Here is a 72,089-nt window from a genome sequence, read left to right as displayed (position 1 = left end):
GAGCAGCCTCTCACGCACCAAGTGCGCGGTCCAGCATCTTTGCCGCACCAAGCTCGCCCAAGGCCGCACCAAGTCTCGCGCCAAGCATCAATTTTCTGCCCTGCCCTCCACAAGGGCAGGGCAGCCTCCTGGAAGCAATTTTCCTCCATGGGCTGAAATTGAATTAAAAACCCAATTTAATTCATTTCTTCACCAAATCAAAAGCCCATCCAAATCCCAAAATCCAAGAATAGAAAGTGTATAAATAGTAGTTAGTTTGATGTAATTTGGACCTTTTTGCCAATTTCACTTTGACCTTTACTTTTGAATTTTCACTTTGAGCTCTCCTTTGGAGATTTCTGAGAATTGGGGAGGGAATTGATCTCTCTTCTCCCTCATTCTTGCCTGAGCAGTTTTACTCTTCTGTTTCTGAGTATTGGGTGTGTGAAATTGGAGAAATTCTGTCCCAATTCCCATTCAAGCTCTTTGCACTTTGTTTTCTGCATAATTCAATTCAAATTCTGTTCATCTATTATTTCTTCTTTAATTTTCTGATTTCTGCACTTTGCTTTCCTTTATTTCTTCTGCAATTGTTCTTGGTTGGATCAAGGAAGGAATTGAGATCTAGACTTGTTCTCTAGTCTCTTTGATTTCCTGAGATCCTCACTTGTCTTTTTAGATTTCATATTTGAATTGAGCTTTCTTGCTGATTTACTTTTCTGCTGTTATTTCATCTGCATTTTTACCTTTCTGTTTCTATTGCTTCCAATTTAATTTTAAGCAATTTAATCTCCCTGCAATTGTTCTACGCTTTGCTTTACTGCTCTCTTTAATTTCCAGCACCCAACCCCTCTTTACTTTTCATGCAATTTACTTTTCTTGCAATTTAAGATTAAGCTATTTTACTTTCTTGTTCTTTAAGTTACTTGCAATTTTACTTTCTGCATCTTTTAAATTCCTTGCTATTTACTTTCTGTTGGCTACACTTCATCCAAATTCACTTCAATGTTAGCTTGACTAAACTAATCACCCACTAAAATTGCTTGATCCATCAATCCCTGTGGGATCGACCTCACTCTAAGTGAGTTATTACTACTTGATGCGACCCGGTACACTTGCCGGTTAGATCTATGTGTTTGGAAAATTCGTTTTCCACAAAAACACCATCAAGTTTTTGGCGCCGTTGCCGGGGATTGATTAGATCAACAATGATTAAGTGGGTGAGAAGTCTAGATCAAGCATTTTCTTTATTTTTGTTTTCTGTTTTAGTTTGAAACCAAGGTGTTTGAGTTATTGCCTCACTAGGAAATTCTTTCTATATGACATGAATTTCAAATTTCATTAATGTTTATAAAATACAAATGGAGTTCAACTCATCTTATGGTCAAACAAAATTTTATGGGATATCACCCACCATCACCAATCTCTAATGGTGGTTGGGAATATCACCAGGAAACTTCAAATTCTGGGCACTCCAATTCATGGAGCTATGCTTCAGAACCACAAGATGAAAAGAAAATCATATGGGATATTTCCCTCCACCACAAAATGATGCAAGTCATGATTCTAACAGTGGCTGGGAAGGGAATTCTAGTGCTCCATGTGATATTCATCCAAACACATCATCACTTGACCATACTTCAACAGAAAGCCCTTTTCAAAACTCACCACCCACACAAACTTCCATGAACCACTCAAGGCTCTCAAAGCTTGAGTCCATGTTCAAAAAATATGAGGAGGAGACAAAGAAATTCTGGAAAAGAAAAGAAAACTTCTTCACAAACATGGAAGTGCACGTAGCTCAAGTGGTGAGTGCAACGAAAAAGGAGGAAAAACAAGAGGAAGAGGCTACTGCATCAAGTGAAATTGCAAAGAATGAAGAGGTGGTGGAAACATTTGAACCTAAAACTGCACTTGAGATGACAAGAGAACCTGAACACTCACAACCTCCTCAAACTCCCCTGGACCAAAGATGCTCAACACTGATCGAAAAATATGAAGAGGAGATGAAGAAAGCTTGGGAAAATCAACAAACCTCCTCCATGAAAGAGTTATTAAAGCAAATGTTGAGTGTAAAAGAGGAAGTGGAAGAACAAGCTAGTGAGGAGGATACTCAAGAGAAGTCAAACTCAAGTGAAGCAGAGAAGTACATAGAAGAAAAGCTCATGGAACCACCAATGCAAAAAGCCCTGGATGAATACAAAACTCCAATAATCACACAACAACCAAGTCTTGAATTCAAAAAAGTGAAGGCAACTAACAAGAACACCAATTCTGTCCCTAATCCAGCAAGCAAGACCAATCAAGTCATTTGCAAAAGGAAGCTTGCTGAGGAAAGGCCAAGACAAGGGACACTAGCTGAATCTTTCCCTCCTTTGAGGTCATTCCTCTTAACAAACTGGAAGAAGAGCAAGAAAGTGAAGAACAACATGTCAAGCTAATGACACTAAAAGAGCACTTGTTGGGAGGTAACCCAACCGTAGGTATAATTTCTCTTATCTGCTTTGTTTTCTTTCTTTACTTTGTTTAAATTCAATAAATTGGCATATGGTTACATTCTAAGTTTGGTGTTGCCATGCAACACATTTTCAATCTTTTTGGATGATTGCATCAAATCAAAAATGAAAGTGACACACCAAGATTCTAAGTTTGGTGTGCCACTTATTTTTCTATGCAATTCATTCAAGCAACACTACTTGTCTGTATAATCATAATGCCTCTGCAGTTTTATTTTTTTCTTTTAATTTGACACTTTTTCATTCTACTTTTTTTAGTCATTTTTCTGTTTGCTTTCATTTTAGTTTGCTTATTTACTGTGTTTGTTAATACTTTACCAAGAGAGCTTTATTCATGACATATTCTTGGCTTGGTGATTGTATTTAACATATAACAGTTTCTTTTGTTTAGTTTTAATTCAAATAAATTGACATATGGTTGTATTCTAAGTTTGGTGTTGCTATGCAACAAAATTTGGTTCTAATCCTTACAAGATACTTGCATCAATTCCAAGTGAAAGTGTCACACTAAGTTTGGTGTGCCACTTATATTTTTTTCATGCAATGTATCATGCACACCATCTTATGTTTGCAATCATAGTGTTTTTATTTCTCTGTGCCTTGATGGTTACTCTTAATCTTGCTTGCCTAAACACATATGCTACTGACATCCTTTTGTGTGAGACATTCATGATCCATTTTAGACCCTACCACCATTGTTCTAATTGTTGCTTGAGGAAGAGCAAGCATTCTGATTTGGTAGGGGAAGGAGAAGAATGGGAGGAAAATGACAACAATAGAGAAGATGGACTACAAGGTTGTAAAGTTCCTTTTCTTCTCATTTATTTCTAGCACTTTAAATTGCATGATTGTCTTTATATTCTCTTTAGGCATGTGTAGTATGACTAAGCATAGCTTGAATTTTGATTTATAATATGTTGATGTGGCATTATAACTACCAACTTGAGCTTTGTGAATTCAAAAGCAATAAAGCATCATGATCATAAACAAACAAGGCATTAAAGAAGATTTTAGCATGTGCATACAAGTATTGGAAAGCTAGTATGATTTATTGTTGCTCAATTGCATTGGATTTTATTTAATTGAAGTTTTTCATCTAGTACATTTTGTGAAATCTTTTGAAATCATGAAAACCTTAAAGAAGCAAATATAATTAAAGCAAGAAAAGAAAAAGGGAAGGAATGAGAAAGCTGAAGGCTCTGAGTACCAATGGCAATTTATTTGCTAAGTGCTTGTGGTGTTTATGTATCAAGCCAAATGCTTGAAAACAAAACACTTAGAAGTCAAGGCTAGGCTCAAGTGCAAAAGCACTCCCTCAAAGCTCAAGGCTCTGAGCATCAATGATTAGAGAGTCAAGAAAAGAAAAGAAAAAAATGAGCTTAATGAAGTCCTCTAATTAAATGCTTGTGGTGCTTATGTATCAAGTGGTAATACTTGAAAACAAAGCATTTAGAAGTCGTAGCTTTGTTATTTACTCATGGGGCAAAGCACCCAAAAGGAGAAGCTAAAAAAAAAAAAAATCAAAAGCTTGTTTCAAGGAAGAATTATAAGAAAAAGATTTCATAAAATAAGCTAGATAGAAGCATCAATCATTTACATTTCTTTTGTGATTGTAGCATGCTTAGAAAACTAGCTTACCATGAACATTGAGTTGCTACTCTTCTTACCTTGGATTGTCAATTTCTATTGCATGATTCTTTTCTTGCTTGGGGACAAGCAAGGTTTAAGTTTGGTGTTGTGATGACAAGTCATCATATACCCATTTTCTATGCTTTTTCATACAAGAAATTGATGATTTGTGCTTAAATATTGAATGCTTTTTGTACTTAAATGATATATTTTCTTGATATTATAATTTTATAAATCTTGTAGGAAATAAGAAGAAAAAGAAGCAAAGAAGCACAAAAAAGGAGAAAAAAAGAGCTTTGGGACACACTTTGAAGTTGGGGTACACTTTGGAGCCTTAGGCCACGCTTTTAAAAGCGTGGCCCATGACCAAATCAAGAAAGGAAGCAGCCAGCACGCACACGATCCTGCCCTTGCCAAGGGCAGGGCAGAATTGTGATGCAAAGTGTGGTTGGAAGCAAGAATTTTCGCTAAGTTAAAATCTGGCCGCACACAGCATGACCATGCCTCCTTCAAAGGGCTATAACTTGAGCTACAGACGTCCAATTGATGTGCTTCCAGTTGCGTTGGAAATCTGACATTCAGAGCTTTCCAACGATATATAGCAATCCATATTTGGCGTACAATTGAGGCAGGAACGAGAGGCATCTTTAAGGGCCAAAAATAAGCGAAAATACATCAAAATGCTTCCATCAAGGCTCGAAGAGGGAGACACAAGGAACCCAAGGAAGTCTGCCCTCAAGGAGAGCAGAATGCCCTCTTGGAGGGCAATGTCATGTTTTCTTCATGAAAATTCAAGGAAAAATTGCAACAACTTCCTCCACCAAGTTTCGAACAAAGAACCATGAGGAAGCCAAGCTCTAAGACCCATTGCCGTGCCAAGAAACCAAGCAAAAAAATGAGAAGCATGCGTCCGCCCAATTTCGAACACGGGCCATGAAGATTGGGGACATTGCCCTGCCCTTGGCGCGGGCAGGGCAGCATTTGGAAGGCACATGAACTTGGCGCACCAAGAAGCACCAACGCGCGCACCAATTCCTTCCTTGGCACGATCCGCGCGCACCAACTCGTCCCTGGCGCATCAAACTCTTCCTGCCCTGCCCTTGGCGCGGGCAGGGCAGCCTCTCACGCACCAAGCGCGCGGTCCAGCATCTTTGCCGCACCAAGCTCGCCCAAGGCCGCACCAAGTCTCGCGCCAAGCATCAATTTTCTGCCCTGCCCTCCACAAGGGCAGGGCAGCCTCCTGGAAGCAATTTTCCTTCATGGGTTGAAATTGAATTAAAAACCCAATTTAATTCATTTCTTCACCAAATCAAAAGCCCATCCAAATCCCAAAATCCAAGAATAGAAAGTGTATAAATAGTAGTTAGTTTGATGTAATTTGGACCTTTTTGCCAATTTCACTTTGACCTTTACTTTTGAATTTTCACTTTGAGCTCTCCTTTGGAGATTTCTGAGAATTGGGGAGGGAATTGATCTCTCTTCTCCCTCATTCTTGCCTGAGCAGTTTTACTCTTCTGTTTCTGAGTATTGGGTGTGTGAAATTGGGGAAATTCTGTCCCAATTCCCATTCAAGCTCTTTGCACTTTGTTTTCTGCATAATTCAATTCAAATTCTGTTCATCTATTATTTCTTCTTTAATTTTCTGATTTCTGCACTTTGCTTTCCTTTATTTCTTCTGCAATTGTTCTTGGTTGGATCAAGGAAGAAATTGAGATCTAGACTTGTTCTCTAGTCTCTTTGATTTCCTGAGATCCTCACTTGTCTTTTTAGATTTCATATTTGAATTGAGCTTTCTTGCTGATTTACTTTTCTACTGTTATTTCATCTGCATTTTTACCTTTCTGTTTCTATTGCTTCCAATTTAATTTTAAGCAATTTAATCTCCCTGCAATTGTTCTACGCTTTGCTTTACTGCTCTCTTTAATTTCCAGCACCCAACCCCTCTTTACTTTTCATGCAATTTACTTTTCTTGCAATTTAAGATTAAGCTATTTTACTTTCTTGTTCTTTAAGTTACTTGCAATTTTACTTTCTGCATCTTTTAAATTCCTTGCTATTTACTTTCTGTTGGCTACACTTCATCCAAATTCACTTTAATGTTAGCTTGACTAAACTAATCACCCACTAAAATTGCTTGATCCATCAATCCCTGTGGGATCGACCTCACTCTAAGTGAGTTATTACTACTTGATGCGACCCGGTACACTTGCCGGTTAGATCTATGTGTTTGGAAAATTCGTTTTCCACAAAAACACCATCAGTCTTCATGGATGACTTTTTAGTGTTTGGAGACTCATTCAGCTCCTGTCTTGACCATCTAGCACTTGTTCTAAAGAGATGCCAAGAGACTAATCTGGTTTAAACTGGGAGAAATGTCACTTTATGGTGACTGAAGAAATTGTCCTTGGGCACAAAATTTCGAAAAAGGGAATAGAGGTGGATCAAGCTAAGGTGGAGGTAATTGAAAAATTACCACCACCTGCCAATGTTAAGGCAATTAGAAGCTTTCTGGGGCATGCAGGATTCTATAGGAGGTTTATAAAAGATTTTTCAAAAATCGCCAAACCTCTGAGTAATCTGCTAGCTGCTGACACGCCATTTATCTTTGATAAAGAATGTCTGCAGGCGTTTGAGACTCTGAAGGCTAAGCTGGTCACAGCACCAGTCATCTCTGCACCAGACTGGACATTACTATTTGAACTAATGTGTGATGCCAGTGACCATGCCATTGGTGCAGTGTTGGGACAAAGGCATGACAAGCTTCTGCACGTCATTTACTATGCCAGTCGTGTTTTAAATGACGCACAGAAGAACTACACAACCACAGAAAAAGAGTTACTTGCAGTGGTTTACGCCATTGACAAGTTCAGATCTTATTTAGTAGGATCAAAAGTGATTGTATACACTGATCATGCTGCTCTTAAATATCAACTCACAAAGCAGGATTCAAAACCCAGACTCATCAGATGGGTGTTGCTTTTGCAGGAGTTTGATATAGAAATAAGAGACAGAAAAGGGACAGAGAACCAAGTAGAAGATCATCTGTCTCGAATAGAACCAGTAGAAGGGGCGTCCCTCCCTCTTACTGAAATCTCTGAAAACTTTTCGGATGAGCACCTCTTTGCCATCCAAGAAGTGTCATGGTTTGCAGATATTACAAAGTACAAGGCAGTGAGATTCATACCCAAAGAGTATAGTAGGCAGCAAACAAAGAAATTGATCACGGATGCAAAGTACTATCTTTGGGATGAATGGTGCACGAAATTGCAATCACACTTTTGCAATCCCGCACAACTAACCAGCAAGTGCACTGGGTCGTCCAAGTAATACCTTGCGTGAGCAAGGGTCGATCCCACGGAGATTGTCGGCTTGAAGCAAGCTATGGTTATCTTGTAAATCTTAGTCAGGATATCAGAAATTATCAGGATTGATTGTGAAAAGCAAAAGAACATGAAATGGTTACTTGTTCAGCAGTAATGGAGAATAGGTTGAGGCTATGGAGATGCTCCATCTTCTGAATCTCTGCTTTCCTACTGTCTTCTTCATCAAACACGCAAGGCTCCTTCCATGGCAAGCTGTATGTAGGGTTTCACTGTTGTCAGTGGCTACCTCCCATCCTCTCAGTGAAAATGTTCCTATGCTCTGTCACAGCATGGCTAATCAGCTGTCGGTTCTCGGTCAGGCCAGAATAGAATCCATTGATTCTTTTGCGTCTGTCACTAACGCCCCGCCTGCTAGGAGTTTGAAGCACGTCACAGTCATTCAGTCATTGAATCCTACTCAGAATACCACAGACAAGGTTTAGACCTTCCGGATTCTCTTGAATGCCGCCATCAGTTCTAGCTTATACCACGAAGATTCTGGTTAAGGAATCCAAGAGACATCTACTCAATCTAAAGTAGAACAGAGGTGGTTGTCAGGCACATGTTCATAGTTGAGAATGATGATGAGTGTCACGGATCATCACATTCATCCGGGTTAAGAACAAGTGATATCTTAGAATGGAAGCAAGCATGATTGAATAAGAAACAGTAGTAATTGCATTAATCCATCAAGACACAGCAGAGCTCCTCACCCCCAACCATGGGGTTTAGAGACTCATGCCGTGGAGAGTATACAATAAAACGTGTAAAAAATGTCATGAGGTTCCTGATACAATGTCAAAAGATCCTATTAATAGTAAACTAGTATCCTAGGGTTTACAGAAATGAGTAAATAACAGAAAAATCCACTTCCGGGCCCACTTGGTGTGTGCTTGGGCTGAGCAATGAAGCATTTTCGTGTAGAGACCTTTTCTGGAGTTAAACGCCAGCTTTCATGCCAGTTTGGGCGTTTAACTCCAAGTTTTATGCCAGTTCCGGCGTTTAACGCTGGAATTTCTGAGGCCGAATTGCTACGCCGGTTTGGGCCATCAAATCTTGGGCAAAGTATGGACTATCATATATTGCTGGAAAGCCCAGGATGTCTACTTTCCAACGCCGTTGAGAGCGCGCCAATTGGGCTTCTGTAGCTCCAGAAAATCCACTTCGAGTGCAGGGAGGTCAGAATCCAACAGCATCTGCAGTCCTTTTCAGTCTCTGAATCAGATTTTTGCTCAGAACCTTCAATTTCAGTCAGAAAATACCTGAAATCACAGAAAAACACACAAACTCATAGTAAAGTCCAGAAAAGTGAATTTTAACTAAAAACTAATAAAAATATACTAAAAATTAACTAAAAGATACTAAAAACATACTAAAAACAATGCCAAAAAGCGTATAAATCATCCGCTCATCACAACACCAAACTTAAATTGTTGCTTGTTCCCAAGCAACTGAAAATCAAAAATAGAATAAAAAGAAGAGAATATACTATAGACTCCAAATTATCAATGAAACTTAGCTCCAAATTAGATGAGCGGGACTAGTAGCTTTTTGCCTCCAAACAGTTTTGGCATCTCACTTTATCCTTTGATATTCAGAATGATTGGCTTCTTTAGGAACTCAGAATCCAGATAATGTTATTGATTCTCCTAGTTAAGTATGATGATTCTTGAACACAGCTACTTTATGAGTCTTGGCCGTGGCCCAAAGCACTCTGTCTTCCAGTATTACCACCGGATACATACATGCCACAGACACATAATTGGGTGAACCTTTTCAGATTGTGACTCAGCTTTGCTAGAGTCCCCAATTAGAGGTGTCCAGGGTTCTTAAGCACACTCTTTTTGCCTTGGATCACAACTTTATTTCTTTCTTTTTCTTTCTTTTTCTTTTTCTCTCTTTTTTTTTTGTTTTCTTCGTTTTTCTCCCTTTTTTTTGTATTCACTGCTTTTTCTTGCTTCAAGAATCATTTTTATGATTTTTCAGATCCTCAGTAACATGTCTCCTTTTTCATCATTCTTTCAAGAGCCAACAATTTTAACATTCATGAACAACAAATTCAAAAGACATATGCACTGTTTAAGCATACATTCAGAAAACAAAAGTATTGCCACCACATCAAACTAATTAAGCTGGTTTTAAAGATGAATTTGAAATCCTGTACTTCTTGTTCTTTTGTGATAAAAACAGTTTTCTTTTAAGAAAGGTGATGGATTCATAGGACATTCATAACTTTAAGGCATAGACACTAAGACACTAATGATCACAAGACACAAACATAGATTAAAGAACGGGTCCACCTTAGTGATGGCGGCTTGTTCTTCCTTTTGAAGGTCTTATGGAGTGCTTGAGCTCCTCTCTCATGATTCTTTGATCTTCTCTAATTTCATGGAGGAGGATGGAATGTTCTTGGTGCTCCACCCTTAGTTGTCCCATGTTGGAACTCAATTCTCCTAGGGAGGTGTTTAGTTGCTCCCAATACTCTTGTGGAGGAAAGTGCATCCCTTGAGGTGAATCTCTCCATCTCCCATGACTTGGAGGTGAAAGCTTTTGCCTTCCCTTTCCTCTTTCTAGAGGTTTCTCTGGCCTTGGATGCAATGAATGGTTATGGAAAAATGAAAAGCAACGCTTTTACCACACCAAACTTAAAAGGTTTGCTCGTCCTCGAGCAAAAGAAGAAAGAAGATAGTAGAAGAAGAAGAAATGGAGGAGAGGGAGATGGCTTTGTGGTTCGGCCAAAGGGGAAGAAGTAGTGTTTAGGGTGTGTGAAAATGAAGGAGAGAAGATGATAGTGGGATTTGATAGGTGGGGGGTTTTTTTTTTGTGAAGAGGTATTGAGGTGATTGGTGAATGGGTGAAGAAGAGAGAGGGGGGTGGGGTTGGTGGGGATCCTGTGGGGTCCACAGATCCTTGGGTGTCAAGGAAAAGTCATCCCTGCACCAAATGGCATTCAAAATCACGTTTTGAGCCATTTCTGGCGTTAAACGCCGGGCTGGTGCCCATTCCTGGCGTTTAACGCCAAGTTCTTGCCCTTTTCTGGCGTTTAACGCCAGTCTGGTGCCCCTTTCTAGCGTTAAACGCCCAGAATGGTGCCAGACTGGGCGTTAAACGCCCAACTGCTACCCTCACTGGCGTTTAAACGCCAGTGGGTTCTTCCTCCAGGGTGTGCTGTTTTTCTTCCTATTTTTCATTCTGTTTTTGCTTTTTCAATTGATTTTGTGACTTCTCATGATCATCAACCTATAGAAAACATAAAATAACAAAGGAAATTAGATAAAATATAACATTGGGTTGCCTCCCAACAAGCGCTTCTTTAATGTCAGTAGCTTGACAGTGGGCCCTCATGGAGCCTCACGGAGGCTCATAGCAATGTTGGAACCTCCCAACACCAAACTTAGAGTTTGGTTGTGACCTCCCAACACCAAACTTAGAGTTTGACTGTGGGGGCTCTGTTAGACTCTGTTTTGAGAGAAGCTCCTCATGCTTCCTCTCCATGGTTACAGAAGGAGAACCTTGAATCTTATAGTTTGCACTGTCTGCAAGCCATGGAACTTCCTGAATAGCAAACAATTGCTCATCCGGAAAGGTTTCAGAGATCTCAGTAGGAGGGAGGGACGCTCCTGCTACTGGTTCTATCCGGGACAGGTGATCAGCTACTTGATTCTCTGTCCCTTTTCTGTCTCTTATTTCTATATCAAACTCTTGCAGAAGCAACACCCATCTTATGAGCCTGGGCTTTGAATCCTGCTTTGTGAGTAGATATTTAAGAGCAGCATGGTCAGTGTACACAATCACTTTCGATCCTACTAAATAAGATCTGAACTTGTCAATGGCATAAACCACTGCAAGTAACTCCTTTTCTGTGGTTGTGTAGTTCTTCTGTGCATCATTTAGAACACGGCTAGCATAATAAATGACATGCAGAAGTTTGTTATGCCTCTGTCCCAACACTGCACCAATGGCATGATCACTGGCATCACACATTAATTCAAATGGCAATGTCCAATCTGGTGCAGAGATGACTGGTGCTGTGACCAGCTTAGCTTTCAGGGTCTCAAATGCCTGCAGACACTGTGTGTCAAACACAAATGGTGTGTCAGCAGCTAGCAGGTTACTTAAAGGTTTTGCAATTTTTGAAAAATCCTTTATAAACCTTCTGTAGAATCCTGCATGCCCCAGAAAGCTTCTGATTGCCTTAACATTGGCAGGTGGTGATAATTTTTCAATTACCTCTATCTTTGCCTTATCCACCTCTATTCCCTTTCTTGAAATTTTATGCCCAAGGACAATTCCTTCAGTCACCATAAAGTGACATTTCTCCCAGTTTAAAACCAGGTTAGTCTCTTGGCACCTTTTCAGGACAAGTGCTAGGTGATTAAGACAGGAGCTGAATGAGTCTCCATATACTGAGAAGTCATCCATGAATACTTCCAAAAATTTCTCTACCATATCTGAGAAGATAGAGAGCATGCACCTCTGAAAGGTTGCAGGTGCATTGCACAGACCAAAAGGCATCCTTCTGTAGGCAAATACTCCAGAAGGACATGTAAATGCTGTTTTCTCTTGGTCCTGAGGATCTACTGCAATTTGGTTGTAACCTGAGTAGCCGTCCAAAAAGCAGTAGTATTCATGACCTGCTAGTCTCTCTAGCATCTGGTCTATGAATGGTAAAGGAAAATGATCCTTTCTGGTGACTGTATTGAGCCTTCTGTAGTCAATACACATGCGCCACCCTGTAACTGTTTTTGTAGGAACCAGTTCATTCTTTTCATTATGAACCACTGTTGTGCCTCCCTTCTTAGGGACAACGTGGACAGGGCTCACCCAGGGGCTGTCAGAAATAGGATAAATAATCCCAGCCTCTAGTAACTTAGTGACCTCTTTCTGCACCACCTCCCTCATGGCTGGATTTAGCCGCCTTTGTGGTTGAACCACTGGCTTAGCATCATCCTCCAATAGGATCTTGTGCATGCATCTTGCTGGGCTAATGCCCTTAAGATCACTTATGGACCACCCAAGAGCTGTCTTGTGTGTCCTTAGCACTTGAATTAGTGCTTCCTCTTCCTGTGGATTTAGAGCAGAGCTTATGATAACTGGAAAAGTGTCATCTTCTCCCAAAAATGCATATTTCAGGGATGGTGGTAGTGGCTTGAGCTCTGGTTTAGGAGGTTTATCTTCTTCTTGAGGAATTTTCATAATTTCTTTTATTTCTTTTAGCTCCTCCAGATCAGGCTGAACATCTTTAAAGATGTCATCTAGCTCTGATTCAAGACTTTCAGTCATATTGACCTCCTCCACCAAAGAGTCAATAATATCAATGCTCATGCAGTCATTTGATGTGTCTGGATGCTGCATAGCTTTGACAACATTCAACTTGAACTCATCCTCATTGACTCTAAGGGTTAATTCCCCTTTTTGGACGTCAATGAGGGTCCGTCCAGTTGCTAGGAAAGGTCTTCCTAGAATGAGAGTTGCACTCTTGTGCTCCTCCATTTCCAGCACTACAAAGTCAGTTGGAAAGGCAAATGGCCCAACCTTGACAATCATGTCCTCAATTATGCCTGATGGATATTTAATGGAGCCATCAGCAAGTTGGAGGCATATCCTGGTTGGTTTGACTTCTCCAGTCAACCCAAGCTTTCTGATAGTGGATGCAGGTATTAGATTGATGCTTGCTCCAAGGTCACATAGGGCTGTCTTGGTGCAATCGCCTTCTAATGTGCATGGTATCAGAAAGCTTCCAGGATCTTGAAGCTTTTCTGGTAAGCTTTTCAGAATGACTGCACTGCATTCTTCAGTGAGAAACACTTTTTCAGTTTCTCTCCAATCCTTCTTATGACTTAAGATCTCTTTCATGAATTTAGCATAAGAATGTATTTGCTCAAGTGCCTCTGCAAACGGAATCTTTATTTCAAGAGTTCTTAAATAGTCTGCAAAGCGGGCAAATTGCTTATCCTGTTCAGCTTTGCGGAGTTTCTGAGGATAAGGCATCTTGGCTTGATATTCTTCAACCTTAGATGCTGCAGGTTTATTCCTTACAGAAGTGGTTGAAGAAGCCTTGTTAGAGGGATTACTGTCAGCACTCTCAGGTGTCTGATCTCCCCTTGGCGTCTGAACGCCAGGATTGGGTGGAAAATGGGCGTTTAACGCCAACTTTTCCCCCTTTTCTGGCGTTTGAACGCCAGAACTGGGCAAGGAATGGGCGTTTAATGCCAGCTTTCCTTCCCTTTCTGGCGTTTGAACGCCAATATTCCTCTCTGGGCTCTTACTGTCCTCAGAGGGATTTTGAACAGTGGTTTGGTTGTCCTCTGTCAATTGTTCCTTGTTTGGCTTTTTGCTCCTTTGAGTAGTGGTATTCAGTGTTCTCCCACTCCTCAGTTGAACTGCTTGACATTCTTCTATTATCTGTTTAGATATTTGCTGTTTTGCTTGATTCAACTGCAGTTCTATGTTCTTGTTAGCAACCTTAGTATCATGGAGCATTTCTTTAAATTTTGCTAACTGTTCTGTCATCAGGAGCAATTGTTGATTAAGCTCATTCATCTGTTCTTGAGAATTAGGATCAGTGACTAATGTCATGACTTCCTCTTTTTGAACGAACTCATTACTAGAATATAAGTATTGGTTTCTAGCAACAGTGTCTATAAGCTCTTGAGCTTCTTCAATTGTCTTCCTCATGTGTATAGATCCACCAGCTGAGTGGTCTAAAGACATCTGAGCTTTTTCTGTGAGCCCATAGTAGAAGATGTCTAACTGTACCCACTCTGAAAACATTTCAGAGGGGCATTTTCTAAGCATACCTCTATACCTCTCCCAGGCATTATAAAGGGATTCATTATCCTCTTGTTTAAAGCCTTGGATGTCCAGCCTTAGCTGTGTCATCCTCCTTGGAGGGTAAAAATGATTCAGGAATTTGTCTGACAACTGTTTCCATGTCTTTATGCTTGCTGTAGGTTGGTTATTCAACCACCTTTTAGCTTGATCTTTTATAGCAAATGGAAACAGTAATAGTCTGTAGACATCATGATCTACCTCTTTATCATGTACTGTGTCAGCAATTTGTAAGAACTGTGCCAGAAACTCAGTAGGTTCTTCCTGTGGAAGACCGGAATACTGGCAATTTTGCTGCACTATGATAATGAGTTGAGGATTTAGCTCAAAGCTGCTTGCTTTGATGGGAGGTGTACAGATGCTACTCCCATATGCAGCTGTAATGGGGTTAGCATATGACCCCAGAGTCCTTTTGGACTGATCAATCCCTTTTAGGTCCATAATGGACAAAAGGGAAATGATAATGATTGCAAATAGATAAATTTTGTTTTTTTTTTTGAATTAACCGAAAAAAAATAAAATAAATCAAATGGAAATTAAAATAAAAATTCGAAAATCAAAAAGAAAATAAGATCAAAGCAAATTGAGAACTGAATCAATTAGTTGATTAAAAAGATTTTGAAAATAGCAATTAAAAAGATATGATTGAAAAATTTTTATGAAAAAGATTTGATTTTTAAAAAGAGGAAAGAGAAAAACAACAAAAAGACACCAAACTTAAAATTTTTAGAAATCAAAAAGAGACTAAGGATATGCAAATTCGAAAATTAAAAGAAAAACAAAAGCATGCAATTGACACCAAACTTAAAATATGAAACTAGACTCAAATAAAAGACTCTAAACCAACAAAAATAAAACAGTCATAATCTAAGCAACAAGATAAGCCGTCAGTTGTCCAAACTCGAACAATCCCCGGCAACGGCACCAAAAACTTGGTGCACGAAATTGCAATCACACTTTTGCAATCCCGCACAACTAACCAGCAAGTGCACTGGGTCGTCCAAGTAATACCTTGCGTGAGCAAGGGTCGATCCCACGGAGATTGTCGGCTTGAAGCAAGCTATGGTTATCTTGTAAATCTTAGTCAGGATATCAGAAATTATCAGGATTGATTGTGAAAAGCAAAAGAACATGAAATGGTTACTTGTTCAGCAGTAATGGAGAATAGGTTGAGGCTATGGAGATGCTCCATCTTCTGAATCTCTGCTTTTCTACTGTTTTCTTCATCAAACACGCAAGGCTCCTTCCATGGCAAGCTGTATGTAGGGTTTCACCGTTGTCAGTGGCTACCTCCCATCCTCTCAGTGAAAATGTTCCTATGCTCTGTCACAGCATGGCTAATCAGCTGTCGGTTCTCGGTCAGGCCGGAATAGAATCCATTGATTCTTTTGCGTCTGTCACTAACGCCCCGCCTGCTAGGAGTTTGAAGCACGTTACAGTCATTCAGTCATTGAATCCTACTCAGAATACCACAGACAAGGTTTAGACCTTCCGGATTCTCTTGAATGCCGCCATCAGTTCTAGCTTATACCACGAAGATTCTGGTTAAGGAATCCAAGAGACATCTACTCAATCTAAAGTAGAACAGAGGTGGTTGTCAGGCACATGTTCATAGTTGAGAATGATGATGAGTGTCACGGATCATCACATTCATCCGGGTTAAGAACAAGTGATATCTTAGAATGGAAGCAAGCATGATTGAATAAGAAACAGTAGTAATTGCATTAATCCATCAAGACACAGCAGAGCTCCTCACCCCCAACCATGGGGTTTAGAGACTCATGCCGTGGAGAGTATACAATAAAACGTGTAAAAAATGTCATGAGGTTCCTGATACAATGTCAAAAGATCCTATTAATAGTAAACTAGTATCCTAAGGTTTACAGAAATGAGTAAATGACAGAAAAATCCACTTCCGGGCCCACTTGGTGTGTGCTTGGGCTGAGCAATGAAGCATTTTCGTGTAGAGACCTTTTCTGGAGTTAAACGCCAGCTTTCATGCCAGTTTGGGCGTTTAACTCCAAGTTTTATGCCAGTTCCGGCGTTTAACGCTGGAATTTCTGAGGCCGAATTGCTACGCCGGTTTGGGCCATCAAATCTTGGGCAAAGTATGGACTATCATATATTGCTGGAAAGCCCAGGATGTCTACTTTCCAACGCCGTTGAGAGCGCGCCAATTGGGCTTCTGTAGCTCCAGAAAATCCACTTCGAGTGCAGGGAGGTCAGAATCCAACAGCATCTGCAGTCATTTTCAGTCTCTGAATCAGATTTTTGCTCAGAACCTTCAATTTCAGTCAGAAAATACCTGAAATCACAGAAAAACACACAAACTCATAGTAAAGTCCAGAAAAGTGAATTTTAACTAAAAACTAAAAAATATACTAAAAATTAACTAAAAGATACTAAAAACATACTAAAAACAATGCCAAAAAGCGTATAAATCATCCGCTCATCAATGAACCATATCTCTTCAAGAGATGTGCAGACGGAGTAATCCATAGATGTGTGCCTAAAGAAGAAGCACAGAAGATCCTCTAGCACTGCCATGGATCACAGTATGGAGGACATTTTGGAAGTGAGCGAACAGCTACAAGAGTACTCCAATGTGGCTTCTACTGGCCTACTCTCTATAAAGACTCCCGAGTGTTTGTACTTAATTGTGACAGTTGCCAAAGATCTGGCAACCTGCCTCACAGTTATGCCATGCCTCAACAAGGGATCTTGGAGATTGATTTGTTTGATGTATGGGGTATTGACTTCATGGGACCTTTTCCACCATCATACTCAAACACTTATGTTCTGGTGGCAGTGGATTATGTATCCAAATGGGTGGAAGCTATTGCAACACCCACTAATGATACTAAGATAGTCCTAAAATTCCTCTAGAAATACATCTTCAGTAGATTTGGTATCCCTAGAGTACTAATCAGTGATGGGGACAGTCATTTCTGCAATAAACAGCTTTACTCTACTTTGGTTCGATATGGAGTTAGCCATAGGGTAGCTACTCCATATCATCCACTGATAAATGGGCAAACTAAAGTCTCTAATAGAGAACTTAAAAGAATCCTGGAACGAACTGTGATTAACCGTAGATGGGATTGGGCAAGAAGCTTGGATGATGCTCTGTGGGTATACAGAACAGCATTCAAGACACCTATAGAAACTTCTCCATACTAGCTGGTGTATGGAAAAGCCTGTCACTTGCCAGTGGAACTGGAACATAAGGCCTATTGGGCAACCAGATTCCTAAACCTTGATGCCAAGTTAGCTGGAGAAAAACAATTGCTCCAGTTAAATGAGCTAGAGGAATTCAGACTCAATGCTTTCGAAAATGCAAAAATTTACAAAGAGAAGGAAAAAAGATGGCATGATAAGAAACTGTCATCTAGAGTCTTTGAGCCAGGGCAGAAAGTTCTGCTGTTTAATTCTAGGCTCAGATTATTTCCCGGAAAATTAAAGTCCCGGTGGAGAGGTCCATATGTGATTACAAGTGTATCACCATATGGATACGTGGAGCTTCAGGATAATGATTCTAACAAAAAGTTCATTGTTAATGGACAAAGAGTTAAACATTATCTTGAAAGCAATTTTGAGCAAGAATGCTCAAAACTGAGACTTGATTAAAGCTTAGTATTAGTCCAACTAAAGACAATAAAGAAGCACTTGCTGGGAGGCAACCTAGCCATTTACAAAGCTTATTTGTTAATTAATTGATTTTTACAGATTTATGTCAATTATCTTCAAGGTAAAATAGCAATTGCTCGAGTTCACAAAAATTACAGAAGGATTCACAGGATAAAAGAGAAAAAAGAAAGCTCACTAGTGCGAAAAAGCCAGTAAGAGCTGTTTTGGGCGTTGAACGCCCAAAAGAAGCATCTACTGGGCGTTCAACGCCAGTAAAGATAGCCATCTGGGCGTTAAACGCCAGAAAGAAGCATCTTCTGGGCGTTGAACGCCAGAATGAAGCACCTTCTGGGCATTTAACGCCAGATTTATAGCATCCTGGGCGTTCAGAAAAACGCCCAGTGACAAAGGAGTTCCTGGCGTTCAACGCCAGCTAGAAGCAACAGCTGGGCGTTGAACGCCCAGAAGAAGCTACAAATGGGCGTTAAACACCCAAAACATGCAGCGTTTGGGCATTTAACGCCAGGATTGTGGGGAGGAGGTAAATTCGTTTTCAATTCACATTTTTTCAAATTTTTATGTTCCAATTCATGATTTCTTGCATAAACATGTTACAAACTCTCATCCTTCAATTCCAAAAATTTTAATCCTAATTTCTAAAATCCCTTTTTCAAAAATATCAAATGTATCTTAATTCATAAACACAAATCCTTTTTCAAATCCCATCCAACTTCTTTTCAAATCTTTTTCAAAAAAAATCAATTATCTTTTATCCCAAATCTTTTTTTAAAAAAAATTTAGATTTATCTTTTTCAAATATCTTCTATATCTTTTCAATTTTCAACTATATCTTTTTCCTATCATATTTATCTTTTACAAATCATATCTTCTATCCTATCTTTCTGCAAAATTTTCAAAAACCCACCCCCTCCCTTTAAATCCACTCTCGGCCTCTCCCCTCTCCTCAACAATTCGAAAACAAGCTCTCCTTCTATCCCTCTCCTTTCTTTTCTTTTGCTTGAGGACAAGCAAACCTCTAAGTTTGGTGTGTTTATCCGTGATCACTAAACCATACGCACTAAGATCATGGCTCCTAAAGGAAAACAACCCACTCCAAGAGGCAAGAAAGAGAGTATTCCAAAATCACTTTGGAATCAAGGGAAGTTATTAACCAAAGAACATTCAGACCATTACTACAAAATAATGGGTCTAAGGTCAGTGATCCCGGAAGTCAAATTCAATCTGAAAGAAGATGAATATCCGGAGATCCAAGAGCAAATTCGAAACAGGAGCTGAGAAAAATCCTAGCTAATCCTGAGACAAAGGTAGGAAGAAACATGGTTCAGGAATTCTACATTAATCTGTGGCAAACAGACAGGCAGAGAATATCTGGAGCTGCTCTCTATGACTATCGGACCTTGGTCAGAGGAAAGATTGTTCACATCCACCCTGATAAAATCAGGGAGATCTTTAAGCTACCTCAGCTGAAAGATGACCCAAACTCCTTTAATAGGAGAATGATGAGAACAAATAAAGGCCTGGACAAGATTCTAGAGGACATATGCCTCCCTGTCCCTGGAGCTAGGTGGACCACCAGCACCAAGGGCGTCCCAAATCAACTCAAGAGAGAAGATCTCAAACCAGTCGCCAGAGGCTGGCTGGACTTCATTGGGCGCTCTATACTGCCCACTAGCAACCGCTCTGAGGTCACCATTAAAAGAGCAGTGATGATCCAATGCATTATGTTAGGAAGAGAAGTGGAAGTTCATCAATTGATTTCGTGTGAACTTTACATAATTGCAAACAAGAACTCCAAAGATGCCAAATTGGCTTATCCTAGCTTAATATCTATGCTATGTAAAGATGCTGGAGTAAAGATGGGAATAACTGAGTATATCTCAGTTGAGCGACCAATCACCAAAACATCAATGGAAAAACAACAAGTGCAGGATGACCCCATCAAGAGAAGAGCACAGGAATTCCTCCCGAAATTTCCTCAATTTGAATACTGGGAGCATCTTGAAGCATCGGTTACCAAGTTACAAGAAGCTATGGACCAAATAAAGGAAGAACAGAATGATCAAAATAGCATGCTTTGCAAACTGCTTGGGGAACAAGAAGAGCAAAGGCGTGACTTGAAGGAACTGAAGCGTCAGAAATTATCTCTTGAAGGATCAAGCACCCCACAGACTAGAGGAACATCCACTTCCCAAAATAAAGGTTGTTGAGTCCTAATCTTAGCTTTACTCTGTGATAGTTGTATTATAGATTTACCTTAGAAGTTATATAGGAGTAGTAGTAATTAGTATATCTATTTTGATTTTATTTTCAATTAAGCTATAATTTATTTTTCTCATCATCATCAAACATGAATAAAATAGTAGATTTTTAGAATAAAGAGGCAATCTAATTTCGAGTTCTTAATAAGGAAAATTCTAATTATTTATATGTGGTGGCAATAATTTTTGTTTTCTGAATGAATGCCTGAACAATGCATATTTTTTGATATTGAAATTCATGAATGTTAAAAGTATTGGCTCTTGAAAGAATGATGAACAAGAGAAATATTATTGATGATCTGAAAAATCATAAAATTGATTCTTGAAGCAAGAAAAAGCAGTGAAAAAAAAAAGAGGAATCATTGGATAAAGAAAAAGAAAAAACCTACAACCCTTAAAACCAAAAGGCAAGGGTGAAAAGGATCCAAGGCTTTGAGCATCAATGGATAGGAGGGCCTAAGAAAATAAATCCAGGCCTAAGCGGCTAAATCAAGCTGTCCCTAATCATGTGCTTGTGACATGCAGGTCCAAGTGAAAAGCTTGAGACTGAGTGGTTAAAGTCGTGATCCAAAGCAAAGGAGTGTGCTTAAGAACTCTGGACACCTCTAATTGGGGACTCTAGCAAAGCTAAGTCACAATCTGAAAAGATTCACCCAGTTATGTGTCTGTGGCATTTATGTATCCGGTGGTAATACTGGAAAACAAAGTGCTTAGGGCCACGACCAAGACTCATAAAGTAACTGTGTTCAAGAATCAACATACTAAACTAGGAGAATCAATAAGACTATCTGAATTCTAAGTTCCTATGGATGCCAATCATTCTGGATTTCAAATGATAAAGTGAGATGCCAAAACTATTCAGAGGCAAAAAGCTACTAGTCCCACTCATCTGAATAGAATCTGAGCTTCACTTGAAACTCTGAGATATTATTTCTTCTTAATTTATTTTTTTATCCTATTTTATTTATCTAGTTGCTTGAGGACAAGCAACAGTTTAAGTTTGGTGTTGTGATGAGCGGATATTTTATACGCTTTTTGGGGGTAATTTCATGTAGATTTTAGTATGTTTTAGTTAGTTTTTAGTATAATTTTATTAGTTTTTAGGAAAAATTCATATTTCTAGACTTTACTATGAGTTTGTGTGTTTTTCTGTAATTTCAGATATTTTCTGGCTGAAATTAAGGGAGCTGAGCAAAAATCTGATTTAGGCTGAAAAAGGACTGCTGATGCTATTGGATTCTGCTCTCCCTACACTCGGAATAGATTTTTTGGAGCTACAAAAGTCCAATTGGCGCGCTCTCAATTGGGATGGAAAGTAGACATCCAGGGCTTTCCAGAAATATATAATAGTCTATACTTTGCGCGAAGATAGATGATGTAAACTGGCGTTCAACGCCAGTTCCATGTTGTAGTTTGGTGTTCAGCGCCAGAAACAGGTTGCAAGTTGGAGTTCAACGCCAGAAACAGGTTACAACCTGGCGTTCAACTCCAGAAACAGCCCAGGCACGTGAGAAGCTTAAGTCTCAACCCCAGCACACACCAAGTGGGCCCCAGAAGTGAATTTCTGCTCTATCCATCCTAGTTTACTCATTTTCTGTAAATCTAGGTTTCTAGTTTAGTATTTAAACAACTTTTAGAGATTTATTTTGCATCTCATGATATTTTTCAATCTGAACTTTATACTCTTTGACAGCATGAGTCTCTAAACTCCATTGTTAGGGGTGAGGAGCTCTGCAGCGTCTCGATGAATTAATGCAATTATTTCTGCTTTCCATTCAAACATGCTTGTTCCTATCTAAGATGTTCATTCGCGCTTCACTATGAAGAAGGTGATGATCCGTGACACTCATCACCTTCCTCAATCCATGAACATGTGCCTGACAACCACCTCTGTTCTACATTAGATTGAATGAGTATCTCTTAGATTCCTTAATCAGAATTTTCGTGGTATAAGCTAGAATTATTGGCGGCATTCATGAGGATCCGGAAAGTCTAAACCTTGTCTGTGGTATTCCGAGTAGGATTCTGGGATTGGATGACTGTGACGAACTTCAAACTCGCGAGTGTTGGGCGTAATGACAGACGCAAAAGGATCAATGGATCTTATTCCGACATGATCGAGAACCAATAGATGATTAGCCGTGCTGTGACAGAGCATTTGGACCATTTTCACTGAGAGGATGGAAAGTAGCCATTGACAACGGTGACACCCTACATACAGCTTGCCATGGAAGGAGCCTTGCATTTATGAAAGTGAGAAAGCATTATGTTGCAGGAATTCAGAGGACAAAGCATCTCTAAAACTCCAACATATTCTCCATTATTGTACAATAAGTATTTATTTTATGCCCTTTCACTTTTTACAATTGAACTTGAAAAACACTGTTGTTGGAATCCTGACTAAGAATAATAAGATAACCATAGCTTGCTTCAAACCAACAATCTCTGTGGGATTCGACCCTTACTCACGTAAGGTATTACTTGGATGTCCCAGTGCACTTGCTGGTTAGTTGTGCAAAGCTGTGAGAAATAGTTCATTAATATTGGCATACACAATTTCGTGCACCAATATTTAAATAATTAAACATAGCCATGTATGAAACTATAAATTTTCATCTTCATTGATGCACAAATTATATTTTTTTGTTTCATATTGGTACAACCCTTACAACCATGATCACTAGTGTACGAATTCCCACACTTCGTACAACTGAACCAGCAAGTGCACTGGGTCGTCCAAGTAATACCTGAGTGAGTCAGGGTCGATCCCACGAGGATTGTGATTTGAAGCAAGCTATGGTTATCTTATAGATATTAGTCAGGCGAATAGAAAGGTCGTTTGATTGTTTAAATGCATAAAAAGAAAATAAATAAAATGTTACTCAATTGATGGTGAAAGCAATGATAAGAAGATGGTTAAGGCTTGGAGATACTTTGTTCTTCTGGATTAATCTGGTCTTACTGCCTTCTTCAACTGTGAATGATTTCTTCTATGACAGGATGTATGTGATTAACGCCCTTCTTAAAAGATCGTCAATGCTCCTCCAGATTTGAACCCTAGGGTTAATGCAGATCCAGTCTAATTGAGGGTGAAACTCCTACAGTTCATTCTCCTTAGTGATCCTACTCAAAACGCCATAAACAAGGTTAAATCTTCCAAATCAGAGAATTCTGCACCTTTGGTTCTAGCCTCTACCACAAAGACTCTAATCTCCCCGTACCTCGGCTGAACTGGTGTCTCAATAAGTCCCCAACAAAGTCGTGGATTAGCCGTCTAAGATGTGTATAATCAAGCTAGTGGTTTATCAATTGCCCAACGAAAGACTTACTCTGAACCCATGTAGAATGAGATAACCTTGTGTCAGTTCAATGCATTCATAATGATGAAGAACGAATATACATCTTAGAATAGAGAATCAAACACGAATGTAAATAGAATAGTAGTACTTTATTAATCCATAAAACTCAGTAGAGCTCCTCCCCCCAACCTAGGAGGTTAGAAACTCATACTGATAGAAAATACAATGTATAATTCGAAATATGGCAGGTCCTCCTCTGAGATTATGGGAGTTCTCAAAATAAATACTAGACTAATGACTAAGGATTACATAAAAAAGGTAAAACAGTCTTTAAGTGCGAAAATCCACTTTTAGGGCCCTCTTGGTGAATGTTTGGACTGAGCTTGATTGAGATCCACATGCTAAGAGGCTTCTAGGGTGTTAAACGCTGGCTAGGGGATCCTTTATGGGTGTTGGACGCTGGTCTCTTCTCCTTTGGACGCTGAACGCCAGAATAGGACAGGAAGCTGGCATTGGACGCTAGTTTTGGGCCTTCAATTTGGAAGCAAAGTATAGAATATTATACATTTCTGGAAAGATCTGGATGTTAGCTTTCCATAGCCGTTAAGAATGCTTCATTTGGACCTCTGTAACTCCAAAAAAGCTCTTTCGAGTGCAAGAAGGTCAGATCTTGACAGCATCTGCAGCACTTTCTCTGTCTCTGAGACTTTTGCTCCAACTCCTCAATTTCAGCCAGAAAATACCTGAAATTGCATAAAAACACACAAACTCAAAGTAGAATCCAAAAATATGAATTTTGCACTAAAACCTATGAAAACTTAATAAAACTTAAACAAAACATACTAGAAACTATATGAAAATTATGACAAAAATCGTATAAAAATATCCGCTGATCAATCACATTTTTACAAAATAAAACAACCAAAATTCTGCTCCTCCATAGCCAAAAGTCCTCAGGAACTTTGCAATTACAACTCCTGCAACAAATGCCAAAACAATACATCCAAACCCATTGCATCTACTTTGAATCAAATTCACCTGAGATTTGTATAACTCAACTTCTAACCCAGCCAATCTTTCATCAAAATCCTTCACTTGGTCATGAATAACATGATTATGGCCTTCAAAATGAGCTTCATTTTGCGTCAGCCCACCAAAATGAAGATTCTTACTAGCATCCTCATTAAACGATTAAACATACTCGTCAAGCCATGCAAAATACTTACAATGAGGTGCTGAAGTTTGCAACATGGCAGGAAGATTGTTACCCTTGGGAGAAATTTTGTAAATCTTCTATCGAAATCTAAATAAATGGGAAAAAAATAAACTACCTTGAAGTATGGGCAGCCAAGGAATAGCCTATCCAGGTTTAATTCCGTTCCAAACATGAAGAGAATAGCATGAGTACCGCAGTTACATTTTGGGGCAACCCACTTCTTCTTCTTCCTTTCTCTCAAAGTCGCGCCAGAATTTTGACTCCAACTTTCAGAGTCAGATGCATCTCTTCTACTTCACCAATTTGAGAGTGACAAATGCTTACCGCTCTTCGCCATTGTTTTCTAAGGTTCATAGAATGGATGTACGAGGAAGAGAGCGGGAGGGTTTAGGTGATGAGAATCATTTTATATAACCTTATATGTTTAGCAAAATGGCAACATTTTGGCCACCCAAATAACAAACAAATCGATCCCTGTCCAACCTCCAATTAGCCAGCACAACATCTAACGACCACATCATCAACGTTAACTGCTATATACGCAAATTTTGTTAGGTCTTGATGCTTGAGATGACAGAAGGACCGCCTTATCTCACGGCAAGCAGGGACAAGGACCGGGGGTACCATTTTTTTGGACAAGGATTACTATGTCCTTCAAGAAAATGGACAGGGATCAGGTTGGGACTTTACTCAAGAAATATCAGCAAATTAATAGGAAAGAAGAAGAAAAAGAAATAACAACGGCAGTTTAAAGGAGAAATTAGAGTGAGAGAAAGTGGCATTGAATAAGAAACTCCGAAGTAAACAAATTTAAAAAAGTGTTGTACCACAGCAACTACGGTGGCATCAACCGAAGAAACTGTGGCAGCAACGGCAGCAAAAACTACGGTGGCAACAGTGACAGCAACATCAGTATAAAGAGATAGATCTGAAAATGCATTGATAAGATAGGTGGCTCGATCCAGAAGCTCTCTACTGCAACGGACATGTCAGTAGTAATGGCGCCAGCGGCAAAAATGGCAGCGGGAACGATGGCAAAAATGGCGGTAGAGAATTCAGGATTTTATCGCCGTTCTCTTCTCCGCTAACCAGCCTCTCATCTCTGCGAAAAGGAAAAATTAGGTTTTAAGGGAAAATTTTGTATTTTAATGAATTAATTATGTAAAGGTTTTCTAAATTGCCATGAATAAAATGTATTGTAGAGGTTTTCAGAAACCTCCACTAAAATACTTCCAAAATTAAATATTAATCTTGTTGTGAAATAATTTTATTAAATTAATGTTTGTGGGTGTTATAATAGTGGTGTTCAAAAGCTTCTTTTAGAAAATACTTCTAAGTTTGTTAAATATACTGCAAGTGATGTTAAAAAATATATATATATATATTTTTACTTCAATTGTGAGAAACTCAATTAAAAAATATTAGAGATGCCAATTTTTGTATCGTTATTATTGAAACTCGTGATGAATCTAAAAAAAGTGCAAATGACCATTATTTTGAGATTTCTTGATCTGGATGATTTTGTTCAGATGTTTCTTTGATCTTGTATATGTTAGTGACACTAGTGTGCTGCATTGACTTTAAAAAAAGAATTGGTATCTGTATTTTCTATTTATAATCTTCAATATGTAAATTTTGAAGTTTGAGGTATGATGGTGCTAGCAATATGTAAGGTGAATAGAATAGTTTACAAATTTTATTTCTCAATGATTGTCGACAAGCATATTATGTCCAATTATTTTGCTCATAAATTATAATTAACACTTGTGGATATCCAGGAAAAGTACTTCTCTAGAAGTACTTTAAGTTCATGAATTTTTATACAATTGTCAATATTGTTGGTACATTTCACAAAAAATATAATCGACTACAAAAAGCTTAAGAAATAGAAAATACAAATTTAATTGCTAATAATAAACTAAAAACATGTCAATTTGTAAAGTTGGTGCAAAGTTTGCCACTTTATAAAGAATTGGAGATACAATATAGAGTTCTCATTTTTATTCTATTTATAACTTCATAAGAATGTTTACTCCTACTCATACCATTTTTAATAGTATCATTAATGAAGCTGCAACTTCTACTAAAAGAGGTAAAGCTTATGGTATTAACAAAATGCTATTCTCGTTTAATTTTTTTTTTTTTTTGCTATATTTGATAAAGCAAATTTTGTGGATTACTAATATTCTGTGCTAAGCGTTACAACAAAAATCCCATCATATTTTAAATATAATGCATATTGTCTCCATATCAAAACTACTCTAAAATTTGAAGAATAATAGATGGTGCAATTTATTTGATACTATTAAAAAATTTTATAAGAAACATGAAATTGATATCCTTAATATGTGTATATAATACATTGTTAAAAGAGGTTGATTTCATCAACTAAAAATAATAGTTGATCATCATTATTGAATAGATGTGTTTTTTAGTAACAATTGACTCTCAAATACAAGAATTAAATAGTAGATTCAAAGAGAAAATGATGGAGCTTGCGATTTTAAGTATTGTTTTAGATTTTAAAAATAATTTTAAGTTGTTTAATATTCAAAATATATGCAAGTTAGTTGAAAAGTATGATCGTTCTAATTTTCTAATCATGAAAAGGATTCTTTTGAATGCTAAATTGTAACATTATAGAACATTTAAAAAAATTTAAGGCACTTTTTTATTTATGTAAAAGATTGATAGAAACAAAAAATACTAAGAATTTTTCATTTGGTTGATAGATTGATCCGCGATGTCTTGACTCTTTCGGTATTTATAGTAATAATAAAAAGAGCTTTTTCAATCATAAAAATTATTAAAATAAGATTTTGAAATAAAATGGCATATGAATTTCTTATAGATAATTCAATAATTTACATTGAAAAAAAAAATTACAGCTACTTTTAATATATATTCATAAAAAATGACTTGAATCAAAGAAAAATCGTCAAACACAATTATTTATGTAAATTATATACTTTTAATTTATTTCAACTCTAGTATTATTATTGTTAATTTTTTTTCCGTAGATAAGTTATAAATGTATTTCAAATTATTTACATGAACTATGAAATATTTTTTTATAATTTTACAGAAACATCGTCTAAAAAATTGATTAATATTTATAGATTTTAAATACAATCATATTTTTATAATATTTGATGTTAATTTTAAAATGTTTGTGTTTAAAGTATTATGATAAATAATATGTTCAATTACGTTAGTTATATTTGAATAAATTCTAAGTTTTGATATCGTAATTTTCAATTCAAATTTTTTATATATAATGATTTTCAATGAAAGTTTTTTTTTTTTTTTGTTAAAGTAAAAAATTCAAAAAGTTTTGTTATTGCTACCCCCACTAAATGTGTCTAGCTTCGCCCCCTGCTACGTGCATGTGAGCATGTCTCTGTTTTTTGCTCGTAAAAAAAGGAAATTAAAGCCTTTTTTTGTAAAAAGCAAAAGTCTGCAAAATCAATTAAATCATCTAAAAATGAAGAGAATCGAATACCAGCATCTATATAAAGAACGGCCAACTTTGGTTCTTTTCACAACATATCATGCAAGGATCTTGTTTTCACAGCACGTAAGTAACTTTTGAACCTCCGGTTTTTTTTTTTTTTAGTTTTAGTTTTTTTTTAAGAATAAAAAATATTATTCGTATATTAAAATAAATTATTAAAATTAATCATTAATAAATTTATATATATAAATTAAATATATATAATTTAATTTATTTTTAATATGTATTTATATTTTAATATATATTTTATATTAATAATTTATTTTAATACCTAATTTTAATATATACGTAGCATTAGAAAAAGAAATCCAAGTATATCGCCTTAAACCTAAGGCAGAGAAGGACACTCAACAATTTTTTAGGTTTTTTTGTGGGGTCAAATCTTAACTAACGTGTGCACGGATCAACATTTTGTAAAAGAATGTAGGCGTCAATTATTGCTTAACGTATAATTAATTTAATTAGAATTGGATTAATGTGATTTGTATTTGTGATAGATTTTTCTCAAAGATAATTCTGAATGAAAAAAATATTATTTCGATGACGTTCACTGAAATTACGTTGAGGTGTATAATTATTAATAAGGACATACTATATACCTTTTTGTAATTATTATTTTTTTATTTCATATTTTTATTTAAATAGAACACATAAATAATTAAAAAATTATATAAATATTATTTTATGATATAAAAAATTTTAAATTTTTTTCAAATTAATATATTATTCTAGTTGATTAATAGTTTTTATCTTTTTTAAAAAAAAATAATATGTTTAATGATAATAAATATAAAATTAGTTAATAATAAATATTTTATTAGGCTTTTTATATAATTATCCAAGGAGACACCAAAAAAAATAATTATCCAAGGCCTATGACTCAACATTCAAAAAAACAAAATAAACGGTTTAAGTTACCAATAATAATCCAAACCGACACTATCCAAATTTATTTTGTTAGCATTTGAAGTCGATAATTAATTCAGTTTAGGACTGGCAATATATACCCTATCTGCATATATTTAATCCAAACTAATTGATCCGTTCGAGTAAGATTGTCTATCCTACTCACTGCGAATAAAGTAGAGTAAGGTATAAATTTGTCTGCGAATAGAGTAAAGTACGGGTTTAGGGTATATCCTATTCTATTATATCCGCACTCTTAATATATTATATAATATATATGTAAAAGTTATGTATTTAGTGAAGAAAGTAAATCTTGTCCTCACAATCTTCTTCTTATAAAAACTTGAAATAATCACTAAACTAATTGATGATCATATTATTTGTAATTTTATATTAAATTTTTTTAAAATTTTATTGTTTTTAATTTTAATTTAAACTTACTTTTTATTTTCTATTTTATTAATATGTGTGAAATTTGGAATGGTTGAATTTTATATTTATTTAAAAAAATTCTGCAAGTAAGGTCGGGTAGGGTCGTAGGATTTAGAACTTTAGGTTGTGGGTAGGGTTAGAGTTGAAAAATTCTCAACTCGCAGGTAGAATATGGTAGAATTTTAAAAAAGTTTTCAACTCGCGAATAGGGTTAGAATAGAGTCTAAACCCTACCCTACTTTATTCTACTCATTACCAGTCGTATGAATATAATTAAGATTCTTTAAAATAAAAATATTAATAAAGTAATAAAATGGGGAAATAATTATTTTTAAATTAAAATAATAAAATTTATATTTTATAAAAAGTACAAATTTAATGATAATTAAGTTTTTATTTTATTAACTTTATTTTTTATTTTAAAAGATCTTGATTCAATAAATAATATGATTTATATATGATTAAATTTTGGATAAATTCTTAAGAAAAAGCTCATTAACAACTAACAGAAAAAGAGGAGGGAGATTTATTTGTGCATGTGTTTTTTTATCTTTACAGTATGTTTGGAATCAAAAGTGTGATATAAAATCGAATAGAATTTTTAAGTGAATTCAATTTTGAGACAAACTATTTAGGTCTTTAAAATGTATAAAATCATTTTCAAACCAAAAGTAAATCAGATTAAAATAATTTACAGATTCATTCTCATAAAATTTGTATTTGAAATTTAAATATCTAAATTAATTTTGATATAATTTGATATTTTAAATATATTTTTTTCCTTTCTCTTCTTTCTCAAATCTTTACTATTCATTTTTTTTTCTGTGCGCACCATCTTCCATAATTACATCACATCTTCTCTCTCCGCCTTCTTTCTTTAAGAACTGCTACAAAAAATATTTTTTTTAAGTTGAAGGTAAAATGATAATATTAAATATATTTTAAAAATTCACTTTCCATTCAATGTTATCATTTTTCTGTAAATTTAATTACAAATTAATTTTTTCAAAAATTCAATTCAATCCTATTTTATTAAGAATACAGCTCTATTATTCAAATGGTAGTGGCAGTTTTCTAATAAAGATTGTCCGTTATACAAGAAGAGATATATTGTTGAGTCAGCAGTTCGTACTTGTTAGAGGGAGACCATGAAAGGATATTTGTCAACTACAGATGAAGGAGCAGGAGATGAGGGAGAAGATGATCAAGAGTTTGTGCTTGGAGGTAGATAATGACAGACGAGTCCAGTTTTGGGAGAACAACTAGTTGCCATCTGGTGTGTTGAAGGACTCTTTATTCCCAAAGCTTTTCTACGGGCTAATGGATATGGAACTTTCAGTGGAGAAGGAAACTATTCTAATGGTGTAATAGCTCAAATCACCCGCTAGCACAATATTATCCGTTTTGGCACACAAGACCTCACGGTTTTGCCATTGACGATAGGGATGATAGTCGAAGCCCCCACACTCACTCGTTAAAACGCGTCATGCTAGGGAGAGGTATCCACACCCTTATAAGGCATACTTCGTTCCCCTCCCCAACCGATGTGGGACCTTACAATCCACCCCCTAAGGAAGCCCAGCGCCCTCGCTGGCACATCGATCCGAGTTCCGGCTCTGATACCATCTGTAACAGCCCACCCGCTAGCACGATATTGTCCGCTTTGGCACACAAGGCCTCACGGTTTTGCATTTGACGATAAGGATGATAGCTGAAACCCCCATACTCACTCGTCAAAATGCGTCATGCTAGGGAGAAATATCCACACCCTTATAAGGCATGATTCGTTCCCCTCCCCAACCGATTTGGGACCTTACAAATGGGAGTTGGAACTAGTTGACCAACTTCATAAAGTTCTATGATCAGTCAAGTTAACAACTGACAGAGAGGACAGGATGGTGTGAAAATTTGATAAATTAGGCATTTATTCTACTAATTCTTTTGTGCAGGTTTTGCAGGCGAAAACACTTTCAGAGAACGTTACCAGCTATAATTTTACTAGTTCCATTTGAAGAGGCTTAGTACCTCCACGGATTGAGTTATTTACCTGGTTCGTGTTGCTTGATAGAGTCAATACGAAAGAGAGATTACGTAGGATATGCGTGATTGATCAGCATGATAGTGTCTGTGTCTTATGTAAAGAGGATGTTGAGGACGTCCACTACTTGTTTCTTCGGTGTCAGTTTATTTAGCATGTGTGGTGTGCTTGGTCGTGTGATTATGGTAGATTGTGGGCCGTTCCAAAAACTATTAAGCAACACTTTAAAAGTTGGACAGAAGTGCCGGTAAGGAAGGAGAAGCGTCATAGATGGCTAACTGGTTTTTTTGCTATCATCTAGCACATATGGATGGAAAGAAACAACCGAATCTTTAGGAGCCAAGAAACAAAAGTTGTGGAAGTTATTAATAAGTCTCGTACGAGCTACTACGAGTGGAATAAAGTTGATCTAATGGTTCTTGATAGCAATGCCGGAGATAATTTTGGATTTATTTTTGCTTCTGTTTCTCTGTTTTTCTTTTTAATTTAGTTTTGTTCTCTTGCTCCACCTAGTTGTGTTGAACTCATTTCTTAAAAAAAAAAATTTTAACATATTTTAAATTTAAAATAAATTAAGATAGAATTGAATTGAATCATAATAAAATAATTTAAATTTTTTTTGGTGATTTTTTTGTGACTATAAAATAATTTAAAATAATGGTACTTATACTTTTTCAACACTTTAACATCAATTTTTCATTAAAAAATGATGATGTTGGTGATGATGATGATAATGACGGAAGTAATTTTAGTGGCAACGGTGATTTGTGAGAATAATTTTTTATTGTTGAATAAAAATAAAAGAACTATTAGATAATATTAGGAATATTTTTTGATATTTTAGTTTTATAATGAGAATATTCTTGGCATATTAATTTTTGAGTAATATTTTACATATAAATTTTTTGTCAATTAAATTTAATTAAATTAATTTAACATAAACAAAAATTATTCTTATCATTCTCATTCACCAACTTATTCAAACTTTATTATTTAAGTTTGGTTGGATTTAGTTCAAAAAATTTATACCTATAAAATCATGAGAATTGCATTTTTATTACCATTGAAATCGATTATATTTTTTAATAGCAAAACATAAAAGAAAATTCAAATTCTTTAGAGAATTCTATTCTAAAAGTTTTCAAACAATTAAGCTATTGTGTAGGAGCCAACCAAGTTAGACAGGTCAAAACTTGGAACTAAGTCATTGCATTTGCCACCTAATTTAACTGACCTAACCAAACTTCTAGCATTGCCATCTTTTTGGAGCTTTTGAGGACAATTGAGCTTTCAGAGGCTTCAAATTAAACAAAAGAAAGAAAGAAGTGTTAGGCGGCTTTAGGGCTAAACTTTCCGCCCTAGAAATTTTTTTTTGACAATAATTTTATTTAGAAAATTATCATATAAGGAATATTGTTTTGAAATGTCCTAATAAATAGAGAATTTTTCGGTTTTTTATTTAAATAAATAAATAAAAATAATTTATTCTCAAAATACGTAGAAAATGAAATTAGAATGAAAATACACATGATACATGCAAAATAAAAAAATACATCAATTCAAGAATAACGTCAACAAAATAAAGATTGACATAGTAAATAGCGCCTGAAAAATAAAGCCTAATTTTCTAATACAGAATTGGTGACTGCGAAATGGCCATTTCTGATTCAGCACTTTTAAATTAGAGCACATCAATGGTAGCAGATACGAATTATGGGCACCGCCATTATGTTGGCCCAATTTGTGTTCGCCATAATTAATGTGCTCCAATTCGCTAGTGCTGAATCAGATGTGATCATTTTACGATCGCCAACCCTGTATTGAAAAGTCAGGTTTTATTTTTCTTATGTCGTCTAGTCTTCTTCTATATCAGCTTCCATTTCGCTTGCGCCATCCTTAAAATTATAAAAGAAAAAAATTAATTAACAACATAATACATATAATTAAACATTTGTGACATGTCAATAGAAATTAATTTAAACTTTAATAAACAAACCAACCTTTTATTCCGGATAAATTTCATCACTTGCGATTTCAAATATATGCATGAATCCATGAAGAAGAAAAGTCTACATTATGTGTGTGTCAGTTGTTTAAGGGATTAAAGTACTATTTTGGTTTTTATTAAGATTTTTTTATCAAAAATTAAAATTATCTTCAATATTAAAAAAAAACTTCCTAACATTATACTAATTAAAGTAGAATTTAAAATATCCTAAATATAAAATTAACTTACAATAAATTTAAATATTAAAATTATATTATAAAACATTAAACTAGGAATACGTGTTTTAGTTTTAAAAGAAATTTGTATTCATAACAATATTATCTAAACTTAAATTATACTAATTAAAGTAAATTTTAAAATACCTTAAATACAAAATTAAATTACATATATTTAGGGTTGGAAGTGAGTCAAACTCGCTCATGAGCCAGCTCAACCTCGACAATAACTTGATAAGTTAAGTTTGTGAACTGGTGAACCAAGCTTTAGCTTAAAATTGAGCTCATAAATTAAATGACCCGAGTTTGAGTTTGAATAAGTTCAGCTCATTAGCTCGTGAGCTGGCTTATATATATATATATAATCTTAATTATTTAAAATTTCATATTTATTTTTTATATATAATTTTGATATAAAGGACATAAATAAAAAAAATTATAATTTATTGATAGATAAATAATATATAAAATTGATCTTTAAAATATATAAGTTATAATTTATTGATATATAATTATAGATTATATATTTATGTTTTTTATTATTTGAGTCAGCTTGTGAGTTTGGTCTAGTTCGGTTCAATTCGGCTCACTTCCAAAGATAAGGAAACTCGAACCCACGATTTCTAGGTGAGTATAAAGGCTGCGTTTGTTTCTGAGAACCGGACAAGACAAGATATTGAGAACAAGATATAAAGGATAGAGACACAAAATTTTGTGTTTTCGTATCCTTTTTTGTGATAAACTAAAATAAATTATAAAAATCTAATATATTCTATTTTTTTCATTCAAAAAATTTGAGACAAAAAATATAATAATAAAAAATATAATTATAAAAAATAACAAGAATAATGAAAAAAAAAATAAAATATAAGTTGTGTTTTTTTATTAGTGTTTCCGTGTTCTTCCTGTCAGGAGAGACACAAAATACACTAATTCAGTGTCTCTCTAAATATATTATCTCTGTCCATGTCTCTTCTAGCAAAAACGATTTTGTATCATTGTGTTTATATCTAAGTGTTTTGTCTTTATATAAACAAATACAGCCAAAGAAACTGTCATTTAAATTATAATTTGTTGGCGTTTAGTAAATAACATTTGCAACACTAACAATATGCTTTCTCATACTAGATAAATCGAGCACTTTATGGTATAACAATGACAACTATGAAAAAATAATAGTTGTCAGAAAATATTTAAATTAGTTTTTATACCGTAAAAGACGACAACAAATAATTATTTATATTAACATTAGCATCATGTTTTGCAATTAATAGATTTAAGTCAAAATTATTATTTTTATTTTATAATCGTAAAAAATAAAATTTAATAATGTACAAAAAGGAAGTAAGTGAAAATAATTAATTTAAATCGATCGTATAGTTAATTCACTTGTTTTTTTAAATAAATTAATCTTTAATTTAGTTTGTCGTCAAGAACAAATATTACTCATTTTTTTATTTTTTTTAAAATATATTATATATAGTCAAAAGAATTATCAAATTAGTTATTATATATTTGTATATAAATATATGTATTATTTAACTTATTTTTAATATATATTTTATATTTTTAATTTATATTTTAAATAATTAATTTAATAACTATTTTTGCATATATTTAACAGTTATTATTTTTATTTAAAAGTCTACGAAGTTGAATTTATATTTTGACTAATGCGCGCAAGAGGAACGCAAAAAATCTTTTTAAATAGGCAAGTTAAATTTAATATTTATTATTGATTATTTATGGCGAAAGCTAGTGCACTCCAAGTAAAGAAGGGAGTACAACACTCTTTAAAAGTTAACCTATTATCAAAAGTTATCAGGTAAATTAAATTTATTTATTATTGTTATTATTTTTTTTTTGTCATGGACTGAACAAACAAACTGTCACTAACAAAAATACTAATTCCCCCATTTAACATACGGACGACCTTTACACCACAAAAATACTCAAGAAAATTTGATTGAATTCCTCTGTTATTGTCGATGTAATGTTTTCAAGCATTTTCACTGTTTTATTTGTTGGCAAGTGCTTCCATTATCGTTCTGACTAGTCACAGATTTTAACGTTCTTGAACCCACCACATTCCACCTCTATCATAAATGACCTTCAAAGTCCGAAAAATTGCTGCCATAGAAAAGGAAGACGCATGTCTGTCGCTGCTGCTGGTTGGCTAACTCCAAATGCAAAATCGATTGAAGAACCCGGTCTCCATGAAAGCGCCATGATTCTCAGATGACGACGTAGTCAAAGCACAAAATAGATGGCAGTTACAACAAGTTCATTATCTTTTATTTCAAATTATCCTCAAATTGTACATAATAAAATGAAAAATTAAAATACAATTATATTTAAACAATTATTTGTATTATTTTTTATTAATTTATTCAAAAAATAATTAAATTTTAAAGTTAATTAGTATAAAATATTACAGATATAAAATTAAAAAAATTTTTATTTGTATAAGAATGAGCCTAATAAATAATTATTCTATTTAATATATAATTAAGAATATTTCTTTCTTTGTCAACGAGTTATAGTTCAAATGACATAGTTTTCATCCAAGAGTTGGTAAAAAAAAAAAGAATACTTCTTTCTTTTATTAACTTTTTTCAAACATTAATTATTTATTTTACATGCAATATAAAAATAAATGAATATAATATTTATTGAGTAGATGCAGTTACCTAACATTTTTTTATTTTTTATTGTCATAGTGTTTAAACCAAATAAAAAAATATTATTTTAAAAAAAACTAATAATATATTTTTAATAATATTCTTAATACAAAATAATAAATTTTAAATATTTTCTTAAATAATATATATTAACTAAAATAATATAATTATCCAATATGATATATTATAAATATAATAAAATAACATATTTCAATAAAAAAATTGTTAATAAAAAATTATATAAGTATTTTTTATATAAATTTTTGTTTCGCACAAAATAAAATTATTATATATTTGTTTGCTTTTTATGTTGTATATATGTTCTTTTTAATTAAATTTATATAATATAAAATTTTTTATCATTTTATTCATATTTAATGTTTTAATTTTGTTTCACACAAAATAAAATTATATATATATATATATATATATAACACAAATTTTTTTATCATTGTCTTTATATTTAATATTATAATTTTATTTCACATAAAACAAAATTTATTTAAATTTTAATATTATATATATAACACAAAATTTTTTATCATTGTGTTTATATTTAATATTATAATTTTATTTCACACAAAACAAAATTTATTTAAATTTTAATATTATATACATAATATATATTTAATATTATTTTTTTAAGATTCTAATATATCTTTTTTTTTTTTCTGGATTTAGTACATGAATTTTCAACTTATTTTTTATGTATTATTTATTTTAATTCTAAAGTTCAATAACTTTTTTTGCACAGACATGTTGTTTTTAATATTTATATACTATTTTTTTATTTTTAACTTCAGTCCAATATCTGAGATTTACAAAAAAAAATCTAAAACTTGTAAAAAAATGATTAACCTGATTAACAGGTTGCCTTTTTAAATCTAGACCATTCAAATAAAATATAATAAATAAAGAGTTCAAATTTAATGAATTCACAATATGTGCAGCACTCCATACTTAGCAAGGAACGTTTAAGGATGAGCCATTATTTATACATATATGAATTTTTTCACATTATTTAAATTTATATTATATATATATTGAATTTAATTTATTTATTTTTAAATCCAGAGACACTCAGTGAACTTTTTGTTTTTGATATTAGAGTAAGAATGATATTTTTTAAAATATAAATTGTTGATGTGTTATTTTCAAATGTAAAACCGTTTAATTAAAGAAGTAAAAATCAGACTGTTTAATTTATGTTAAAAAAATAAAAAATTTAAAATACAAAAATTAGATCTTTTAATTTATATACCTTATATAAAAAAGAAAAATATAGGTAGATAATAAAAATATTAAATAATGTGAATAATAGATATATTGAATGTTCATTTTACTAGGTGTGTATATAATTATTCTAATATTAAGATTTAGATAAATAATTTAAAAATGTAATATATTTTTTTTAGTGACTAAATGTAATATATTTTAATTTAATTGGTGATTATTCATGTGATTAAAAAAAATTATTAATTACTTAGGATAATCCTTTTAAAAAACATAAAAAATTACAGTATTTTACTTCCAAAAAAAAAAAAAAAACGCCGCACGCAGCATGCTCCAATTATATAGGATTTCCGTGGTAAAACAAAAACACAAAAAAGGCGTTTGTCCATGACCAAGTGAACAACCAGAGTTCCCCACTAATCACATTTTTTTTACGACTAAGCAGCTCCACCCCAAGATGCCATCACCGTCATTATAATACTTAATAGTTAATACTATACTTCTTCTAAGACCAATTCAAAAAATTCACAAATCTTCTGGATCCGCGATCTTTCTCCTTTTCCTTCTTTCTCTTCTATTCGAACCGGTAATACTCTTCTTCTTCCATTTCCAAACCCTAGTAATTTTACCTTCTCTTCAGTTCCATTCTGCACTCTTACCTTTGCTATTTGCCTTTGGTAATTGATTCCGTCGTTCTCTGCATTCCTTTCGCGATTCGTCGTCGTTCCGATTTGTTCAGCTCAACCACCGCGTTTTTTCATCATCGGTTTTATTTTTTATTTTTTTATTTTCTTATGATTTTGTTGTGATTTGGTAACGATGAGGAGGTGAACCTACAGGTTGCTGTGTTGATTCAGAATGGCGTTCTTCAGAAGCGTTTCTGCGCTTTCTAGGCTACGATCTCGCGCGGTAACTCTCAAGAAAAATGCAAACTTCTTTTTCCTTTGTTGTTTTTCCTTTTAGAAATAGAACTTTCCCTTTTAAAATGGAATCTCTGTTGTTTTTTTCTTTCTTTATCTTTTCTCTCTTTGCGCACGCCATTTTACTTTTCTCTGTAATGATTATCTAATTTTATTTTTATGATCACAGGGTCAACAACCTACCCTTGCCAATTCAGTTAGATGGCTTCAAATTCAGACATCCACTGCTACTGTATGCTCTCCCTCACTTCCTGTTTATATTTGGTGTTTTATGAAATGTATGGAATAAGCCTTTATCGCGTGTATTTTTTTTTTCTCTGTGAATGGAATTACTGCTATATTTCCTATCATTGTTATATTGGTACAGTTGGTCTTTTTTTTTGGGGGGGGGGGGATTTTGATACTAATCGTGATATTTTCTGGAACTTCGTTATCATTATTAATGTTGTTGATAACTTAACCATTTATTTTCCTATCTTTCAGGATCTACGTTCTGAGTTGAAGGAGCTAATTCCAGAATATCAGGTTCGTTCTGTTATTTTAAGCTTTGGCAGTGATACCTGTTTATGTTGGATAAACTGATTTAGAAAGGGTAATCAAGATAGCAGTGGCTAGCTTACATTATAACCTTTTGGTGTGGTCCTTGCTTTGATCCTGTGTAATGTGGATGCATCGCACCAGGCTGATGTATAAATGGTCCCGCTCTATCAGGGATTAATGTGATTTGGGTTGTGTCATAAGTTTTTTTTTTTTTTTTTTTGGTTGTCTCATTGTATGATTTTCATGATTTAACAGACATGGGCTGGTGTAATCTTGGTTTTAATGTTAATTGTTTGATTTTAATGGGTGTTAGTGTATGTAAGTTGAAGCCTTGTTTGTGCTGCAATGGCAAATACATTTTAGTTGTAGCTGTTTTCGCAAGTCCACAAGATATTTTTAAGTCTGAAGCTCTTGGTAAATATCTTTCCTGATTCGTAGTTTTCTTTGATGATTGGTTGTTGCCCAATATCTCCTGATCTTCATTGTTTGTTTTATTTGCTCTAAGCTTGCAGTATATCTAGTTATGATTTAATCTATACATAAAATCTGGTTTCAGGAGCGTGTTAAGAAGCTGAGGAAAGAGCATGCTAATGTTGAATTGGGAAAAATCACTGTTGATATGGTAAATTATGTTTGCTTTATAATACATAGTGTCAAGTTACAGTAAATGTTATATTCTGATCTCTTACCACTTGTTTATAAGGTCACAATGTGACTGATTTGTTGGATCATCCTTTGTCATGTTTAAAAGGTACTTGGTGGAATGAGAGGAATGACTGCTTTGGTATGGCTAGGTTCAGCTGTCGACCCAGATGAGGTACATATCTAAAATACCCATTCTTCACTCTTATACTTGCGTTTTTTGGAGGGAGGTGGATTTTACCGCTAACGACTATTGATAAGTTGATAGTATCTTAGATTTAGGATCCGTTACTTTTCTTTATTAAGTTAAATTAATTTCTGAGGACAACACATTATGTCTTACAGGGAATTCGCTTTAGGGGCATGACGATTCCTGACTGCCAGAAAAAACTTCCTGGTGCATGTCCTGGTGGGGAGCCATTGCCTGAGGGCATACTCTGGCTTCTATTGACAGGAAAGGTATGCATTAGATTCATTCAAACATATTGGATTATTTATTTTGGATGTAGACATATCTCTATTACACTACATAAGATTATACGTGACAATATTTTTGATATGTTCTCTTTATATGAATTTTGTAATATTTGATTCATCGTGTCACAGATACCTAATAAGGAGCAAGTAGATTCATTATCCCAGGAATTGCGAAGTCGTGCAACTATCCCAGGTCAGATTCCTTTGAGGTCACAATTTGATTTTAATTATTTATGAAGCACCGTGTTCTTCCTCATCATACAATAAACTGACACCAAGTAGATTGACATGCTTTTGTAAAGGTAGTGTACGTCCCTCAAGCTAGAGTTGAGTAGGTTTGATATCCTGGATAGATAGTGCTTAATAGGTTAATGACTGTGTATGACATGTTTGGATTCTGTTATTAACTTTTTTTTTTTAATAAAAAGAAAAAATATTATTCTATTTGAACTTCATATGAATCTAGGATCACTATTCTATACCCATTTATCATGAATGTGAGAGGAACTGAGCTTTCTGATGCGCTGTTGACTAGTTAGGAGTTAGTATAAAAATAGATGGGAAAGAGTAGAGGGGAAATCAATCTAGGAATGGAGTGAGTCACTGAGTTTCCTCTCTGTCATAATCATTGAAATAATGAAATGACACCGATTGTCATCAATTTCTGAATCATTTCTATTAATATGGTCCATGTGTGTGAAAATGCACATCCATGTCTAAGCACTTGTTAACTTGGAAGATATGGACTTGCCTTGTTGCATTATGTCCGTGGCAAACTTCAGGCTTGCTCTTGCTCAAATGTCATGACTTATGAGTGGCATGTCCATAGAAATTTTAAACATAGTTTTTACTTGGTTGTTCCTAATATATGAAGGAGTTAATTTTTTTTTCCCAACTGCAGATTATGCTTTTAAGGCTATTGATGCTTTGCCTGTTTCTGCTCATCCAATGACTCAGTTTACTACTGGTGTCATGGCCTTGCAGGTTGAGTATCAGATTCTTTCTTCAACTTCTAATTTATACAGTCTTCCTAGCTTTTCTTCTGTAATTAAATTATTTACGGTGGGTTTGATTTTGCTTTTACCAACAAGATTAGATGATCTTGATTTCTCCATAGATGACTTTTAATTTAAAGTGATTAGGAAGTAAACTAAGTTGTGTTTGGTACTTCTGTTTAAAAGCTAGTTTTGGCAAAATTAATGTTGGAATTGTAGCCCACAGTAAAGTGAGAACTTATTTCTTTGGACAAAACCATGGTTTTCTGTGGCAGAATTATGTTTAAGCTGAGAATGAAACCCCAAACCAAACATGATCACAATAAAAGTAAAATCATATTTGAACTCTTAAAACACCCTTGTTTACAACATGTTGCTGAGGATCACTATAAACTTAACTCACTGCTGAATATGTACACTTTTAATATTCTTGCTGAAGCAAGCAAGAGTGAACTTACTGTCAATTCATTTAACTTCCAGGTTGAGAGTGAATTTCAGAAGGCATACGAGAGTGGGATACCTAAGGCAAGGTATGGTTCTAATTTCTTAATGGCGTTTGCATTATTTACTCGTGTAAGTTACTATAGCCTTTTTTTTGTTTGGATATAGGTACTGGGAACCAACGTATGAGGATACATTGAATTTAATTGCTCGTTTGCCTGGAATTGCTGCTTATATTTATAGGAGGTATGTAAAATACTAAAATTGTAAAGGATATCCTCATCCAAGTTACTGTGGGGGTATACATTGCAGGATCATTGATCCTAAGTATTTGACATCTTCTATCATCCTCTTACCATTTGGATTACTTTCTCACCTTATAAAGGAAATACAAGGATGGAAAAATCATACCATTGGATGATTCTTTGGATTATGGTGCAAACTATGCCCACATGTTAGGATTTGACGATCCAGAAATGCTGGAGTTTATGAGGCTGTATATTTCCATTCATAGGTTCGTATTCCATGGGTTCCTTGGTTTCGTTTGAGTTACCACCCTGGCTTTACTGTTGAGTTTCATGATGCATTTGGTTTGCAGTGATCATGAAGGTGGTAATGTTAGTTCTCATACAGCCCACCTAGTGAGTTACTTCCCTTAATTAAAGTCTTTGCCCAATAATGTTGAACTTCTGTATATATTACATGTTTTGGTAGCTGCTAATTTTTTTAATGTATGGTGTTGTTTGATCCCTTCAGGTAGCCAGTCCACTATCAGATCCTTACCTTGCATTTGCGGCTGCTTTGAATGGTTTAGCTGGGCCACTCCATGGGTTGGCTAATCAGGTATATTTTGTTAATCGTCATAGTTCATCCTTCTGCTAAGAAGCCTGTTTGCCTATAGTATTCACTCCAACCCAACATTACAGATTTTAATGGTTTGAGTATAGGCGTAGTTTTCAGAATGACACTTGTGTTTTCTACTTTATAGTAGCTAATCCCACTTACTAGGACAAGGATCGCTTGCTTGCTTCTTGATAAAATAAAACTGTTCTGCATTACAACTTACAAGTATGTGCTGTATTGATATGTTCTGTATGCCAGATACTGGTCTAGTAGGAATGCTGCTTTCTTAAAGAATGATAATAGTAAGAAAAAAGCCTGCCTTGTATTCTTGAAAGGGGTTTAAGTTGTTTACCATTGTGAGAGCATTGTATTTGCCATCTTATTACCTTGTGGAATATAAATATTATTAAAGCTTACACAAAAGACAAAACTAGGTAGTGTCATAGTATGTGATTAATGTTCATAGTTTTTCTCATTTATTATTTTTAGTTTAATTCTCTAAGTCCGTGTTATTATGTTGTTACAGGAGGTTCTGCGATGGATCCGATCAATAGTTGCGGAGTTTGGCACTCCAAACATTAGTACAGAACAACTGAGCGAGTACATTCATAAAACATTGAATAGTGGCCAGGTGACGTGGTAACTTGTATTATGGGAAGCGAAATAGTGTTTTTGAAAGCCATTTTCCTTTAGATTTGGCATTTTGGTGAATAAATTATATGGTAAAACTTCGTGCAATTAATATTGTGTAAACCTTTACTCTTCTTTTCCTTTCAACTAAAAGAATTTGATAGGTAGAGCCGCGGATAAGAAATCCATTTAGATTTTCATATCTAGCGTTATTGACTCTTGTTCTCTTGATCCCTTGTATTTGTCTTACAAAACAAGTGTTTCCTAACAGGAAGTTTCTGTAAAATATTTGAAAAGAACTAGGGGACAATTTTTTATACTTCCAAAATAAAGGTTGTTTTCGTAACTAGAGTAAGTGCAATGAGAAGTATTGGAAATTTGTTAATAGGTATTGGCTATTCTTTTTTGGATCGCCAGGTTATTCCTGGATACGGACATGGTGTTTTGCGCAAAACAGATCCAAGATACACATGCCAGAGGGAGTTTGCTTTGAAGCATTTGCCAAATGATCCATATTTCCAGCTGGTAATTGTTTATTTCCTAATGTCAATATTATTCTATTGCTTTGGAGAACTTTCCCGTTTTAGTAATATAATATTACTCACCTTAAAGAGGGAAGTGGGATAGAAGGTTCATAGGATGCTATAGTGCTATATTAGGGGAAGCACCACCTTATGCGTATATATATGTGAGAAAACATAGGAAGTGGATAACGGGGACTAGGGGAGTTAATGAGCCAACAAATGTTGTAACTAACCTTCCAAATGGCAAGTTAGGCGGGAGGGGTGGGATTCTCGTGATTGAGGTGAGGGAGGAGGATATTTAGGGTGCAGGAGATGGTGAGGGAATCATTTAAACTGTTGGAATAGGAGAATCAACTCTCTGGAAAGCTTGATACTATCACGGTTTCTTTCATTTTTCTCTCAAATTTTATAGTTTAGGAGGCCACACTGGTTTTGATTTAAATCTCAGTTTCGGCTACTGTTTCGTCTCTTTTCCCCATTTAGATACCATTTGTTACATCTAGTTTCATCAAAATCTAATTTGACTGTCACTGTTTCAGGTGTCAAAAATAAAAGAGGTTGTGCCTCCTATTCTCACCAAGTTAGGCAAGGTAATGTTGTGTTTGTTATCTTTTGATAAACATTCTGATACGAGGTGGTCTATGCTTAATGACTTACGGTAGTCAATGGTCTATTGGTAATCAATAAGCATTCCCATAGAATAATGAATTTAAAGTGCTTTGTTGACCTTTTGGAAACTTCTAATTCAATGGCATCACTCCGCCATTCTTGGTAAATTTCATTTCTAAAGTTTCTTAGTTCAAAAGAAAGAGGTAATATATATTTAAATGATGGAGAGCTGTGTAGCAACCATGCAGTTCTGTTTTTGTTCCATTGTATTACTTTGCTTATTTCTTGCCCCACACGATTGATCCTTGAATCTGGATACACTGGTTCACGTTTTAGTTTTGTTCTGTCCGTGTTCTATTTATACTTTTTCTTATATATATATATATTGAATAAACTATGATTTGGATGTTATGCGTCGGGACATTTTGTTGTAGATTTCGGCAGTTTAATTGATGAACCATATATAGCTGTACTCTGCTATCTTGCTATTAAGGTCATTTTTCCTTTTATAGTGATTAAATTTGAGATATTCTATGGTGGTAGGTTAAAAACCCATGGCCTAATGTTGATGCTCACAGTGGAGTCTTACTGAACTACTATGGTCTTACCGAGGAAAAGTACGTTGTTACTTCTCTTGCATATTTCACTTGTGATGATTTTCATTTTGCAATAATGGTGAATCTGATGATCTGCTGAATATTTTCGGCAGCTATTATACTGTTCTCTTTGGCGTGTCGCGAGCTGTTGGAGTTGGCCCTCAGGTTAGTTGTGCTCCCATTGTTCGTTAGCTATACACTTTTTTTGTTGCTCAAGTTTTTTTTTTTTTTTTTTTTTTTTTTTGGACTTGGTGTTGCGTAAGCTTAACATCACTCTTCTTTATGGTGCATTACAGTTGATATGGGACCGAGCTCTTGGAATGCCACTCGAAAGGCCCAAAAGTGTTACATTGGAGAAACTAGAGCAATTGTGTGCCAAATAATCATATGGTAAAATCTGGGTACAATGTTTGAAAAAAAAAAAAAAAGAGGAATATTCATTAGCTGGGCACAAGTCCCTGAGTTGTTTCATAAGTTTTTTGGTTTAGGTAAATGGTGTTCTATCACCCACGCAGTTGTCTCGCCACGTTTGAGCTGCATAAATTAGATTTCAGGGAGCATTCAGAATAAAGGAATTACTATTGTTTTGGGGTTATCTCCTTTCATAAATTTCAAAATGGGATTAAACCCTTCGGCTAGTGATCAATAAACAAGTATTTACTTCGAGTTGTTAGATTTGAAACAGCATCATTCTGTGCTTTCTTTGGCTCGATTATAAATAAAGAGTATACATTACAAGATACCACAAAATATATTAAAAAAAAAAGGGATGCTTTAGTCTTTTAGGCCCCAAATGTGAAATGTGAAAATGAAACGATTGTAATAATTTTTGTAATTAGTTAAAAAATTGAAAATATGGTTTGATGGATTTTATAATTCACCAAAAATTTGCAAATATGATCCTAAAGTTGTGAAAAAATATATTAAAAAGCTTGCTTAATTCTAATAGGCAGTTCAAATTTTATAATCACGGGTAATATATTATCGCACAATGCTACTGTTCCGTGGATTATGCGAGACTGGCATGATTTGGCCTAAGGTCCACTCCTTCGATGTCTTTTTTGATGCTTAAATTAGTAAGAATTTAGACATGTTTAATAAATTAGGGTTGAGAAAAACGTGTGATGAGGTATTTATCGACAGGATTGATGACTTAATTAGCACTTTAGAACTTTCCTACTTAGAGTGATGGGTAGTTATTCCCTATTGTTTAGGAAGGAGTTGTTATCTCATATTTCGAATAGTGGGCGAGTTTGCAGACATGCGTTAGTATAGTTGAGAGGACTTTTTTATTGTGCAAGTCAAAACGAGTTTGAACCTAAGGATCCAAGCTTTAGTCAAATTGAATAACCTTAGTAAAATATGTCTCCTAGACTCTTTGGATTGGGCTTTTTAGGATTGACATTAGCTGTGGGTCAATATATGAATAATACTGAGTCGTGTAGTTGGTACGATTTATTAGAAGAAGTCGGTTATCCTGGCGTGATTTTGATTGATGTGACATTTCATATTTTTGTAACCGTTTGCACACTTTTTTATTTTTCTTGATAATTGTGCAACATTTAAAGTATGATTTTACCTCTTTGTCTTTATAAACTATATTAGCTTCTTCACACAAATTCTCCTTCTCCATACAAAAATTCTTCACATTTTCACTGAAACTGCTTCCCTCTAAGTTTCTTTCCTTCTTTCATTAGAGAGACTTCATTTTCATCACTTCCCTTTTTCACTGCGTTTTTTTGCTTCCAAGAATTTTTTTTATCATTGCTTTGGTGCTTCCAAAATCTTTTGGGTGTCTATTTTGTTTCTCTTGTCGTTCCGGCATTTCAGGTGAGTTCTTTTTCTCATTTTCTCTTATTCACTATGGTTGAATTTTCTTGATTTACTTTTTGGTTTTGAAGAAATGTTCAAAGAAAGGAATTTTTTTAGAATGATTTAGGGATTCTTAGTATTGCTTTCTTGTTGAATGTTACTGCTTCACTCGAACTTGTGTTTGTGGAACATTTCTTGCTCCAAAAAAATATTATTATCACTACTGATGAGTGCGTCATTTGCGTTTCTAGACATTGGTGTGGCTTTAGTCATTAAAAATGACTTAGATTGGTTGTGTTTGCTATGGTGACGATACCGAGTTGATTGATGTTGCAACTGACATCTTTCTCTTCATAAGTAGTTACTTTATTTTGTAGTTATGCGATCTTTATGTCTCGTTCTTTAGTTCAAATAATGCCTTTTAATATTCCAAAAGATTGGCTTGGTTTGGTAAAGCTTCTAACAAGCACCTCATTTTACGTTTGGTAAATTAAAAAGTCCAAGTACTTGTACTTGCGGTTTTTAAAAGTTAATAAGTTATGGGTGCTTTTGAAAGCACCTAAGCGGGAGTTTTTCAAACTGACTTGTGCTTATCAAATTTTATTTATTTTTCCATACATATTTCTTGCTATTATATTATTATTGAAATTCTCATATATTTCTAACTTTTCATCCTAATCTTCACAAATTCTAACACAGGCTTCATATATTTTTTATTTTTCAACTTAATCTTCACAAATTTCATACAAATACATCTCTTTCACATAAGGTATGAACTTCTATCTATTTATATTATTTTTTTGTGCGTTGTTTATTGTATTTTTTTAGTAGATCTATGATATTTGTTTGTTTTTTATTTGTTCTTTGAAATGTGAAGAGGTTGACTTGGTTTATGAAAAGCAATCATAAAATTTTCCTTGAATATTAGTCAAAATTATAATAACAACATATACATATGTAAATATAAATATATAATTATAAGAGTAGTTTATTTGAGATGTGTCCAATTTTTTATGATCTGTAAAGGTGAGCCACTATATAAATAATTTTTTATTTTAAAATTATTTTATTTTAAAATATTATATAAAATTTTAAAGAATTTGAAAAAAGAAATTATTCTTCGTTGTAATTATAAACATGTTTATTATAATTTTTTTAAGTTTTAAAAGTTATTTTACCAAACACAATTGTGGTACTTGTACTTATTAAAAGTTATTTTTAATTTGATTTTACCAAACGCAAGTACTACAACTTTTAAAAAGCTGTCTTTTAAAAGACAGTTTTTATAAGCTATTTTCAGAAAGTAGAAACTTTACCAAACCAAGTCTTAGATTGGGTAGATAGTACTATATTAGGAGCTATCTCAGTGGTGGATAAACTAAATTTTTTTACTTTAAGTATTCAATATGTAAAAAACAGGAGGATGATGAGAATTATGTCCTAGTGGTCCCTGATCCTGAAGAAAGAATTTGTTATGCTCGAGTCAATAAGTCGAATCTCTATTTTTTCTTCATGTATGAGTATCTTTTCCTTAGGTTGGGTGTGAGAATTATTTTTATCGACTTCGAACAGGATGTCCTTTTGACATGCTGAGTTTCTCCTACTTAGTTGCATTCAGGTTCTTGGAAGTTTTATGAAGATCTACCAATTAGTTAGTCATGTGTTCGACCTTCTTCTGTCTCAAAATTTTCTTTATCTGTTTCAATTGACTAAACCTTTTAGCTCAAGAAAGCAATAATGAACCTCTTTCCAAGCTATTTAGAGTAGAAAAGTATTTTCTATTTTTTAAGAGTCTTTCTACAACTTCAAAAATTATTACTTCAAAGTCCAATATCGGGATTTGCAATTCCTTCCATAGCAGTCGTTCGGATTTATGTTATCGCTCTAACTCGATTCCAATTGTTCTAAACGAATTTGATGACCATGAACTAATACCATGATTTTTGTTGCTTCTATGTTTTCCAACCCTTCAGGATTATGGATCCGAGAGCCTAGCTTTCGTCTTCTTAATAAGTCGCTTCTATCTGGGTATAAAAAGTGCTCGATTATTGTTTTGAAGCTCCCTACTATGGGATTTCATTTCAGATGCAGTATGTCTGTCTTTTGGATGAGCTTCCACCATGGTTTGATATTGACTTTCAAGTCTCCAACAACAACGCTAATGTTCCATGGATTATCTACTAGACGTAAGATTCAGAGTCCTTCTGATAAGGGTTTCGACGTCTTTTCCAGTGAGGCAAAGCCGTCCGAAGTCTTTGAGTGAGATTCGAGAGTAGTACCTGTAAGAGACTCTGATACTTAAGTTAGCAAGAATTTAGACAGACTTAATGAATTAGGATTGAGAAATAACTATGTGTGATGGGGTATTTATACAGCAGGAATGATGACTTGACTGTCACTCTGAAAGTCTCTCATCTATAATGGTGGGTAGTTATTACCTGATATTTAGGAGGAGTTATCCCATATTTCGAATAGTAGACGAGTTTGTATGCACGCATGTTAGTGCAATTGAAAGGCCTTTCTTGTCGTGCAGGCCAAGTTGAGCTTGGACCTAGGGATCTAAAATTTAGTCAAATCGAAAAAAATTTCGTAAAATAGGTCTCCTAGACTCTTTCACTATTATAGATTGGCCTTTTTGGTCCTGACGTTAGCCGAGCGCCAAAGTATGAACAACTAGTAATAGTTAAAAATATATTACAAAAGAATGTACAACTTTAAAACCACGCACGTGAATTCTAATCAAATAAAAAATGGGTTAATAATCAAATTCATTCTTAAAAAATTACTCATTTTTTAAATTAGTCCTCACATGATTTTTTTTAATTATATTTGTCTTTGAAAGATAAAATGTAAGTCAAATTGATTCTTCCATTAGTTAGATAATGACGTGTCATGTTAAGTGACACGTGACTTGATGAAGAGGTAGGTTATGCCACGTGTCACACGATGATTGGTTGACGTGTTAGGTCAGTGGCACTTAGCACGCCACATGTCACTTGACATATAAAAATGTTATTTATAATTAAAATAGTCCTTGAAAGTCCAGACATAAGTAATTTTCATCATTAAAATTTTAGAAATTAATCAAATTAGTCCTTATATAAGTTTTTTTTATTTTTTCTTCATAATCTTAAATTTAAACTTTTTTTTATTGTACTAATTTTAATATTATTTTTTAGATCTTAATAAACAAAATTCTCTTTACATAAAATAATAAAAATAATTAAATTATTATAAAGTTATTTTATCATTTGTATTTTAAAATTTTACAATTTCAAATTATAATTTTTTATAGTAAATTTTTTTATTTGAATGAGTTTATCAAATTATTGTTGATTATATATTTAAAATTTTAATATTTTAAATCTCAATAAATAATATAGTAGTTATTTTAAATTTTAAATTTTTTAAAATTATGATTTTTATTATTATTTAATTTATATTATAGAACTCAATAATTGAAAAATCAATTTCTGGGATCACTTGTTGAATCTTAATATTTTAATATAGTCTTTTTTAAATAATTACTATATTTAATAAGTGAGATCTAAAAGATTAAAACATTTAAAATAACTACTATATTTATTTAGTGAAATCCAAAATATTAAAACTTTTGATCTCAATAAATAAATATAGTCGTTATTTAAAAAAAACTATATTAAAATATTAAGATTCAACAAGTGAGCCCATAAATCAGTTTTTTAATTATTGAGTTCTACCATATAAATTAAACAATAATAAAAATTATAATTTTAAAAATTTTAAAAGATTTAAATTTTAAAATAACTACTATATTATTTAGTGAGATTTAAAATATTAATTTTTTAAATATAATCAACAATAATTTAATAAACTCATTTAAATAAAAAAATTTTACTATAAAAAATTACAATTTGAAAATGTAAAATTTTAAAATACAAATGATAAAATAACTTTATAATAATTTAATTATTTTTATTATTTCATGTAAAAAAAATTTTGTTTATTAAGGTCTAAAAAATAATATTAAAATTAATACTATCAAAAATATTTCAAATTTAATATTATGAAGAACAAATTAAAAAAATTTACATAAGGACTAATTTGATTAATTTTTAAACTTTTAAGGATGAAAATAATTTATGTCTGGACTTTCAATGACTATTTTGATTATGAATAACTTTTTTACATATCAACCAATTATCTTGTGACACGTGGCATTAACCTATCACGTTATCATCTAATTAACGGAAGGACTAATTTAACTTATGTTTTATCTTTTAAGGACTAATATGACTAAAAAAATTATTTGAGGACTAATTTAAAAAATAAATGATCTTTTAAAAATGAATATGACTATTAATCCAATCTAAAATCGTTGTAAAATAATAAATAAAATAATAAATGTAGAAATAAAATAGATGGAGTGAAAGAACTTTATTAATTCTCTAATATGTATATCTAATATCTCATTATAATTGAGATTTTATCTCACACTCTTAATAATATATCTGCTATATATATATAGACACACACACGTAACACGTTGTTCTTATTGTGCTTGTGTTGTGTGTATTTGGTCTTTCACAAAATACCTATTTATCGACATACAAGAGCAGATTCTGAAAAAACCATGCTTGAGTTTGATGATTTAATTTCCAAGATCAACCCCCTGTGATTTTGATACATAGTTTAATTTCCAAGATTGACCAAATTTATTATGTTGTGCACCAGCAAGGACATTTACTTTCATAACAAAAATTCATTTAACGACATTTTAAAGCTGGCTAAAATTGAAAGCTACTATTAAATAAATATTTTGCTAATTAATGTTAAATGGTACATTTTTAAAAGTAAAAAAACGCATATTAAGAATATTATAAAAAATAATTTTTTTAAAAATTAATAAAAGCATATATTTTTTCATTTATAATGTACTAAGTACATAAATTTTAAAATTTTCTATTATTATATTTATAAAGTATATCTTTCAACCATAAATTAACTAAATTTATTAAATACTCCATGCATTATATTTATAATTATAAAAATTAGATTAGATCGGCTAATTTGACCAGAGAATCAATAAACTAAATTTTAAATTAGTTTAGTCCAATATTTTGAGTAATTATAAAAAAATAGTCAAAATAGAACTGAATCGATTAAAACTAATACAAATCGGAGTTGAGCCGCTAATCAATCGGTGGTCAATTCGCGCTAATAACATCATACTGATATCGACCTGTTAAATTTAACAAAAATAGACTCTAATTTAGTTAAACTTAGGACCTCTAACACATGCAATAACTTGGCAATCACTAGGTCAAGTTATTTTTCTTACATTTAACTTTTTTTAATATATAATATATATGAATTTAATTATATTTTTAAAATTATATTTATTAGTTATAATTTAAATAATTTAACCAGTATTTCATCAATCGAATTACCAGTAAATTTTTATAATAGTTTCTAAGATTCAAACTATTTAATGTAGTTCTCAAAATTCTACTTTATTATAACAGTCTTTTAGATTAAGCTTCAGACACCAAAATAATTCCTAGGCTCATTTTAGTAATAACTTAGCTGAAAATCAGAATTCTTCCATTTTCAAATCTTGCAATTCATCAATGCAACCTTGCAATTCATAAAAAAACTAAGATTCTTCCTCACCTTTTCCTAATTTAGTTCTTTCTCCAACTATAATTTCGTCCACAACCTCCTCCTTTTCATTACCACCGCTATTACCGGAGGCCTTCACCTCGTCACCTTTGTTTACGCATTCTTTCTCGTCGTCGTCATGGGAAAAAATTGTGGCGATAGATTTCAGGCAGAAAACATAATCTTTGAGGTTTGGGAATATGATCTAGTGCAGTAATTTGTGTTGTTTTTTGGTGACACCATTAGAAAAATCAGGTTTCGATTCTAAATTTTATTTTTTATAATCTTTTGGTTTTGGAAAATAAAACTCTAATTCTTCTTGTTTGCAATAGAAAAAACGAACGACTAACTCAATTTTGAGTCGAATATTTTTTTGTCTCAAAATTTTGACCGTATAAAATCTTATAACATCACCATTGATGAAGATAAGAAGAAAAAAAAAACAGAAAAAATTTAAAAGTGAAAAAAAAAACGAATTGAGTGATAATCCAAATGGCGTCGTTTTCTACAAATTGGGTTCTAAACTAAAGTGACAACGTGTTGGCACCTCTAGCATGATAACGTAATACCAAGTCCGTGCGCCAATAGCCAACTCATTACGAAAAGATACCTAAAATTACTATGATGTTAGAACTGTATTTAAAAGACTACAATAATCAAATTAACATTTCAAAGACCACATTGAATAATTATATAAATTTGAGGACTATTATAAAAATTTACTCATCGAACCACTAACCAAATGATCCATTGTGTGAATCGATTATCCATTCGGTTTTGGTACCTACAGTCTTACCTTAGGATTAGAGTAACATTAAACTTTTATTAGGGTATTAAAAAGAAAAGATCTTGGAAACAAGAGGTCCTGATTTGTTTGAGACTTGAGAGAGAAATGGCCTCTTTAACACTCTCAGTCTCCGCTGCTACAGCTACAACACAGTTACACCTCACACTATTCCCATTCCACCGACGGTTTCCTTCAACGCATTCCATTCCCCTGATTACTCCCTCATCTTCTTTCGGGTTCGAAATTTCTTCTTCTAATTTCGCTGCTTTTTCCCCGTGTATTTGCTTATATTTACTATTTTATAGTTTCTAGTTTTGTTTCCGGGTTTCGAATTTCGCACTAACTTCTGCTGACAATTTTGAGATCATTTTTCAAATTTCACAATTTTTGCCGCAGTACATTTGACACCACATACCGCTGTTTATGGTGTGCTGAACTTGATGTAGCTTTCATTAGTTTCTTTTCAAATCGTGCTCATAACAACTCTGATTTGATTTTTTTTCCATTCCTTCCTTGAAAGAATACCTGTATCTAATTTTGCATACTACAATTTCACCCTTTTGGACAAATTTGAATCCAGGAAGTTCGTTTTGAAAAATACCACGTGAACACCAAAATTAATTGAATCACCAATCAGTGAGATACATATAGTGGTATACATATCCTAACATCGTTCCCTGTTTGATTTTTAGAGTTGAAATGTTTGAATAATTCTGTTGAAATATTTGATTACTTATTGGGTTGATTGTTAATTTTAAAGTATTCGCTTAGAGAAATGCTCAAGTGCAGAATTTATTGTTTTTTTACTATCATTTTTAGTCATTAGTCGAATTCGTTAATCTAGTTATTTAATAACATTCTTTTTAGCCCATACTTTTAAATATTGATAAATATTGATAGCTAACCACGGACCAAAAACAATAAATTCTGCTCGCCTCTATGGTTTTTGAAATGTTTTGGATTCTTTTATGGTTTGATTGCTTTAATAGCAATGCGCCAATGCATGATTATATGTATTGAAAAGTTTGGTTATTGACTTTCTATTCATCGAAACATTTCAATGTTAATTGGTTTCACCACTAAAATGTAAAATGTTTAGATTAATTATCGTAAATTTGATTGTTACCTTTGGGATGTTTGATTATAACTATTGAAATGTTTGGTCCGTGGGAGTATGCGGGTTCAATAACTTTTTTTGGGTGAAAATGGGGGAGTGTTGAAGAGATGCAGTCACTCTGCATTTTTATGTTGATGGAGTTCAATTAGGAACCAATTATCTTTCGAGGTAATGTCTACATTAGTTATTCTCAGAATGACTTTCAGAAATGAACAAATTGCTTCTGAATTTACAAATTGTGAATTTTTTTCGTTTTTAATTCAATTGTTAACAGTGCTGCCATAGAGCATTAAAGTGTCGGCGTGCATCCTCAACAGTCAACAGTGAGCTGATATCGCTAAGACTTCAATATGATCAAATATGTGTCCTAAATTGGTTAAGTAAACTCATTATGGTTAATTGGTTTTATATTGGGGGAGACTAAAATGAGTCCAATTAACTAATTTGGGACACCTATTTAATCATATTGAAATCTTAGCCACATCAACCTTACTGTCGGGGATGCCACCACGCTAATATTTTAACACTTCATGTGAGTGTTAATGACACTTGAATTAGAGACGAAAGAGATTTATGAATTATAAATTTAGGACTAATTTGGTCATTTTAAAAAATCGGGACTTTTTCTATGAGCACTTAGATTTGAGAATTTTTGAGATCAAACTGGGTATTACCTCATTATTTTTCAGTCAATATCGAGATAATTTTTTATTTTTTTCTCTTTACATTTTAAACTTTAAATTTTAATTTATTTTAAATTCTAAATATTAAATCATACATTTTAAATTCTAAATCCTCTGAAAAAATGACAATTCAAAAAATAATGACTAATTAAAAATTGGTTCTCTATATAACTCATGCATTTGCGTGTTCATCTATCATCACATTTCCAACTATAAGTAAAAAACAAGGGAAAAGTTGTGATGTTTGCTATTACAATTGCTCTATCTCATTCTAGCAATTCAACAAAAACACTTCCACTTACGACTTGCGTCCTTAATTATATCCAGGTGCAAAGGCTTCAAAACAAGATTGCAAATAAATCAAAGGCTATTGACTATTTGTGCAACAAACCCCAACTCTAGTGGCAAACAACTACCCAATGAAGGGTCAAATTCAAATTCAAAAGAAACAAGCAATGCTGGTCAGGGACCTCCTCTCCTTACTATTTTGGCTGGGCTCTTTGTTTTTTTCATCGTTTGCTGGGTCATTGGGTCTATTATAATGTGGCTCGTAAGTTTGATTGTTAATTTATCTCCCAAGTAATTCTGTGTATTGTATTTTATTGACGCTTTGTTTAACTTACGCAATTGCAATTAGTTCGTATCAATTTCTTTCCTTGTGTTTGAGTGGTGATGACAATGCAAATAGAACTAAAAGGAGGATAAAGGAACAAAGAACAGAAGGAATAGATAACAGGAAGCAGGTTCTTAGGAATTTTAAATAACAAGAACAATGTGAGTTCTAAGAGTTTAGAGGTCTGAGGACTTATTGTCAGCTTAGATTAAGGTAGGGATATTTATATGCTTTTCTAACATGATATATTAGAGGACTCAATTTTCCAAATCTCTACCTTGAGATTGAATTCCTTATACGTATTTCTGAGAAATGTTTAGTGTCAATATTTGTTACCTAGTTATTGTTGACCTGGAAAGCAACTGAGAAGAATGCAATTAACTAAGCAGAATATAGCAAAATAACTAAGTTGGACACAATTATGAACAACTACAAAAATTAGAGGGCTATGTATGTGTATAATGGGTACAATACATTGCATAGTCTCCTTAATTTTTGTAGTTAACTACTATATTCTAAGTTAAAACTAATAAGTAATAACATACAAATTACTAACTTTGATTTAAAATGAATATAAAAAATATGTTAACCCATATTAAAGAAAATCATAAATTAATTTTGATGATATATAATAAAAAAATGATAGTATTACTTCTATTTTTGAAAATGAGAGTAGTAATCTCTATTTCCTATATAATATTATAGAAATGAACAGAAGTATCCCTAAACAGGTTAACACATAATTTATGATTACTTAATCATCATAATTTAAAATTATTATTTACCTTAATATAAGAAAAACTAAGTATGGGATAAATTAAGTATCACATTCGAACATTTCGACGCAAAATATGGGATTTTACCTCTCGCATTAGATATCTCATTATAGTCAGACTTTAAGAATATAGAGATTGCAAAATTAAGTTTTAAAGTGGTTTTTGAAGTTGCACTCAAGTATCATAATGGTTCCTAAAATTAACAATTGTATTCCGGGACCCAAAGTTGTTCTTCAAGCACTTTCCATCCATGAGGCGCCATCAAAAAGCTGATTTGGACTAGTTTCATTCGCAAACTCTAAACAATGCAGTATTTGTTTTGGTATGTAATTGTTGTGAAACTACGTCGTTTCATTTGCAAAGTGCTTTCAATAACCCCTCCCTCAACGTTAATCCAACATATTCTCTCCCTCTCAAAACACAAACACTCCACCTGCGACCACCCAACCAGCTAGCACCTCACCAATAAGAACTAATCCACCTAACCCCATGCAAGGTGCAACAAAGAGGACTATTTCAAGGCCTACAAACTTCATGAGATTTATGTCTATTCCTGGATTCAAGCCACTCAGAACCAAAGAAATAATGACTTAGATTATTATGTGTAGGGACAATTAGTGTCTTTGTCTCCGCGCTTTGTTTAGACTATTTCCTTTGTATGCTTTCTTAATTAGAATCCTACTCTTCTATGGGGTTTATATTTTGACAACCTTGACATATTTGGTGACTAGTGTTTTGGTTCTGGAAGCCTTTTTTTGGATGTGTTTTTTATATTATGAATATGAATTATAACTTTTTTTTTACTTGTATTTGATTTGGTTTTATTTTATCCCATAATATCCAAGTAAGAGTAATGTAAAACAATGTCCATTTCCGTTTCTTTGTAAACCAAAAACATTTACAGGAACATAATGTGTATATCCACGTCTCATTTCTTTTTAGCAAAATACAATTGCTCGAATTGTCTATCCCACTTTAAAAAAAAATAACTATAATAACCAAGGAAATGGATCCTCTCCAGTTTTTTCAACACTTGACAAAATACAGTGCAATCTCTCACCTTTGATTTTAATAGTGGGACCAGAAATAAATAAGAAAGAGAGTGTGGTGAATGGTTAGATTAAACACTGCACACCATCCAGTTTTTTATTCACTGGAGAGGATCCACTACCTAATAACCAACATGCATACAAACAACAGAGCCCCACCTAATTTTAGAATCTTAACTTCAGACTCGAGGCTTCTAAGCTTCTACGCAATCTTCATCTTCTATTTTTCATTGTCGATCAAAGGACCTATTATGCCATTAATTGTTGTCAACATTTTTTTCCTTAATTTTATCTGTCTACAAAAACGGCCCACACCACCTCTTACCTACCGTTTATACCCACATTCAAGAAAGATTGGAAGTCAATGTGACAACTTTATATCCAGAAACACAACAAATAAGAACAACCACTTACATTATAGTTTGAGCAACCAAAGAAGGGCATTCCTGGGTTAGTATCCGTTCTTGACCATCACAGAACCGATTGCGACCCACACCCACACCAATATGAAAAACGCGACTGATGATTCTCCTAGCAATGCTTCCATTGGAGCATAGGTTGTTCGAGCTCCCAACCACATTACTCACGCTACTCATCATCATTTCAATTTGGAGATGAAGTAGATAATCAAGCAGAACACATAATGAGAAATTTTGGATATGGTGAAGCTAATTTGGGGATTAGGGTTTTTAAATTTGGTTCAGGGACCAAATTACCATAAAAAAGATTCTAGAGCCAGGTCAGCTATCTGTTGTCTTCCCAGCATGTCAGAAATTAGTTCAGATCAACTTTCTGATGGCGTCTCGCGGACGAAGAGTGCTTGAAGGACGACTTTGGATCCCGGAGTATAACTTCAGGGATGAATATGAATAACTGTTAATTTCAGAAACCACTATCAGGTTCGAGTGCAACATTAGGGACTACTTTGAGACTTAACACGAGATTACACGTCAGTGTTGGTGTAAAATAAGAGACATATTGCAACATTATACATTTATTTAATTACTTATAGCAAGGACTTGTACGACAATGTTATGATATACCAATATGGCGTTTCTACTTCCATAATCAAATTAGTTTTATGGGTGATTGAAATAGATCCAACCAGTTCAAGTGCCTGGGTCTTACATTGAAGAGATTATTATTATTATCCAGTGGATTGACTGCAATGATTAGTGAAATTTTATGGAAGATGATCCAAAATGTAATGTCCAAGTCGACCCGTGCGGAAAAGATTAAGCAACTTCCCAGCAACCTTGACATGAGCATCTTCTCCACATTCAGCTGAAACATGGAAGGCTTCTTGCAATGCAGCAAACTGCCTAGCAATAAGTGTTCCCATTTCATCTTCATAGCTTATGTTTCCATCAAAAGATGAAACTGTTTCAAAAAGGGTTCGCCGAACATGGCACACTATGTCATCCTACCCATGCACACCAAGAAAAAGTTAAAATAAGTAGATAATTAAAATAAAAGAGAGGAGACTGCTCAGTTGTTCAAATACACACTTTTTTGTGTGTCTGAGGAAGGAAAGGGGAGAGGAGGGGAGTAGGGTTGGGTTTAAGTAACGATATAAATGAGAGGCTTTAACTTTTATATTTTCATTTTACAAAATATAATTACCAAAGATTAAGATTAATTGCAGGGGAATAAAACAATATCTGGAGTATAATTCATTCATATTTATGATATACTAAGGAATGAAGCAACAAAATGTACATGCCACTTTGTCATCCAAACCAAGATTTGAATCTTGCGACTTCCAAGGTAATCTGAAAATCCTATAGCTGAGTCATTGGTAGGAGTCCAAATAGCATATATGCAAACTTCATAAGAAATGTAAACAATTCTTTGACTCCATTGATTAACAAGTTTGTATAGTTACTGAGAACCGTTTATTAGTGTTCGACTTTTCGATTGTCCTTTCATTCTTCCGCTTCCAGAATCCAAATCTTATTGTTTTAACGAGAATGTAACAATGACTATATTTTAACTATACAATTGAAAGTCAACTACACGAAGAGTCAAGTTATCAATGCAGTAAGCTAGTAAGTTAAAAAATACCTGCGTGTGATCAGTTGGAATTTGCTTTTTCTTCTTTCCTTCAAACTCAGAAAAAGTCAAACACCCTGTTGGAATACCGTGGTATATTCCGACAGTATTATCACTTGATAATTTTACCCATTTCTTGTATTGCTCACTAGAGTTAAGAATCGCCAGAAAATATTTAGCAATTTCTTTTCTACTGACCAAACAATCTCCGATTGTTCCTGCATAAGGAATTAAAACAAAGGCATGATTTCTATCAACAAAATGTAGATATTATCCAAAAGTTTGAACTACAAAAGCTAAACTAAAACAGAAATAGTATATTGCTTTTCATGAGGATAGCTGTTTTTGTGGTACGTTTGCTTCACTTTTACGGGTTTGCTTGTTAGTGAAGGAAGGAATTTGGTATGAAAACAATTCTGCACTTTCTTAATGAAGGAAGATAACTTGAAGCATAGAAGATGAAGAAATATTGTGCCATGAGAACATTTGAAAAATGAAATCGTTAACTGCACCAAGAAAGGCAGAATGGTCTTATGGTCCAATCTTTAAGAATAAACTTTAATAGTTGCCAACTCAACTAGTTTTGGATCTGATAGTTAAGTTCATTAAGTTTCTATATGCCTGTAGTATTCTAAACATTTATTTAAAGGAATTTAGAGTGTGTTTGGAATATAAAAGAAAGGGGAATGATTTGAATTAAGATAAGCTCAATTGAATTGATTTGATTTGACTGATAAATCAAATCGTGTTTGGAATAATTATGAAAAGAATGGGTTTGCAATTGCCTTGATTTCCAAATCAATTATTATGTTTAAAAAAGATCTTAAATTTGATTCTCTCTTTGCAAGGTCATCAATTGGAGCATTGTGTTTGGGTTGGTAAAAGTTTTTTTTATTGGTACTAAGGGTTGGTAAAAGTTTAAAGGATGAAATAGTCTTTTCAAATATTTAGAACTCAAATAAATCCAAATCATATTATATCCTATCTAACAAGGTGGCATATCAAAATATAAGATATGAAAAGTATAGGATTCGACTACGAATTCTTTTCTTATTTTGTTAAATTCCAAATACATTATTTGATTTCTATATCAATTCTTCTCTAGGTTTGTTGGATTCCAAACACAATAATGCAAATTCAATATAGACTATATGGTCTTCTTTCTTAATAGCAGAAGAGATTTTGTTAGACCAGAGTGAAAGTACAGTTATGAGGAGGAAGATCACATGTGCATTCAATTTTGTCCTCAAAAAATCAGATGCCTCAAATTGATCCTAAAAGATACAACCATGAGTCAAATTGACCCTTCCATTAGTATGATGATGACACGTGGCATAAATCATTATGTGACACGTTATCATCTAATAGAAGACCGATTTGATTCATTGTTGTATCTTTACTAATTTGAAGCTTCTGATGTTTCGAAGACCAAATTGACGTGTGATCTTTCAGAAATCATTTTAACCATTAACCAAGTGATGTTCGTTTAATAAACACAACACAGCAAACACAAGAAAAGGATAAAAATACTTTAACACACCTGTTAAAATTAGTTTTGATAGTACTTCAACGTCAGGAACATCAGGAGATAAAACAGATGGTGTGTCTAAGACAAAAATATTGGGATGACTACCAATCTGAATGGAAAGCAAAGTTTCAGCAGAGAGAAAAGCATGAAAAGATGCAATTAAGACAAAATTTGCAACAAGTTCTTGATTAACTTGTCATCGGCTCAAAAAGTTAGGACATATAAACAATTTTCTTGGTTTTAGCATCTTAAGGGTATGCACACCTCAAAAAATAAGATTATGAAAATAAAAACTATATATATATATATATATATATATATATATATATATGCTTTATTTGAGTCTTTGCTAGATAACAATTAAAAACAAAATTGGATGCAAATTTTGTTCCTACTAGTTCCTGAAAATAAGGTAGGAATAACTATGCTTCATTAATTGCTTTTCTTTTATCTGTTTTTGCTTTGGATTTAGATCCTCTAAAGTTTGAATTTGACTTTAGAGAGTAAAGTGTGATCTCTCACCATTAATTTCATAGGTGGGACCAAGAATAAATATGAAAGAGAAACTATTTAAAGGTAGAAGATCACACTTTACTTTCTAAAGTGAAATTCAAACTTTAGAGGATCTAAATCCTTTTGCTTTTGTGAGGGTCACTTGTCCCCCAAACCTCATGTCATTCTTCTGAGCCTTACTATATTCTTTTTATCAAAGCTAAACAGCAAAACTTTGTCAAAAACTTTTAAAGAACAGAGAGCAAGCTAGAAGGTAGCATTAGACACAGGATTTGAACAATCTTTTTTGTTTCACCTATAAAAGAATAAATTTATTTGGGAAGTCAACAAATAGAAGTACGAAATATTGGATGAAAGAAAACTATTTTGGAGTTTTACAAATATGTAATTCTACAAAAATATTCAAATATTATACAAACTGCAGGGATAAAACACAGCTAACCTTAAAACTTCTTATGTCTTTAGTCTCCCCAGGTTCTGGACTCACAGTTGCATGCCTCAACTTTCCTTTTTCTATAAAGTGAATTTTTCCATAGAGAATAAATTTTACAAGATAGAACTCATCAAACTGACAAAATACACATCAACTTGTGTTTTTCAAAAGCTGAGCATGTCAACTACTCTACATCAAAATTGTAAGAAAATTTTAAATTTAAATACCTGCTGCACTAATTCTCCCCACTTGATGCAAGGAATTGGCAAGAGCTGACTTTCCAACATTTGGAATTCCAATTAACATCACTGTTGCAGTATAATTAGCATGACTAGTTCCCATCAATTCTCTCACTTGCCGCTGTATAAGGCCCAAAAGCTTTTACAAAAGGAAAAAGTCCAATTAGTAATTCATGAACAACTAGAAAAACAGTATCAATAAAATAAGATCAATATAGATGTATCAAAATTATACTCTATTTAGCACATTTCATGGTTGTCATATTTCTATTGTAGAATATGCACAAGATCTTTTTCCCTTTTCTTTTGTGTATTTTAAGTTTTCATGAAAGAATTATTTTGTACGTGCAGGAGAAACCAAAGATAACAAAGCAGGACATGGTATACTGCCTGCCAACAAGATGAGGTTGGGAGCAACCTTTATGTAGCGTTTGTTTGCAGGTACTGAGACAGAGACTGAGAGACTGAGACTCAGTATTGTGTTTGTTAGTTCAGAGACTGATACTAAAATGTCTGTCTCTGTCTCCAAAATTTCAGTATTTCAGTACCTCCAAAAAGTAGGGACACAGGGGACTGAAATTTTTAGAGATGGAGACTGAAACTTTAATAACATTTTATACCTTAAATACTTTCATTTCAATTAATTAATTTCAATTTTATCATTTGTGCAAATTAAATTAGAGTTTCATTCTTGTTTCAATTTCTGTCTCTCATTTTGCACCAAACAGAATACTGAGATTTGTTTCAATCCCTGTCTCTCAGTCTCTGTCTCTCAGTCTCAGTCTTTCTGTCTCTGTCTCTCCACCAAACACTACCTTAGTGAACATATAGACAATGAAGGAGAAGATTTCAGCCAATTCAAGACGATTTCACCTTATGTGACTTTCTATGATATCACCATTCAAATTGGTGAGTAAACTATATCTAACGGTTGATATATCCACTAACAAGAAAGTGGAACGAATTCATATTCCCTACAAAATCAGTAGCAAACCATCAGATGTTTCCACAGAGAATGCTGAGTTAAGAATCCTAAATTGCCTTTCTCCATCTATGCTTGAGGCTCAGAAAATAGGTGCTGGGTCATATTTTGATCTTGAACTGGAGGTATTGACAGCCATTTATGGGTTAGCAAGGAAATAGGCTGAGGAATTGAACATTGGGCAGCAGGAGCGGTGGGCTTTGTAAAGGATAGTTATATAAACAGGATTTGATCGTGTGGAAAGTGCTTTATTCCAAATGCATTTATTCAAATATAGAATGTTCTCTACTAGGCTGCATTTGAGACAAGGGATAGGGTGGAACTCGACACTGAGACAGACACACAAGTACTCTTCCTTCTAATATGTGCATTGAGGAAGTGTATTTCAGTCCCTCCATGTGTTTTGCTGTTTCTGTCTCTCTGGCTCAGTGCTACCAAACATCTTTGCATACCTCTGTGTCCATGTATTTGTGTCTCTAAGACACTTATCAAACGGAGCCCTAGAGAACATATTCTAGAATTGAATTTACAAGAGAACACACATGAATACTCAAGACGCCAAATTCTTTTTATAATCATATAATCACTGCACATCAATTGAGAATCTCATTTTCACAATTCCACTCACTACAATATGCATCTTTTTGCCACATGTGAAACAATAGAAAAGAAAATAACAATAACAATAACAATAATAATAAAAATAAAAATTACTAACCGTGAAGGTTGTGATAAAATAAAACTGTACTTTAAAAAAGGAGTTCAGAATAGCAACAACACAGAAAACAATTTCAGAATCTCAAACTGACTTCTCTAAGGAACAAAAGTTATTTGCTAGACTGAAACAAATCAAAATACTGTGTGCTACAAACAAAACCATTGATGCATCATGCCACATGTACATGTACACATTCAGTATAGTTTACCTCTTTGGTGCTCTCCTTGTTATGAGCGTCGACTCCACATGATATGCAATTTGTTCTCCTAAAATAATCAGTCCATGCCTATTCACAAATGGATTACAAGAAAAATTTATGAAATAAATACACAATCAGAAGCTAAAACACTTCAAATGTCGCTTGTTACCAGCATAAACAACCAGAATCCTTTTATCCCACTTGGTGGAGCCAAATGAATCGAATAACATCATTATTCATAAAATAACCTTGGTCGGTAAACAAGTCCTTTAATATAGGTTCTTCTTAATGATTTTGTTTATATTTTTCTTAGTTTCCTTGTACTGCTAACTATTGGAACACCCTCTATTTTATCTAATCTTCTTACCAAGGCTTTTGCAATTTTTCTCACATGACCAAACCACTTAAAACTATAGTTTCATTAATATCTCCTACTATAACTTTCTCTCTGATGCCTAATTTCACTCATTACAATGTGTGATTATAGATTGAATAAGGTAACCTCAATCATCCTTTGTTAGATTAGTCCATTAATTAATTAGTAGAAGGTAACTATTGGTTATTCAGTTAGTTTAACTTCTTCAAAGCTTCTATATATGAGCTAACAACTTCATTGTGTAAATGCAACTTTTCTCATTAATTTCAAGTCTTCCCCCTTCTCTACCAAGAATTTCAACAACTAGAGGAAAGCTCACATTGAAGAATACTTACAGTCTTTAGATCTTATTAATTTAGCAACCAATGGAACATACTTGATGAATATTTTACTTTTAACTATACATGCCCTCTAATTAAAAGTCAGAATGAATACTATCCAGTGTCATGTATTATAATATTACAATATTATTGTGAAAGTGGTGTAGCATTCTTAAGTGTATTTGGAAAGTGTCCCCATTTCAGAAACCAAAATGCCCAGAAAACAGAAAAACCAAAAAGGGTGAGGATTACATACTTGCGAACCAGATCGACCAGCAAGATCCGCTTTGTTCAGTGCTATAATTTGCCTAGAGGAGCATAGGTTGTTTCTTAATAACTCACATTCTGAAGACAAAGGAATCTGAAATTAGAGGGATGAAGAAAAAAGTAAGTTTAAAATAAGGGAAAGAAACAAAAGATAGAAGCTGAAACACGATTTACAGAGGACTGAAACAGCACAAGAGTTTGCGGTGGCATGCTACCCTTGCATCTCTGACTTCAACAATGAGATCCACCAATGGTAACCTTTCAACAAGTGCACGAGAAGCAGCAGCCATCAGAGAGGTGTACCATGGTACTTGTGCTCTTTTTGTCCTTCCAATTTTCTCCTTTACAGCTGTGCCTACTTGTCTCGCAAAATGTGTTGCTGTTGCTGCCATACCAGATGTTGAACATGGCCATGCACTACATGCAGAAATTTATAACTGTTTTTCAAAACATGGAAATTAGCAATCAGGAATACCCATCTTGTCAATTAGTTTAACTAAGTAGTGAATAAAACAAGGCTTTTTATATCATATGTGTTGGTCATTCAATAGCCAAGCGTAACTGTGATGCCCGGCAAAGATAAAATTTGGCACCAATAAGTACTCTTCACTAATTTTCTTTGACATCTAAGCTCATAAACTTCATGTTTGCAACACTAAGCAAGGGCCGCAAGAAAAGCTATAGAAATTGATATTAAAAAACAGATATAATAAAATTGATTATCAAATATGTAGCTGTCTCTTACAATATAGTAAAATATTCATCAAAAGAAAATTACTTTTAGAAGCATACGTTGGGTAAACTACCAAAACTGTCTTCAATTTTTGAACATGCTGACAAAAATACCTTATGATGTTAAATATAGACATATTCTCAAAAAGTGTTTTAAAGATTGAATTTTAATGTGATTTTTTGCAAACATGTTTATAAAAATGAAACATTTTTGTTCTCAAAACAGAATCACGAGTTTTGGAAATAATATGACAAAAATTATGTGCTCTCCTTAAGAATTCAGAGAGAACAGACAATTGGATCAGAATCTCTCAATGTGATATTATTGGTTGTGCATGAATGAGTTGTGATTGAAGAATACATAGGGCTTATATATTCTGTAATTACAACTCATTCACACACAATATAGTTGGAGGTAGAGCAGTCACTACAGTTACAGCTGTCACTGACTACCAGGCAGTTACCTACTGCTCTTAGTGTCTATACACCTATACTCTATAACTCCTCATTCTGATTGATCTATGTTATCTGGAAAATTTTGTCCCTGACTGATTGAATGTGAAGAGATGTATGTGAGTCTACGACTGACACATACAGACCAATTAGATAAAACTTGTCAATTAAGCCTTCATAGAGATTAGTCAGAAAAACATGCCTAATCACCAAGTTTGATTTACTTTAAGTAAACCAAATTTTTAAAGATCCAGCATAAAGAAAAAGGAATGGAATGGAGCAATTAAAATTCATGTATCAAATAATATCACCCAATCTTTGAATATAACTAATAAACTCTATTCGGATGGTGCCATGGTTGGCAAACTATTCTCCTCTTGTCAGGTCGAGGAAACAAACAGCAATACAATCATTATTTTCCATCAAAATAAAACAAATCATGAGAAAAGTATAATTCTTAAGTTTATAGATCAATGTAACATTTTGAGTTTGAATTATCTTGTTGCTAGAAAGCGGTAGCCGATGCTAGAAATGAAGGATTCCTGTAACGGGTTTTTCACATCTATCTCCATCTTAATGACAAAGTAATCTTTATCCCAGGACCTAAAAGGAGATCATTCACGAAAACCTTGACAAGAAGTGCAAGTGCCATATTCCCACCCAGTCTGCCTTACCTGTCAGTCATGAACACATCTTGATATCTCATGCATTGCTACTTTCCCGGAGTTAGTACATAGTGAAAGAGGCAACATCTCTAAAACAATTAATCTTTTCAGATTATGAAACATTCATCAAGCATTCGTCGGGAAAATTGCAATACTAGTCCAAGATTTTCCTCCTTCATTAAGATAACCCCGTAAATGTGCTCATCCTTCTACAAGAACATCATTTCAGATGAAACACATGTAGCCAAATGTCATCATTCTGAATACACAACCCAACTACTTCCAGTTGTTGCCTTCACTCCCTGCTCCTTCATCAGCATTCTAATTTTCTCAGCTTCCTCCTGTCTCCCAACACTAGCATACATTTTTGCCAACAGCACATAATTGGCAGGATTATCAGGCTCAATCTCTGACAAAGCTCTAGCCGCAATCTCTGCCAATTCCAGATCACCAAAGTTCCGACAAGCCCCAAGAAGGGCACCCCATGCTTTGGCAGTGACTTTCACTGGCATCTCTTGTATAACTTGATATGCTTCATGTAACCTGCCTGCCCTGCTCAGAACATCAACTAAACATGAATAATGATCACTATTTGGTTCAACACCAAAATCTTTGTACATCCTAGTAAAATAATACAAGGCTTCATTAGCTAATCCAGCATGGCTACAAGCTTTCAAAACCCCAAGAAAAGTAATCCCATCAGGCTGCACTTTTGCAAATTCCATTTGCTTGAAGATTTCTAAAGCATCCCTTGCCCGCCCATGGAGAGCATATGCAGATATCAAGCTGCTCCATGCAACTAAATCCCTTTCCTTCATTTTCCAAAACACGCAATGTGAATGCATAAGGCAACCACTTCGGCCATACGCCTCAACTAGACCACTACTCAACTGGGGATGGGAGTCGATGTCATTCCTTATTGCATAACCATGAATCTCCTTAATCAAATTCAAAGCTGCTACCCCAACAGCAGCAGGAAGCAGAGCAAGAAGGGTTATCAAGTATGGCTTCAATCCAAGTTCAATCATCTTTCTATAGAATGCTATAGCCTTGAATGACCCATCATCCAGTCTTGCCATACCAGCTATAATTGAATTGAAAGTTGATTCATTAGGCATGATATCCATGGCTTGGAACAGCTGTAAAGCATTACCCACTTCATGAGAATGTGAATAGAGCGATATCATTGCATTCCACACAACTACATTTCTACTGGGAATTTCATCAAACAGCTGGCGTGCAGAAGAAACAGAGACGCATTTCCCGTACAAATCCACAAGAGCGCTGGCAACAAACTGGTTCGAAAGAAAGGAGGCTTTGGAGACATGAGCATGGATTGAAGTGCCAAGTTGGGGGCGATTCAGGGCAGTGCAGGATTTGAGTATGAGGGAGAAGACATGGGCATCAAGAGTCAAGGCAAGAGATGAATGCATGTGTCGGAAAACAGCAAGCGCTTCTTCTTGACGACCACCGCTTATGTGGGAGGATAAGTGCTTGGTGAATGAAAGCAAGCGTGTAAGGTTGGTAGAGTAAGATCCCATGATCAGTTGACTAAGACATCCACCCTGTAATTCCTTTGGGTTATTGATTAATTAAGCCATGTCTATGGTAATGATGAACCTTTCTAAGCGTGGGAAATGGATTCAACCCAAAGGGCTCTCCTATGGCTATTAGGATATCTAGCTCGTTTTTTGAATGTGTTTTATGTAATATTTGTTCTAATGAAACGTTCGATAACAGAACCAAAGGAGAGTTTCATTTCAAGTTGAAGGTGAAAGTCAAATCAAGTTAAGTCCGAGAAGAAACAGCAAGAAGTCAGAGAAGAGAAAACACTCACAGATTGAAGACACAGCTTTGTGCGCGGCTCTCGGCTGATTTCGGTAATTCGGTGGACGTTACAAAATTGAAAATCTCTTTGAGTAAACTGCTGAAGAACGTATTTTTATGCTAGTAAAGAATTTTATAAATAAAATCTCATTGAAAGTATAGCTTCTAAATCAGTAAAGAATTTTTTCGTACAAAAATTTGTTTGTCACTAAAGCAAATTCAATAAAAATTAATAATCGAAATATTTAAATTTTGGGTCGTCTCTCAAGAAATTGCAGGGAGGTGTGTTATTATTGGTTATGAGAAAAGTATTTTTTGGATTTTTAAAAGGTTTAAACAAAGAATGTAAATGACAAGGAAGTAAACTAATTATCATGAAAATCCTTACAAGGTATAAGAACTGGACGTCATATCCCAGTTATCCTTATCAATTGTGATGAGAATTGGTTTTTGCTTCTACTTGGTCAACCTCTAACTATGAAGGTATGTTAAGTGGATAAATCAATTTGATTTCTCAAGTCCTAGTTAATTCCTAAGAAAAGACTAGAGTCAGGAGAATTCAAATCAATCAGCAAATAATTCCAATTTTCAATCAACAAGGAGTTTGATAACTCAAGTATCTCCAATTACTCAACACAAGCTAAGAATGTAAAAAGCTAAATTAAAATCATAAATATGAAATACCTCAAATTGCATTAAATAAAGAAATCAAATCTAACATGGAGTTCATAAACAAATAAAAGAGAAACTAAATTAAAAGAACATTGAACCTGGAATTGAGAAGAAGAAGAAATCCTATTCCTAAAACCTAAGAGAGAGGAGAGGCTCTCCTCTTTCTAGAAAACTACATTTAAAACATAAAATTATGTGAATGTGAAGTGTATGAAAGATTGAATGAATCTGATTCTCCCACTCTGTAGCCTCTAATCTGTGTTTTCTGGGCTGAAAACTGGGTCAAAAACAGCCCAGAAATCGCTGAGGATACGTATAGGTCGCGGCTCTATCACGCGTACGCGTCGCCCACGCGTACGCGTCACTTGTCTACGGCACAATCCACGCGTACGTGTGCTTCACGTGTGCACGTTGCCTAACAGCAAGGTAACTACAGCAAATTATATATCGTTGCAAAGTTCCGGATGTTAACTTTCCAACGCAACTAAAACCGCCTCATTTGGACTTCTATAGCTCAAGTTATGATCGATTGAGTGCGAAGAGGTCAGGGCTAACAGCTTTACAGTTCCTTCAGCTTCTTGTATTTCTTCCACTTTTGCATGCTTCCTTTCCATCCTCTAAGCCGTTCCTGCCCTATAATCTCTGAAAACACTTAACACACATATCAAGTCATCGAATGGTAATAAGAGAGGATTAAGATTAGTTAAATTAAGACCAAAGAAACATGTTTTCAATCATAGCACAAAATCAGGAAGGAAAAATGTAAAACATGCGAATTCTATGAATAAGTGTGAGAATAGTGGATGAAATCAACTCAATTAGGCACATGATGTACCATGAAATAGTGGTGCATCAAATCTCCTCACACTTAAACATTAGTATGTCCTCGTGCTAAACTCAAGAGAAACTATAAGAGTGAAGATGAATGGTAGAAAGTATGAAATGCAACCTACCTATATGAATGCAACTACATGCAAAATGCTTTTACCTACTTGGTGAAAAACAGATAAACCTTTCAAGAACAAATATGAACTGGATTTCACTAATTCAAATCATAAAAATAAAGTACAAATAGACTTGCAGAAGAAAATAGCTCATGAAAGCCGGGAACAAAGAATCGAGCATCGAACCCTCACTGGAAATGTATACACTCTAATAGCTCAGGTGTTTAAGGTTCGATTCTCTCAATTCTCTACTAACCTTTCTTTCTAAGACTTGTTCTTCTTCTACCAATCAACAAAATTTAATGCACAAATACACATATCAAGATGTCTTTTAAGGGTTGTAATGGGGTTAGGGTCAAGGTAGGATTGTATTTGATCAAGTGCACTAAAATCTGAATCCTTAAATAACCTAAACTTCTCACCTAACTTAAGACAATCCATGTAATCATAATATAAAATCTAACTACCCATTAACTATGTTTTCAACATATTCATGCATTCCAAATTTGAGTACAGTACATATGCATTGCAATCACAATATACTTTGGGGCATTTTATCCCCCTTTTTTTATTTGCTCTTTTTCTTTTCTTTTTTTTCTTTCTCTTTTTTTTTTCTATTTTTTCTTTTCTTTTGTCTTTCTCAATGCATATGATTAAGGTATTTCATGCATAAACATGTGTTTAACATTCTTTTTCACATTTTCTCAAGAATATACAACACCCAATTCTCAAACCAAATATTTTCAATTCCAATTTTCCCACACTTAATTCGTGAGCACTCTCACTAGTCTAAGCTAACCAAGGATTCAAGTTAGGGACATTATTGTTTTCTGCTTAGAGTTAGTGATGAGCTAAAGTAAAGAACAAAGGGGTAAAATAGGCTCAACTTTAGTTTGCAAGGGATAATGAAAAGGTTAAGGCCATATGGGTATGTGAGCTATAGTGAAACAAAGGCCTCAATCATATAAGTGTATGCATACATTAAACCATGGAAATATAGAATTAAGCAAGATATAAATCACAATTTAGAGAGAACAACACACACCAAAACAAAATATTGGTTGATAAAATGCAACCAATCAAATAGGCTCAAAATCTCATTGGTTTTGTGTGTTCGAGCTCTAAACCATGTTCCAAAATAAAATTTCTTCAAACAAGTTTAACAAAAGTTTTAATTCAAATTAGTGAAATACTCTAAAAAGTTTCTTGAAAAAGAATTCATCATTTCAACCAAGTAATAGCAATGTATGCACAAAATCAAACAAACATGCAATCAAACATGCAAATGCAACAATGAACTAACAAAGAAAAACAAAAATTGGTATTGAGAAGAAAGTGACTAACCCACGGAGATCGGTATCGACCTCCCCACACTTAAAGATTGCACCGTCCTCGGTACATGCTGAGATGTGCAAGTGGATGGTTTGTGAGTTACAACTACTGCGCTTACTCCAAAGAATGCGCATATGGACTTGTTTGTCTCCCCATTAAGAAGCTTTTTCTTTTTCCTCTTGGTGGCCATCCTAAAAAAGAGAGAAAGGAAAGGGACATGCAATTCAAATAGCAAGAACCGGGAGGAGGAAAGTCCAAGTGATAATCAATGCCAAGGTAAAAGATAATGTCTTAAATACATAGTCGCGACTACATATAAATAGGGCATCAGTTGAAGTCAATGAAGGCATTTTAAAGCAACTAGATGCAAGAGGTTTA

General features: G+C 33.9%; 3 protein-coding genes across 6 annotated transcripts; 1 reads left to right on the top strand and 2 right to left on the bottom strand.

Annotated features, from left to right (window-relative positions):
- Positions 1–38,150: 38,150 nt before the first annotated feature.
- Positions 38,151–45,648, top strand: LOC130941114 (citrate synthase, mitochondrial). Of its 2 annotated transcripts, none has more exons than XM_057869507.1 (20): positions 38,151–38,351; positions 38,605–38,674; positions 38,855–38,917; positions 39,169–39,210; positions 39,782–39,847; positions 39,977–40,042; positions 40,213–40,326; positions 40,474–40,537; positions 41,246–41,328; positions 41,820–41,869; positions 41,949–42,026; positions 42,166–42,294; positions 42,379–42,421; positions 42,537–42,623; positions 43,150–43,254; positions 43,671–43,778; positions 44,317–44,367; positions 44,930–45,003; positions 45,096–45,147; positions 45,279–45,648. In XM_057869507.1, the coding sequence occupies exons 2-20, from the start codon at positions 38,624–38,626 to the stop codon at positions 45,363–45,365; spliced, it is 1,413 nt and encodes a 470-aa protein (XP_057725490.1). In that variant the 5' UTR covers positions 38,151–38,351; positions 38,605–38,623; the 3' UTR covers positions 45,366–45,648. The 2 variants fall into 2 exon arrangements, with proteins under 2 accessions (XP_057725490.1, XP_057725491.1); XM_057869508.1 differs by lacking the exon at positions 38,151–38,351 and adding an exon at positions 38,376–38,442.
- An 11,737-nt stretch (positions 45,649–57,385) lies between these two features.
- On the bottom strand, positions 57,386–67,186 carry LOC130941783 (DAR GTPase 2, mitochondrial). Of its 3 annotated transcripts, XR_009070711.1 has the most exons (11): positions 66,946–67,186; positions 65,302–65,503; positions 65,076–65,180; positions 64,133–64,210; positions 62,213–62,363; positions 61,995–62,065; positions 61,052–61,148; positions 59,524–59,729; positions 58,588–58,882; positions 58,176–58,332; positions 57,386–58,047 (listed from the first exon to the last, which is right to left on the bottom strand). XR_009070711.1 is itself a non-coding variant. In XM_057870374.1 (9 exons), exons 1-9 carry the CDS (start codon positions 66,975–66,977, stop codon positions 58,643–58,645), a joined length of 1,182 nt encoding a protein of 393 aa, XP_057726357.1. In that variant the 5' UTR covers positions 66,978–67,185; the 3' UTR covers positions 58,422–58,642. The 3 variants fall into 3 exon arrangements, 1 of the variants encoding a protein (XP_057726357.1); XR_009070710.1 differs by having other exon boundaries at positions 57,386–58,332; XM_057870374.1 differs by lacking the exons at positions 57,386–58,047; positions 58,176–58,332 and having other exon boundaries at positions 58,422–58,882; positions 66,946–67,185.
- Positions 66,567–68,836, bottom strand: LOC130941782 (putative pentatricopeptide repeat-containing protein At1g03510). Its single transcript, XM_057870373.1, has 2 exons — positions 68,774–68,836; positions 66,567–68,501 (listed from the first exon to the last, which is right to left on the bottom strand). Exon 2 carries the CDS (start codon positions 68,475–68,477, stop codon positions 67,191–67,193), a length of 1,287 nt encoding a protein of 428 aa, XP_057726356.1. The 5' UTR covers positions 68,478–68,501; positions 68,774–68,836; the 3' UTR covers positions 66,567–67,190.
- Positions 68,837–72,089: the final 3,253 nt, after the last annotated feature.

The sequence above is a fragment of the Arachis stenosperma genome, chromosome 7 (assembly GCF_014773155.1).
Source record: "Arachis stenosperma cultivar V10309 chromosome 7, arast.V10309.gnm1.PFL2, whole genome shotgun sequence".
Lineage (NCBI taxonomy): Eukaryota > Viridiplantae > Streptophyta > Magnoliopsida > Fabales > Fabaceae > Arachis > Arachis stenosperma.
Note: the sequence above shows the minus strand (reverse complement) of the source record. Positions and strands in the feature narration are given on the sequence as shown.

Excerpts from the sequence above, each read along its gene's own strand:
- LOC130941783 (XM_057870374.1), bottom strand. The coding sequence starts at position 66,977 with ATGAGATATCAAGATGTGTTCATGACTGACAG. Across the intron at positions 64,211-65,075 it reads CTGGTCGATCTGGTTCGCAA|GCATGGACTGATTATTTTAG; the intron begins GTATGTAATCCT and ends ATTTGTGAATAG. Across the intron at positions 58,883-59,523 it reads TTCCAACTGATCACACGCAG|GATGACATAGTGTGCCATGT; the intron begins GTATTTTTTAAC and ends GTGCATGGGTAG.
- LOC130941114 (XM_057869507.1), top strand. The coding sequence starts at position 38,624 with ATGGCGTTCTTCAGAAGCGTTTCTGCGCTTTCTAGGCTACGATCTCGC. Across the intron at positions 39,848-39,976 it reads GAAAAATCACTGTTGATATG|GTACTTGGTGGAATGAGAGG; the intron begins GTAAATTATGTT and ends CATGTTTAAAAG. Across the intron at positions 45,004-45,095 it reads TATGGTCTTACCGAGGAAAA|CTATTATACTGTTCTCTTTG; the intron begins GTACGTTGTTAC and ends TATTTTCGGCAG.
- LOC130941782 (XM_057870373.1), bottom strand. The coding sequence starts at position 68,477 with ATGGGATCTTACTCTACCAACCTTACACGCTTGCTTTCATTCACCAAG.